This window comes from Orcinus orca, chromosome 12 (genome assembly GCF_937001465.1).
Source record: "Orcinus orca chromosome 12, mOrcOrc1.1, whole genome shotgun sequence".
Taxonomy (NCBI): Eukaryota; Metazoa; Chordata; class Mammalia; order Artiodactyla; family Delphinidae; genus Orcinus; species Orcinus orca.
The window spans coordinates 60,342,688-60,414,776 of record NC_064570.1 but is presented as its reverse complement, the minus strand read 5'-3'; positions in this window follow the sequence as shown (position 1 = coordinate 60,414,776).

The window sequence follows — 72,089 nt, the reverse complement described above, 5'->3', positions numbered from 1 at the left end:
TCAAAAAGGAGGGGAAAGAAACGGAAGAGATTCACGCTCAAGTTTGAGTTTATAAAAGAAATAACAGAGTTTATGTGTATTTGGAATGCCTGGATTGTATATCTCTGTGGTTGAGAAAGGAAACAGCTCACTGTGATAGAATTAGGATCCATGTCACAGAGAAGCAAAGAGTATTTGGATCAAATATTTTCCCACAAATGGTAATAAACTTATGGAGTGGATGTCCATAAAGGGTTCTCTGAATGGGGAACATTAATGAGCTCAACAGACACCCATTCAGTGACTCAGACAGTGACGTTAAATTCTATTCCCACCACATACAAAAGCAAAAGTTAGGTTTGACATTTATGGAAGTCCACACACTGAATCCCAAAGGCTTATTCTTTCTTTATACAAAGGACAGCCTATCCTTGATTTGTTTCTGTAGCATCACTTATGAAGCTGTTTATCTGAAAACTCTAACCCAAGGAAATAAATGAGGGAGTATGGATAAAGAAGAAATGAAGAAAAAAAGAGTGGTGATAAAAAATTAACATTCCTGAAAAAAACAGAAAATTAAATTGATTTTTAAAAACATTTTTTCCTATGGTATAATAAAACATTTTCAAAACCACAAGGCATTTGAAGAAAGCAAAATAAATGGACAAAGAAAAAAGAACATTTTTAATAAAATTTTTGAGAATTATAATTTGGTATCTGTCTCCCCCTCTCAAGGGAAAATTACTCTAAGATGCCACCAACAGATACACAGTTGCCAAAGTCAATAATATTCACCTTCCAATGCTGCTGTGAGGTATTTGCTATTGTTGGCGTTCCCTTGTTCCTTCAAAATCTGACCACAGTAATCATTTCATTATGTATACACATATCACATTACCATGCTGTACACCTTAAATAATTTTAAAAATTAAAAAATTACAAAATTCTCCAGGCGGTTCCCGTCAATAGGTGCTCACAGCAATCTTGGAAACAGATCTTCTAAAATAGTAATGATGTTAAATATTGTCCTTACGTTTATGAGATATTCTTTTCGTGTTCAATACATCGGGCTCATTATTTTTATACACAGCTGGGGAGAGAAAGGTACTACTGGAAGGCAATTTGTCAACGTATATAAAAAGAACCTTAAATTTTTTTCCATAAGCTTTGAATAAGAAATTCTGATTTCTAAGAACTTATACTGGAGGATCATTGGAGAGCCAAATATTTTTGTACTGGAAGGTTTACTGCTGTGTTCTTTAAAAAGCCCCAAACGAGAAACCAACGTAAAGGTCCAAAATAAGAGAATAAATCATGATACCTACTTATAATGAAATAACTTTAAAAACAGCCATGAAAAAAATAACTTTTTAAGACTACTTAGTGACATGAAAAAATGTTCATGACTTGAGGTTGAGTGGAAATAAAGTGTTATAAAACACATGATATATTCCAATGTTAATTTATTAATTTAAGTGTGAAGAAAAACACTGAAAAGAAGTACAATAAAATATCAACATCAGCAAAATTTTAAGATTGTCTTCCAATGGCATCCATGACACCTGTCTCTCTTAATGTCACCTAAAGTTGTGCCTCCCTTGCCTATACACTATCCTTTATCCACTTCTTTAAAACAGATATTCCTAAACATTCTCTCCTCAAGCTTCTTGCTCCACATTTTCCCGGTCAATGAACGCATCTAGTTTCTTGATTTCAATTGCCTTTTCTGTGTAACTGAGCCCAAATCTACGTGTCCTGCCTTCAATTCTCTTCTGAGTTCCAGACCCAAGTTTTCTCTGCCTTCTGAACACCTGCAAATCAGTATTATGCAGGCAGCTCACAACTTTATTATCCTTCCTACAAATTCCACTTATTTTCTTATGTTCCGCATCTTAAATGCATCATCCAACAGAGCCTTTAGATTTTGTCTTGGGCACATGAAAAGATGCTCAACGCCATTCGTCATGAAGAAAATGCAAGTTAAAACCACAAGATACCATTTCACACAGACTAGCATGACTGTGATTTATAAGTCAGACAATAACAAGTGCTATTAAGATGCAGAGAAACAGGAGCCCTCACACACTGCTGGCAGGAATGTAAAGTGATGCAGCCGCTTTGGAAAACAGTTTGGCCGGTTCTCAAACAGTTCAATATAAAACTACCGAACGGCCCAGCAATTCTACTTCTAGCTATCTACCCGAGAGCTATGAAAACGTATGTCCACATAAATGTTCGTAACAGCACTATTCCTAAGAGCCAAAAGGTGGAACCACCCAAGTATTCAATTGATGAATGGATAAACAAGCATCGTATAGCCATACAACGGAATATTAGTCAACCATAAAAAGGAATGATGTACTGAAACATGCCACAATATGAACTTTGACAACATTATCCTAAATGGAAGAAGCCAGACAAAAATGGCCACATATGCATGATTCCATTTATATGAAATGTCAAAAATGCAAAGTTATAGAGACAGAAAGTAGATCTGTGGTTTCCTACGGCTAGGAGTGGGCATGGGGATATGATGTAAATGGGCATGAGGGATCTTTAATAGGGGAATGAAAATGTTCCCAAACTGATTTATGGCAAAGTTACTAAAACTCATTCAATTGTATACTTGAAGTGAGTGAATTGTATGATATGTAAAGTACATCTCATAAAGTTGTTGTGTTTTTTTTTTAAATCTGTCTTGGTTCCCTGCTCTCCCCAGTCCCTTTACACCTAATTCCTATAAGAAAAGCCACACTTTTAAAATTTTCCCTTGCAAACTTTTTATTTCTTTCAAATTTCATTCCTTTACACTTTCTCTGCCTAGAAGTCTCCTGCCTGTCAAAATGTTAATCAACCTCTAAAGCCCAGATCAAAGTTACCTCCTATGTCAAATCTTTACTGATATCCCTTAGAAAAAAATTAATCATTTTCCTCAACTTCTTTTACAATTCTGTGAGCAGTTTAAATAACTCAATTTATATTACAGTTAGAATGGGAGAAAATCTAATTAAAAGATGATGGTCTTTGGAGCCAGATAAACCGGGTTCAGATCCCAGCCTAGCCACTTCCCTTGGCGCGTGGCATTTGGTAGTTACTAAACTCTCTGAGCCTCGGTTTTTCAATCTTTAATTGGGGATCTGTAATATAAACTTCAAAAAGCTGCTCTGACTATTAGACGAAATAGATGCAAACTGCTTCCCATCTACATAAAACATATTTAACTTATTAAAAAGTTATTAAATGTTAATTATCTTCACCTTCTTTTCCACCCTGACTCCACCCCTAGATTATGCTTTCACTGATCTTTATAAACCCAGAGCTTGGCAAAATGTCTGCCACTTGGTAGATGACCAATAAATACTTACTGAATTAAATTTTAGTTGTGAAAGTGTTATCATTGTTATAATAACACTCTTCCTATGTTGATTGTCAGTAACCATGATAAATATGTAAATCTTTTTTGCTACTCATCCTGATTGTGTTGTATGAAGTTGCCCATGTGAGAAGCAGCTAGATTGCAAATCAACACCTGCATCTTCAAGCATCTGCTTTGAATTTTTAAATTTGATGTCGCTGTTTCCTCTGCCCAGTGACTACTGATCTGTAGAGGTGCTTCTTTCAACCAGAATTCACATGGGTTTCTTCAGACACTTAATTTTCAGGTGCCCTGGAGAATAACTGCCTATACTTGAAGTTTCCTCTTGGGCCCTCAAAGTAGATTTTGCATGCAGAGTAGCTTTTATGTTAAGCCATACCATCCCAAATACGCCTGCCAAATTTGGAGTCGATCTAACCAAACAAGTTTTGTTTCATGTACTTACAGCTAGAAATATAACTGTACTGACTTTGCTTAAACTGCAAAGTGCATTCTCTGTGTCTCTCAAAAGTGCAAGACAGGGCTTCCCTGGTGGCACGGTGGTTGAGAGTCCGCCTGCCGATGCAGGGGACGTGGGTTTGTGCCCCGGTCCGGGAAGATCCCACATGCCGCGGAGCAGCTGGGCCCGTGAGCCATGGCCGCTGGGCCTGCGCGTCCGGAGCCTGGCTCCGCAACGGGAGAGGCCACAACGGTGAGAGGCCCGCATACCGCAAAAAAAAAAAAAAAAAAAAGTGCAAGACAATTTTACTCTAACCTGTTGTTGAGTATGTGTAGCTCTGGGCATCCTAAATTTTCTTATCGTACCAGAGCAGCATTCATGAGCTGCCTCATTCCTCCCCAGGTACTGTGTTTCTCTTGTTTCTCCTTATTAAGCTTCCCCTTTGACCATTTCAGTGCTCTCTTTGTGTTAAGGTGCATTAATTCCCTCTGGACACAGATTCAGACTATTCACCTAATTATTTTGGAAGGAATTCCAGAAAACAGACATCTAGGCACACTTCTTTTTTTTTTTTTTTTGCGGTACGCGGGCCTCTCACTGTTGTGGCCTCTCTCGTTGCGGAGCACAGGCCGCGCAGGCCCAGCGGCCATGGCTCACGGGCCCAGCCGCTCCGCGGCATGTGGGATCTTCCCGGACCGGGGCACGAACCCGTGTCCCCTGCATCGGCAGGCGGACTCTCAACCACTGCGCCACCAGGGAAGCCCTAGGCACACTTCTTGATCCATAGTGCCTGGTCCTTAACCAGCACCCACAGTTCTGCTTCCTGATATTATGCTCTATATGTAGCTTCTAACGATGGGATAATAAAAGTCTTGAGCTGGTAAATGTTCAGAGACAGGTCCTGAGATTGGGGGAAATAAAACACTCTGGCCATTGAAACTTTAGTCCAATTCTCATTCTTAGGTTTTTCACGAAATCTCTGTCCCTCATAAGAGGTATGTTTCTAGCTGCTGAAATAAGGACTATGCCAGTTTATGAGGAGAATACTACCAAAATTCACAACTGCTTGGATTCCCAAATGCAACATAAATTGCTTTAAATCTAAAAAGAAAAAAAAAAGGTACAAATGAACTTATTTACAAAACAGAAATAGAGTCACAGATATAGAAAACAAACTTATAGTTACCAGGGGGTAAGGGGGCGGGGATAGACTGGGAGATTGAGATTGACATACACACACGGCTATATATAAAGTAGATAACTAATAAAGACCTACTGAATAGCACAGGGAACTCTACTCAATACTCTGTAATGGCCTATATGGGAAAAGAATCTAAAAATGAGTGGATATATGTATATGGATAACTGATTCACTTTGCTGTGCACCTGAAACTAACACAACATTGTAAATCAACTATACTCCAACAAAATTTTTTTAAAAATTAGGTCCTTTAATCTGTGATTCATTTTTTACTGTGGAATAATTGTCGAAAACGTCTTGGCTAATTATCTTCTTTGTGAACAACTGTCAGCTGTAAGGTGAGAGCAACACCCCCCCCCTTACAAATACATCTGATGCTAAATACAAGCAGGTGTAAGTGACTCTGCTTAGCCTTCTTTACTTCCTCCAAGAACAGCCTCCAGGGCCGAGCGCCCACCATGTCTGCAGTAATGTGGGAAGGACTTGTCTTTATTTTCTACAACAATCTAATAAAGTGGTGCTTTTATTTATTCCCATTGTGCTGATGAGGGAACTGTGGTTTAAAGAGACACTATAGTTGGCTTGAGTCATGATACAGATAGGTCTGACTCCAGCGTCTGTGGTGCCAGTAATGCTGACGACGCACTACGTAACTATGCCTCCCCTCTCCTCAGCAAGCTTAGTGCCATCATCTCGCATCACTTTTTTTTTTAACATCTTTATTGGAGTATAATTGCTTTACAATGGTGTGTTAGTTTCTGCTTTATAACAAAGTAAATCAGCTATATGTATACATATATCCCCATATCTCCTCCCTCCTGCATCTCCCTCCCACCCTCCCTATCCCACCCCTCTGGGTGGTCACAAAGCACCGAGCTGATCTCCCTGTGCTATGCGGCTGCTTCCCACTAGCTATCTCTTTTACGTTTGGTAGTGTATATATGTCCATGCCACTCTCGTCCTGCTGGCCCAAGTCCTGCTCCCCCTGTTGGATGTCTTCTAAGTCAGTTTCCTCCTTTTCGCTTCCATGGTTCAAGGCGTCATTATCTCTCACCTGGACTTCCATCACCGCCTACTGAAGTATGTTTTTGTGCCTCTACAGCATCATCCTTTTATCTGTCACACACACTTCCTCCACCACATAAATATTTCTCAAGTAGCACCTGATCATGGCTCCATCTTACTCAGCAGCCTTTGTTGTCTCCTCATTAGGGCTCCTCCAAAATCTAGTCCCACCCTCTCTTCCCAGACTTCCTCTCCCAGTATTCCTTCCTCATTGGAATATGCATCCTTAAGGATGGAGTCTTTGTCTACTCTATCATATACATACCTCGACAGAGCCTGGCACAGAGTAGATGCTCAAATAAGTGTTGGGTGAAAGAATGAAGAAATCTTATGCTTCAGCCCAATCTTACTGCATCCAGAATAAATAAATCCTAGATTTTTCCCAATTTGATTCCTTTGCTTAAAATATGTACCTGTGGAGTCCTCCCTACCATTTCCACTTAGGCAATTTAATTTCCATTAAAATATATCCATTATTTAAGTTACAGCTCATAAGTCAACTTCTCCAGCTGCAAACACCCTCCTCCACCTCTATACTTTGTTTATAACTCTGGTCTCACGCTCAGTATGCTTCCAGTCTCACACTCAGTGTAATTGCTTTGAATTATAGTTAATTCTCCCCCATTCGTTTATGAGAACACTGACTCAAAACAGGGCAATGTCTGATTGAGTTTTGTATTCCCTGTAATGTTGAGTATAAAATACTCCTAAATAAATGCTTGTTAATTTTTTAAATTGAATTGGGTCTCAGTACAAGCCACTTCTGAACTTCTTCCCCATAATTAGTAAATACTGATATACACGTGAACAACAACAACAGTTAAAAATACTAATGACATTCACACCAAGGACTTTGCATGGATTTCATCCTCTCAGCAGCCCTGTGAGGCAGGTACTATCCTTATCACACGGGGAAACCGAGGCACAAAGAGGTTAAGTTCTCTAAGTTCCCACTGTTAATAGAAAGCCCGAATTTTAAAACAGGAAGTTTGGCTTTCGAGTTCATGCTCTTAAACTTGGACACTACTGCTCCCAATATTGGAAAGGAGAATTTTTTTAAAGTAAAGCAATGTGTTTATTACTCTGAATATTAGTTATCGAACTTTTATTAAGCCTTATTTATATTTTGGCTGGTACATAATTCCCTGAATTGCAGAATAGTTCTTTGTCTGCCAGTAGGTTTTTAGTTGTAATTTTAAGCATACAGATCCTACACAAATTTTGTTAGATTTATACCTAAATACTTCAGTTATTTTGGAGCTTTTATAAATGGGATTTTTTTTAAAACTTTGATTCTCCATTGCACATTACTTGTTTGCAGGAATACAGTTGAGTTTTTTGTGTTGACCTTTTATCTGCAACTTTACTAAACCCCCTTATTAGTCCTAAGAGCGTTTTTGTAGATTCCTTTAGAGTCTCTGTGTAGACAATATTTTAATTTCTTCCAGTAGGAGAAATTTTTAAAAGAGCCAAATATAAACATATATATCTATACCACAGGCTGATAAGTATATAAACTTTTAGGAATTTAGCATATTTGGATTTATATTTTGTGTATCTACTATTTTTTTTAGCAATATTAAGAGAAGTGATGGGAAAATGAATTTTTTTCCATTGAAAAAATAAGTCAGTAAATGAATAAAAATGGAAGACTACATTTCAGACACAGCGTGTGGAAAACTATTTGTTTCACTAACCCCAAAACGTTTCCTTCTGGTAGCAGGACACTTAGAAGTCATTGCTTTGTGATAATGTTGATTTTTTTAAAAAATAAAAATATGGCTTATTCTTTGAAGTATCCACTAGGTGGCAGAAAATTGTTACTGTCTCAAGTGACATTACTGGGCTAGTCCTAAAGCTTCAGATTCAGGCAAATTGCCTTCACCTCTACCCTTAGCAATGCTGGCCTTGTCACACGTGGCGTTTTTTTTTTTTTTTAACATCTTTATTGGGGTATAATTGCTTTACAATGGTGTGTTGGTTTCTGCTGTAAAATAAAGTGAATCAGCTATACATATATCCCCATATCCCCTCCCTCTTGCGTCTCCCTCCCTCCCTCCCTATCCCACCCCTCTAGGTGGTCACAAAGCACTGAGCTGATCTCCCTGTGCTATGCAGCTAATTCCCACTAGCTATTTTACATTTGGTAGCATATATATGTCCATGCCACCCTCTCACTTCATCCCAGCTTCCCCTTCCCCCTCCCCGTGTCCTCAGGTCCATTCTCTACGCCTGCGTCTTTATTCCTGTCCCGCCCCTAGGTTCTTCAGAACCATTTTTTTTAACATCTTTATTGGAGTATAATTGCTTTACAATGGTGTGTTAGTTTCTGCTGCATAACAAAGTGAATCAGCTATACATATACATATATCCCCATATCCCCTCCCTCTTGTCACGCTTGGCATTTTAAAGCAAATGACTATTTTTAAGTTGGGAAAGAAAAATCAGAGGTTTTCACAGTAATAAATATTAGGTATGAGCACACTAATTATATGTTTCTGTTGTTTGCTTTAACATAGTGGGAACGGATGCACAGACGTTGGGTGAAAGGCTGAGAGCCCTTATAGAATGTTCCATCCAGATGTCAGATAGTAAGATTAAGCAGAAAAACCTCCAGTAGAACAGTTTTCTGTAACTTTCAAGTCACCGTTCTCACCCCTGGTTGCACATTAGACTCACCCGAGGGCCCAACCCAGATGCCAGCTCTCTGATGGTGGAACCTGGACACTGATATTCGTTCACGCCTCCTAAACTATAAAATAAGAGGATTAGACTAGGCTTCCTAGTCTTTTTTCAAGCTCCAACATTCTAGGATTGATGTCTTAACAGCCTATCTTACTATAAGCTCCGTGACTGCAAAAGCTAACTCTGTTCTAGAGCCTCTATGAATATTAACTTAGTTAAACCACTACACTGTGAAAGAGTTGGGGAAAAATGAGACACAAAAAGGCGTCATAACTTGCCCAAGGCCACACAGTAAGAGGAAATGTTGAGATTCTTGCTGGCAGTCTGGCTCCAGAGCCCACGCATATACCATTATGCCATAATTCCCTCCTAAATGATTAATGAATGAACAACATCCATCTCTCTATTTTTCTGTCTATATCTAAAAATGCATCTGCACTAACAGTAGGTTCCAACATTGTTATCTAAGCTGTAGCTGCCGACCTTGTTGGAAAATTGACATAACCTATCTGGCAACTGTGCTTTAGCAATGACTAACTCTAAAAAAAAAATATATCAGTGCATTGGGAGTGCTCTTGCTTTTCTGCAGAAAGCTGTAATTGAACTTATTACTCCATGGCATTTTGCAAAAGAAGAGAATTTGACATGCACTTATTAGAATTTTTCAGGAGAATTCTAACTGAATAAATTTTAGAAACATCCACTGACATGGATTTGACGCCAAGGCTCATAGGGACTAATAAAAACTGAATTCTAGTGAGGAACCAAGATGGCGGAGTAGAAGGACGTGCTGTCACTCCCTCTTGCGAGAACACCAGGATCACAACTAGCTGCTGGACAATCATCGACAGGAAGACACTGGAACTCAACAAAAAAGATACCCCACATCCAAAGACAAAAGAGAAGCCACAATGAGACGGTAGGAGGGGTGCAATCTCAGTAAAATCAAAACCCATAACTGCTGGGTGGGTGACTCTCAAACTGGAGAACACTCATACCACAGAAGTCCACCCACTGGAGGGAAGGTTCTGAGCCCCACGTCAGGCTTCCCCACCTGGGGGTCCGGCAACAGTAGGAGGAATTCCTAGAGAATCAGACTTTGAAGCCTAGTGGAAATAGATTGCAAGACTTCGACAGCAGTGGGGGAAACAGCAACTCCACTCTTGGAGGGCACATACAAAGTAGTGTGCACAGCGGGACCCAGTGGAAGGAGCAGTGACCCCTGGGGAAACTGAACCAGACCTACCTGCTAGTATGGAGGGTCTCCTGCAGAGGCGGGGGGAGGGTGGGGGTGGCTGTGGCTCACCATGGGGACAAGGACACTGACAGCACAAGTTCTGGGAAGTACTCCTTGGCGTGACCCCTCCCAGAGTCTGTCATTAGCACCACCAAAGAGCCTAGGCAGGCTCCAGTGTTGGGTCGCCTCAGGCAAACAACCAACAGGGAGGGAACCCAGCCCCACCCAACAGCAGTCAAGCAGATTAAAGTTTTACTGAACTCTGCCCAAGAGAGCAACAGTCAGCTCTACCCACCACCAGTCCCTCTCATCAAGCCTCTTAGATAGGCTCATCCACCAGAGGGCAGAGAGCGGAAGCAAGAAGAACTACAATCCTGCAGCCTGTGGAACAAAAACCATATTCACAGAAAGATAGACAAGATGAAAAGGCAGAGGGCTATGTACCAGATGAAGGAACAAGAGAAAACCCCAGAAAAACAACTAAATGAAGTGGAGATAGGCAAACTTCCAGAGAAAGAATTCAGAATAATGATAGTGAAGATGATCCGGGACCACAGAAAAAGAATGGAGGCAAAGATCAAAAAGATGCAAGAAATGTTTAACAAAGACCTAGAAGAATTAAAGAACAAACAAACAGAGATGAACAATACAATAACTGAAATGAAAACTACACTAGAAGGAACCAATAGCAGAATAACTGAGGCAGAAGACCAGATAAGTGACCTGGAAGACAGAATGGTGGAATTCACTGCTGTGGAACAGAATAAAGAAAAAAGAATGAAAAGAAATGAAGACAGCCTAAGAGACCTCTGGGACAACACTAAATACAACAACATTCACATTACAGGGGTACCAAAAGGAGAAGAGAGAAAGGACCCAAGAAAATATTTGAAGGGGTTACGGTCAAAAACTTCCCTAATATGGGAAAGGAAATAGCCACCTAAGTCCAGGAAGTGCAGAGAGTCCCATACAGGATAAACCCAAGGAGAAACATGCCGAGACACATAATAATCAAATTGGCAAAAGTTAAAGACAAAGAAAAATTATTGAAAGCAGCAAGGGAAAAATGACAAATAACATACAAGGGAACTCACATAAGGTTAACAGCTGATTTCTCATCAGAAACTCTACAAGCCAGAAAGCAGTGGCATGATATACTAAAAGTGATGAAAGGGAAGAACCTACACAAAGATTACTCTACTCACCAAGGATCTCATTCAGGTTCGACAGAGAAATCAAAAGCTTTACAGACAAGCAAAAGCTAACAATTCAGCACCACCAAACCAGCTCTACAACAAATGTTAAAGGAACTTCTCTAAGTGGGAAACACAAGAGAGGAAAAGAATCTACAAAAACAAACCCAAAACAATTAAGAAAATGGTCATAGGAACATACATATCGATAAATGCCTTAAATGTGAATGGACTGAATGCTCCAACAAAAAGACACAGGCTTGCTGAATGGATACAAAAACAAGACCCATATGTATGCTGCCTACAAGAGACCCACTTCAGACCTAGGGACACATACAGACTGAAAGTGAGGGGATGGAAAAAGATATTCCATGCAAATGGAAATCAAAAGAAAGCTGGAGTAGCAATACTCGTATCAGATAAAATAGACTTTAAAATAAAAAATGTTACAAGAGACAAGGAAGGACACTACATAATGATCAAGGGATCAATCCAAGAAGAAGATATAACAATTATAAATATATATGCACCCAACATAGGAGCACCTCAATACATAAGGCAACTGCTAACAGCTATAAAAGAGGAAATCAACAGTAACACAATAATAGTGGGGGACTTTAACACCTCTCTTACGTCAATGGACAGATCATCCAAAATGAAAATAAATAAGGAAACAGAAGCTTTAAATGACACAATAGACCAGATAGATTTAACAGATATTTATAGGACATTCCATCCAAAACCAGCAGATTACACTTTCTTCTCAAGTGTGCATGGAACATTCTCCAGGATAGATCACATCTTGGGTCACAAATCAAGCCTCAGTAAATTAAAAAAAAATTGAAATCATATCAAGCATCTTTTCTGACCACAACACTATGAGGTTAGAAATCAATTACAGGGGAAAAACCGTAAGAGACACAAACACCTGGAGGCTAAACAATATATTACTAAATAACCAAGAGATCACTGAAGAAATCAAAGAGGAAATAAAAGAATCCCTAGAGACAAATGACAAAGAAAACACAACGATCCAAAACCTATGAGATGCACCAAAAGCAGTTCTAAGAGGGAAGTTTATAGCTATACAAACCTACCTCAAGAAACAAGAAAAATCTCAACAATCTAACCTTACGCCTAAAGGAACTAGACAAAGAAGAACAAACAAAACCCAAAGTTAGCAGAAGGAAAGAAATCATAAAGATTAGAGCAGAAATAAATGAAATAGAAACAAAGAAAATAGCAAAGATCAATAAAACTAAAAGCTGGTTCTTTGAGAAGATAAACAAAATTGATAAACCATTAGCCAGACTCATCAAGAAAAAGAGGGAGAGGACTCAAATCAATAAAACTACATATGAAAAAGGAGAAGTTACAACAGACACTGCAGAAATACAAAGCATCCTAAGGGACTACTACAAACAACTCTATGCCAATAAAATGGACAAGTTGGAAGAAATGGACAAATTCTTAGAAAGGTATAAACTCCCAAGACTGAACCAGGAAAAAACAGAAAATATGAACAGACCAATCACAAGTAATGAAATTGAAACTGTGATTAAAAATCTTCCAACAAACAAAAGTCCAGGACCAGATGGCTTCACAGGTGAATTCTATCAAACATTTAGAGAAGAGCTAACATCCATCCATCTCAAACTCTTCCAAAAAACTGCAGAGGAAGGAACACTCCGAAACTCATTCTAGGAGGCCACCATCACCCTGATACTAAAACAAGACAAAGATACTGCAAAAAAAGAAAATTACAGACCAATATCACTGATGAATATAGATGCAAAAATTCTCAACAAAATACTAGCAAACAGAATCCAACAACACATTAAAAGGATCATACACCATGATCAAGTGGGATTTATCCCAGGGATGCAAGGTTTCTTCAGTATACGCAAATCAATCAATGTGATACACCATATTAACTGAAGAATAAAAACCATATGATCATCTCCATAGATGCAGAAAAAGCTTTTGACAAAATTCAACACCCATTTATGATAAAAACTCTCCAGAAAGTGGGCATAGAGGGAACCTACCTCAACATAATAAAGGCCACATACAACAAACCCACAGCAAACATCATTCTCAACAGTGAAAAACTGAAAGGATTTCCTCTAAGATCAGGAATGAGACAAGGATGTCCACTCTTGCCACTACTATTCAACATAGTTTTGGAAGTCCTAGCCATGGCAAGCAGAGAAGAAAAAGAAATAAAAGGAATACAAATTGGAAAAGAAGAAGTAAAACTGTCACTGTTTGCAGATGACATGATACTATACATAGAGAATCCTAAAAATGCCACCAGAAAACTACTAGAGCTAATCAATGAATTTGGTAAAATTGCAGAATACAAAATTATTGCACAGAAATCTCTTGCATTCCTACACACTAATATGAAAAATCTGAAAGAGAAATTATGGAAACACTCCCACTTACTATTGCAACAAAAAGAATAAAATACCTAGGAATAAACCTACCTAGGGAAACAAAAGATCTGTATGCAGAAAACTATAAGACACTGATGAAAGAAATTAAAGATGATACCCACAGACGGAGAGATATACCATGTTCTTGGATTGGAAGAATCAATATTGTGAAAATGACTATACTACCCAAAGCAATCTACAGATTCAATGCAATCCCTATCAAATTACTAATGGCATTTTTCACAGAACTAGAACAAATCATCTTAAAATCTGTATGTAGACACAAAAGACACCGAATAGCCAAAGCAGTCTTGAAGGATAAAAATGGAGCTGGAGGAATCAGACTCCCTGACTTCAGACTATACTACAAAGCTGCAGTAATCAAGACAGTATGATACTGGCACAAAAACAGAAACCTAGATCAATGGAACAAGATAGAAAGCCCAGAGATAAACCCACACAGCTATGGTCAACTAATCTATGACAAAAGGAGGCAAAGATATTCAATGGAGTAAAGACAGTCTTTTCAATAAGTGGTGCTGGGAAAACTGGACAGCTACACATAAAAGAATGAAATTAGAACACTCCCTAACACCATACACAAAAACAAACTCAAAATGGATTAAAGACCTAAATGTAAGACCGGACACTATAAAACTCTTAGAGGAAAACACAGGAAGAACACTCTTTTACATAAATCACAGCAAGATCTTTTTTGATCCACCTCCTAGAGTAATGGAAATAAAAACAAAAATAAACAAATGGGACCTAATGAAACTTAAAAGCTTTTGCACAGCAAGGAAACCACAAACAAGACGAAAAGACAACCCTCAGAATGGGAGAAAGTATTCACAAACGAATCAACAGACAAAGGATTAATCTCCAAAATATATAAACAGCTCATGCAGCTCAATATTAAAAATACAAACAACCCAATCCAAAAATGGGCAGAATACCTAAATAGACATTGTTCCAAAGAAGACATACAGATGGCCAAGAAGCATATGAAAAGCTGGTCAACATCACTAATTATTAGAGCAATGCAAATCAAAACTACAGTGAGGTTATCACCTCACACCAGTTAGAATGGGCATCATCAGAAAATCTACAAACAACAAATGCTGGAGAGGGTGTGGAGAAAAGGAAACCCTCTTGCACTGTTGGTGGGAATGTAAATTGATACAGCCACTATGGAGAACAGTATGCAGGTTCCTTAAAAAACTAAAAATAGAATTACCATATAATCCAGCAATCCCACTACTGGGCATATACCCAGAGAAAACCATCATTCAAAAAGACACATGCACCCCAATGTTCATTGCACACTATTTACAATATCCAGGTCATGGAAGCAACCTAAATGCCCGTCGACAGATGAATGGATAAAGAAGTTGTGGTACATATATATACAATGGAATATTACTCAGCCACAAAAAGGAACGAAATTGAGTTGTTTGTTGAGACATGGATGGATCTAGAGACTGTCATACAGAGTGAAGTAAGTCAGAAAGAGAAAAACAAATATCGTATATTAATGCATGTATGTGGAACCTAGAAAAATGGTACAGATGAACCAGTTTGCAGGGCAGAAGCTGAGACACAGATGTAGAGAACAAACGTATGGACACCAAGGGGGGAAAACCACGGTGGGGTGTGGATGGTGGTGTGCTGAATTGGGCGATTGGGATTGACATGTATACACTGATGTGCATAAAATTGATGACTAATAAGAACCTGCAGTATAAAAAAACAAACAAAAAACAACTAATACTAAACTTTTTTGGGTTATTTGTATGGAAATATGTGAATATAAATGTTTCAGACATTACATGAATTTCTAAAAATCTTATATGTTCTGGTATAATGTTATAAGTCATAATTCTAGTTATTACTTTAAAATGTATATCTCAGAAATAACTAAATTTCCTTGTCAATTGCATTATTATGAACTTTCATCAACTCTTTAACCGTGGTCATTTTTAAGTCTTTTGTCATTTACAGACAGTTCTGGGTGTACTCTGATGCTTTCGCAAAAATGTTCCTATAAAAGGGTTTCATCGTCTAGGAATTCATGGAAAAGACCCTGACAAGTACAGGTTTCTGGTAACTGACTATACTGCTGAACTGAATGAATAAGCATTTTCCGAACTCTAATGGAAAACTGATGAATTCATAAAAGCGCTAACAAAAGATCAAGATGAAAAAAAATTAATTACATGGGACTGAGCGAACCGATGAGGATGATTATAATTTTTGTGACTTTGTTTGAATAAAAAAAAAATCCCACAAGGACTCAGAGGCAAAAAATATACAAATCAATTTTCACTGCACAGTCAAGGAGCTGTTACAGTGGAGGATTACTGGACTGAATGTCAATATTATGACAGTATTAGCGTGTTTCGTGTTTGGTAATTGCAAACATTGTTGCTTTTGTTGTGGTCATCCATTTACAATGCCTGGTGTCAGTTTATTTATCTCTTGTAAAAATAAAATACAGTGTGTGTGAAAAAAAAAACAACAACTGAATTCTATCCACACTCTGTCCTCTCTTTTTAGAACCTCACTTTTTTCTGGCACCTGAGCATGTAGGTCTCTTGACCCAGCAGAGAGCTCTTCCTTAGAAACGCAGGTGGATATGATATAGATTCCTCCACACTTGGCTTAATCAAGCTGAATTCCTTGGAGCTTCCTCCTTGAAAATATATCCATACTTTGTGCCAACATTTCGTGCTAAATAAAGACCTGGGGGCAGAGCTAAGTCGTACGCGTGATGTACAGTTGCTATGAAAGTTTGGATGATCTGTCTGAGGAAAGTAGTCAAATTCACAAGAATTAAATGCCTCTAAGATTGACCATTATGTGCTATCATCTTCCAGCTTTTCATGATGGAAAACATATGCAAAAGTACAGTGGGTAGCACAATAAACACTCATGGACCCATCACCTAAATTCGATTAATTAACTCTTGGCCAGTCTTCTTTTTTCTATACTTCTACCTATTCCTTTCCCCTCACACGTGGATTATTTTGAAGCAAATCCCAGACATCATACTACCTCATCTGTAAATATTTTAGTATGAATCTCTAAAGAGGCTCTTTTTAAGAAAATATAATTTATCAGATAAAGTAAAAGTCACATTTTTAGAACTCATTTTATCTAGTCCCATTATTTATTACCTAGGTTCTTAAGAATTAAGGTTAGCATTGAGGAATTACATTTTGTTTCCAGAAAGTAATTTATCAGGCGAATTTTAATCAGGAGGAATATAAAGGGCCTCAGCACTGCACCTCAATTTACCTTTTCTTCCCTTAGCACTTTGTCCAAACTTTAGACTATGTTTGGTTCCTGCCAAATAGTTGTAATCTCCTTAGTAACCATTTACTTTTAGAAAAAAAAATTGTTTCTTCTGGGTTAAATGCCAGTAGCACATGTTGTGTGAGATACTAGGCTATGGCGATTTAACGGACCCTGGAAGTCTACTGCACATCCCCCAAACTGTGGGTCGGGTGATACTTTTTAAGCTGTGGAGAAACTCCCATTGCAGCTGGACAGTGCGATGGAAGGAGGCTGACTTTTAAAAGGAAGGACTCTCCACAAGGACATAACCTTGAGAGCAGCTCCTTGGGCTCAGACTTTCTCTCTTGAAGATCACTAGATTATCACGGAGGCTCTCTCCCCAGGTAGAGCTTCATTATGTGCAGTCACTGGTCCATGAATTCCCAGAGGGGTGGGCTACAGCAAGGCATATTTCCCCCATGGTATGTGCAAACTCCCTGAAATCAGGGAGAGAGGATTTTTCTAAACCATTGTCCCTACTAGGATTGGCAGCCACCCAACAATTATCTGAGAGAGTCAGGCGTAAATTCTGGCCTAACCAAGTGAAAAGGTGCAGGAAGGAAAGGAGACAATTTAAACTTGTAGTCTCTCTATCCTTGCGGTTCCCAAAGGGCCACCGTGGTTAATTTTAGAGTTGGAATGGGACTTGGCACTTGGTTATGGCGCTGGTGCCTGGAGTGCACTTCCATCAGCAGAAATCCAGACGTGAGGAGAAGGGGACTACAGCAGGCTCCACGAAAGTATTTCTACCAGCCTAAAATTACCTGAAAATTATACCCTGATATTGTTCAGCACAGTGAAACGTTCTACCTTAAACAGTTATACAAACGCATCTGATTCTTGCAAAGATCTATTTCAAATCTATCAATCTATCATTGAACCGATTCATGGTCTCTCTCTTTCCTCCTCGTTTTCTCTAATTTAGGAGTCTGGTTTTCTTCATCTTTGTACTGGCCCTGTCCTTTTCCTTCCAAGTATGCCATCAAAACAAGCTTAGCCATCCTAATTGTCTTGAGTCACGACCTCCTCATACACTTCACATCACTCTGCCCTCCTGTCGGATAGCCAGTCCTCATCCCCTGTCTGAATAACATCCTAACACATACAGCAGAACCGGGCAACAGAAGTATTTCCCTCTCTTTTTTAATTAACCAAGATAACTCTACTACCAATTTTCACTAGTAAAAGGCACCACCATGTCCTTTTCCCCAGGACAGGACATCAAATGTTTTGCTCTTTTCTCCCACGTTCCATTTTTTGACAAAATGTTTTTCATACTTTCTATAAAGTATACATTTCCTTCATGATGACCCAAGCATCTATGATATCGCAGGCATTTCATTATACAGACTACTATAATCTGGTCAAGGAGTTACCCAATTCTGGCCTCTCTCCCCATGAACTCTTCTGGAGATAGATGTGCTGCATGTCGTTCATCACAGCACCACCTCTGCTCTGCTCACCTGATTACTCCTCATTCAGATATAAGCAGGGCAGCAAAGAGCGTACACTTTGGTATCAGACAGACCTGTATTGAATCTTGGTTCCATTACTTACTAGCTATATGATGTTGGAAAGTTGTTCACTTCACCTATTTTATAGATGAGAAAAATAAAGTATGATAATACCGAGTATGATAATAATACAACTTGCGTCATAGCGTTGTTACAAGTACTACATTAGTAAGTGCAGAAAGTGCTTACATGGTGCCTGGCATCTAACTGTTTTATACGTGTGGGCTCTTTGGGATAGAAAGTGAATTGAGAAATGACTAGAAACCTGAAGACTAAACTGTAGGATGTGCCATTTCTCCTTCTCTCTTACTACCTCTCCACCCCCACACACACATGCACACTCATGCAGTATCAAGATAAGGGTTGAGTCAATGAAGTAAATAGACTAAATGAACACTGACCCAAGAATTAGAAAGTTTAGTTACCCGACAGCCAGAGCTGACAGCTTCATAGTGACGAGTTCATACCAAATAAAGAAAATGAGGATGGAAAAAAGTTAATTACATTTGGTAAGTGTGCAAAAGTGTGTCTATTTCTCATATTTCTTACTATCTTCTATTTCACCACTCAGCTTCCAGCTTTATTTAATCCATTCTCCACGTTTTACATTTTTATTCAACTAGATTTGTCCTCTTGGCAAATCTCCTAACTCACGTTTATAAATCAGTTAGCAAGCGTGCAACAAATTATTAAATAACTAATAGCATGGAGAAGTGTACAGGTATGTATCAAGAAAACACATATACTTGACCTATGGGACTTTATAATCTAAAACAGAAGCATATATAAATTGGAAATTTAAAAGAACATACAGTGAAAAGTCTCCTTTCTATTCATGTCTCCCCATTTTCCCTCCATCCCTCCCTCCCACATTTTTTAATTTCTTAAGAATTTTTCTAGCATTCCATTATTTACTTACAATAAAACAATTATAGATTGTTGCTCACAATTTTTATATACAAAGTAGCATATTATCCATGCTAATCTGTACATGGACTCTTTTTAATTCAACTTTTTATTTTGAGGTAATCGCAGAGTCACTTGCAGTTTTAAGAAATAACTTCAGAGAGATCCTGTGTATCCTTTACCCAGTTTCCCCTGATGGTAACATCTTGCAAAACTATAGCACAATATGACAGCCAGATGTTGACACTGATCCAGCCTGGATACAGAACACTTCCATCATCACAAGGATTCTTCATGCTGTCCTTTTGATAGCACCTGTTTTCTCATACAATGTGTTTGTTATCAATAATTTTCCTCAAACTTACATGTAAAAAAAAAACTACATTATGTTATTTTAAATTGCCTTTCCTTATTTTGAGAGGAGTCTAGAACCAGTATATTTTCTTCAGAGTCATTTGTATTTCCTTTTCTGTGAATCGATTTTTCATATCCTTTGAAGAATATTCTATCAGTTAGTTGGACTTTACATTAATTTCCAGGATTGCTTTATGAATTAGGAGCCAGGTATGATTTAAATATATTAAAATTCATCCATTTTGAATATATAGTTTGATGTGTTTTGACAAATGTATTCACTCATGTAGCTACCAGCACAATCAACATATAGGACGTTTCCATCACCCAAAAAGTTCCCTTGGGCCCACTTGTAATCAGCCGCCCCTCCCCCCAAAAAATTCTCAGATATCATCTACTCAATAAAAAGCTGACTTAATTAAGAATGACTAGGGAAGACTGTTTCACTCACAGCCTTATTGCCAGTCTCCTTTGGATCCGGTGGGTAAGGAAGGCAGAGGCTGAACATATGACTATCTTTCAGTCTTAGATTATGCAATGTTAGATGACAGGAATTATGGCTTTCCTAGGTTTTATACTGCATTTACCATTTGCATGTGCTTAATAGATATTATCATCAGTCAACATTTGCTTCTAACTTGAAACTAGTCATCAGTTGCTCATAAAAATGAGGAAATAATTGACTCACAGTCTATAATAATAAATAGTCCCCTGCTTACCTGATGCTTTGTTTCTGACTAAAAATTTGTAAGTAAATACTTATATTCTTGTGAAGAGAAAAAGGATGGCAGCAATAGTATACAGGCAACGATTCAAATGAGTGTGTGCAATGCACCGTTGAACTTGGGTGATGCATCATCTCCACACGGAAGCTCTCCGCCTCAGAGTTGATGTGTAATCACTGAGCTGCAGCCAGCTTTGCAGGGTTGAGCGGGAAAGCCATTATGTACCCACAGACCAGAGTGGCAGCTTTCAATGGCTACCGTTTGACTTACCTTTTAGATTGTCTGTATCAATGTGGGACCAATGGAAGGAAGCACAGCATCTGAAGACAGATGAAAGCCATCTGAACTCATTTTCTATATACTGCTGTAGGAAGCACAAAGGTATTTAACCTTCTGGATCAGCCATTCCGTCAAATAAACGTGAACCTGCTACAGACTGCTGTGTTTCCAACACCAATACCATTTCAGATAGGCCACGGGGGAAAAAATACCATTCCTCTAAAATTAAAAGAAAACAAAAACTGTTTTTCCATTAGACGTAGCTAAGTATGATTAAGATTAAGTGCTACTTAAGACCTTATTTACAGTGATGTTGTACATCTGTGTGGCTTTCACCATCTAAAATAACAACTTGCAAACTCAAGTAAACCTCCCTCTAATGGAGAGTCAAGGCTATTTTCTAAAATTATCACAGAAAAAAATAAAGACTTCTTAGAATATCTACAGAAGAGAAAATAATTCCCCAAGAAATAGAATGCCTTATTTGGGCTAGGCACAAAACGAATACAAACCCTAAATAACATGCAAAATGGAAAATTTAGTCCTAGTTCAATGCCACTCAACCAGCAGACTCCTTTCTTCACTCCTAACTACCCTACTACCCTACTTGTTTTCCTAAGTCCAAGAAGAGGCCTAGTCAAAAACGCACTACATATGTCTTCCAAACTTATGATCTAAACTTGAAATCCTTCCAAACTCCAATTTTCTGCCAGGTAATTTTTCTCCATGAAGTTTCACAATTATTAGATTCCTTGTTCTTTAGCCTCTGAACATGGTACACAGAGTTTCCCTGGTATAATTTCAGTTAAACCATTCCGTGCCTCTCCTGTTCAATGACAATATTAGAAGCAATGGTAATCAACAGATTCACATGTAAGTTTATGCCATTTCACTTTTGGTCATTAGTTTGTAGATTTCTACACATGCAAATAAGATCTAATTTTGAGAATTCTACAATATAGGATTTGTAAAGAGAGACTGACCAGAAGACATCCCAAACAAAACAGGCTGTTAAGAGACCAAATGGCCGGATAATAATAGCTTATTGGACTAAAGTACACAGAGAAATGAATCAATAATTATTAGAAGCAACTACGTATTATCAACATACATTTTAATCCATTCCTGACCTCTCAAGTTGTTCTTTGAGGTTAAGAGGGTACCTGAGCAAAGAAAATAGAAAAATCTTACAGAAGGTGTGACTAATGTGAATCTAGCAGAACCTAAAATCTAAAAGGGAGAATCACCCTACTGATAGCGGTGAACTTTATACTAACTTTAAAAAGAGAAATATGAGTAGATTGTTTGAGAAGTGGTACACTGATTACAACAAAGATACCACTCTTCAAGATCACTGACTATTCATAATTGATTTTGTATATATTAGAATCAAATTCCATGCTATGAGAATGTATTGTTTTCACCTTTATTGAAGCATCATTGATCAGAAAAACCGTAAGATTTTAAAGTGTATAATGTGATGATTTGATATACTTTGTGAAGGGGTTCCCCCATCAAGTTAATTAACACACCCATCACCTCATATAATGATAATGAAATATTGCATCCTACTGAACAAAATAAAATCCATGAGTCCAAACTCATGTAAACTGATATAAATAAGTGAATAAATACATAACAGGGGATAAAATTCTTTGCTTGCAAGAAAATTTAGAAAGTCACCACTTTGGAATACCACAGTCATAATTCCTTCAGCCAAGAATCGTCAATGGATGATCCCACAAATTATTTATTAATGACAAAGAGAGAAAAAATAACTTTACAGAGGAGAGACCTGGTAGATACCATGTTACTAAGTGGTGAAAATCAAGATCATCAGTAATGGGACTAAATGAATCTTGTGCTACCTGCTGTGAAACACCAAGAAAGATACGTCACTTCTTTGGAATTCTTGCTAACAACACATGGTCTAATGTCTAATTATGAGTTAATATCAAACACGCCCAAACTGAGGGACATTCCATCAAGGAGCTTGCCTGTACTTTGTTAAATTGTCAAAATCATGAATGACACAGAAAGATTGAGCAACAGTTCCAGATGAAAGAGACATAATACAATGCATGGTCCTGGATTGGACCCTAGACTGGGAAAAAATAACTATAAAGAACATAATTGGGACAACTGATAAAATTTGAATATACACCATTAGATAATAGGAATGTATCAGTGTTACGTGTCCTGATTTTTTTTTTTTTTTTTTGCGGTACGTGGGCCTCTCACTGCTGTGGCCTCTCCCGTTGCGGAGCACAGGCTCCGGACGCACAGGCTCAGTGGCCATGGCTCATGGGCCCAGCCGCTCCGCGGCATGCGGGATCTTCCCGGACCCGGGCATGAACCCACGTCCCCTGCATCGGCAGGCGGACTCTCAACCACTGAGCCACCAGGGAAGCCTAAGTGTCCTGATTTTATAATCGCAGTTATGTGGGTTAGGTAGAAGAATATCTTTGTTCCTAGGATATACACATTAAAATCTTTAGGACAAAGGGGCATGATGTCTGAGATTTATTCTTAAGTGTTTCAGAATAAAAAATAAGCATTTAGAGAGAGAGAAAATGATAGAGAAAATGGGAGAAATGTAAGCAACTGGTGTATCTGGTTAAAGGTATGGACATAGTTCTTCAAACTATTCTCATGTTTCTATAAATTTGAAATAATATAAAAATAACAAGAAATAAAGGAGCACATAATAACATTTTCTTAGGAAACCATGGGATATTTACAAAAATATTTCACAAAAGATTTGGAATCATGGAAACATAGCAGGAATTGTAAGAGTCCTCGCTAGACACCCTTACCAAGGAGGGCACAGGAGATGGCGTGCTGCTCGCAGGCCCAGGCCAGCTCCATGCCCTTGGTGGAGCATGGCCCCATCTCTAGTGGCCACCAGGTGCCGTGACACTCAACTGACAGGAGTCCACATCTTAGCTACACGGTTTGAAGCAATGAGGTCCCCATTTGTGCAGTTAGTTCCATACGAGTGTGTTTATTTGGGAAATAATCATTTATACTCTTTGCTTATAGAACACTACTCAGTGTTCACAGCAGGGCCCCTTTCAAATAGAGCTGTAGACATTTATAAAATTTATATATACATCCAGGCCCACAACTTTTAAGCAATATACCAATTTCATAAAATGAGGATATTTTCTTTAATCTTGGTTGTTTTGTCCCAAAATATCACTCAATTTTCAAACTGCTAGGAAGACTGGTCTCCCCACTAGTAGCTCTAAATCCCACATACCAATCTCAAAAAGTGGGAAAGTCATTTAACTGAGATTCGAATTCCTCCTCTGCTAATTGGGGTGATACTGGTATCTATGGCATAGGACTGTAATGTTAACAATTGTAAACGCTTTTAAAGTACATAGCACAGTGTCTGGCAAATAATCAGAACTCCCATGAGGAACACACATGGCAGTATTCTGGCCCAGAAGGACATGGGCTTGGTAATCATGAAGGCTATCTCTCATTGAGCTTTTCCTCAGTTCTCTCAAAGTTATATATATGTAAATAACATTTTCCTCACATGTCAAGCAGCATATGCATTGAAAACCTATTTAAAATAATCTGAAAATAATCATCCAGTTCTTGTCATCAGCTTTAATAGCAGTTCATTTCCTGGGATCAATCAGATGCTGATACAGAAAAGCATATTGGTTCTCCTATGTGCACTGTCTCTATTTATAGTGGCTCTGAAGCAGGGTTGCAGGGGCAGAGCTCAGCATAGGAGCCCCTCCCAGGGGCTGCATGCACGCACCCTTTGTTACTAGAAATGCCTCTGTCACGTCCTGAGATCAAATATATTTATGATTGTTTTCACTGGCAGTTTAAAAATATCTTTAATTACAGAAAGACTTTTAAGTTCAACTCCCAAGTCTCTTAAACACACACACACACCTGCTGCTTTTATAAACAGATGAACTCAATTACCTTTTTGGAGAAGTTAAAATAGAAAACAGTTTTCCAACTGTGAGGCACAGCACTTTCTTTTTCTTCCAAGAGGTGGCATGTTAATAGGAAAAGCTATTAAAAAGCTATTATTCTCTGTACACAGAGAATAATCCCTGGACATGTGATGTCACTGCAGATCGATTTCTCTCTCACTGTTCCTTTGAATATATTATTTAAGAAACGATACAGAAAAAGGATATATACCAGGACGAAACACGAGCTCCCATGAGGGCTTTAAGAGAGATCTTATGTAAGTAAGTGCCAAAAATAATGATTCATCTTTCTGAAATTATAAATCCTACTTATCCGAGAAAGCAAAACAGAAGAATCAGAGAACAGATCCTCAGGGACCCTGCCCTCTCATGTGTACTCTTTCCCATATTTTTTTCCTCTTTTCTGACAACTTATTTATTTGCATGTGTACACATTCTCAAATCTCTCCCAGTTATTTCATTCCCAGACAAGCTTCTAGAAAGAGTAGTCAAAGCCCAGGGGCTCGGTTTGCCTCCTTCATGCTACAGTGCCTCTGCTTTCTGCCCTCTGGCTTTGTGCTCCTTGGAACACAAGGTTTGCATCAACCCCCTTGGTACTAAAGCCAATGGACATGCCCAAAGTCTTGTGTTTGAGCATGCTCAAAGACTATTTGAAAGTGTTTCTTCCCCTGTGTTCCCCTCCCAAATTGCTGATGTCTCTTTCTTAATTTCTTTTAAGTCTCCCTTCCCTGTAAATATTGGTTTTCCTTCTTTCTTTCCTTTCTTTCCTTCCTTCCTTTCTTTATGTTCTACTCACTCTGCACACGGCTCTCAGATGTAGAATTAATTAGTTCCCATAGTTTCAAACTCTACCTGGATACCCATGACTCCTGTGTGTAGCCCAACTTTTCTCCTGTAAATCCTCTTTAGTGCACAGACCGCTTGGATAGTCAGGACCTCAAACGCCACATTCCAGAATAGAGTTCAAGATCTTCCCACTCCCCAGCCTGAGCCTGCTCTGTGCTTCCTCGCTGTAAATAGATCAACCTGCAGTAACAATAGCAGCTGACATTTATTCAACACTCAGTCTGCACCAGGCAGTGTGCTAAGTGCTCCACATGTGCTCTTGCATGTAATCTTCCCCACAACTCCAAGAAAAGGTACTCCTATTATATCCATCTTACAGAGGGGGAATGGGAAGCATAGAATCCTTGCAGAACCTTGTCAAGGTCAAACATGGAGAGTGATGGGGATGAACCTAGAGTCTCTCACACAGAGTGAAGTGAGTCAGAAAGAGAAAAAGAAATATCGTATATCAAAGCATGTATATGGAATCTAGAAAAATGGTACTGATGAATCTATTTGCAGGGCAGGAAAAGAGACACAGACATAAAGAACAGACTTGTGGACACAAGGGGGGAAGGGGAGGGTGGGACGAATTGAGAGAGTAGCATTGACACATATACCCTACCACGTGTAAAACAGTTAGTGGGAAGCTGCTGTGTAGCACAGGGAGCTCAGCTTGGTGTTCTGTGGTGACCTAGATGGGTGGGATGGCGGGGTGTGGCAGGGAGGCTCAAGAGGGAGGGGATATATATATACATGTAGCTGATTCACTTTGTTCTACAGCAGAAACTAACACAACATGATACTCCAATAAAAAAATAATAAAAATATTCTCAAAGGAAAAAAAAAGTGAAACATGGAGCGACAGCCGCGGATGGAAGGACTCCAGGTACAGGGTCTGAACCACTTAGTGGTACTACCTCTCCTCCATCGCCCACCCTCTCTTGTGGTTGGTAGTGCAGCTCTGTTGGGCCTAACTCTAACATTTCTTGAGCTGATGCTCTCTTCTTTAGCCTTGGTTTAGTCTTCATTATCTGTCACGTGATTACCATAAAAGCCTCTTTCATTTTTGTTTATTACAGCTGCTGATTCTTGCCCTTTCAGCTCTCCTCTCCATGTGGGAGTCATCTCCACACTACCAATCTGATCACATTCAACTACAAACTCCTTGCCACGATATACAAGGCCCTTCAAGAGGACTCCTGCCTACTTTCCCAGTCTCATCTTTCTTTTTTGTCATTTCAAATGTTTTAATCATACCAATACATGCATCTAGCTTGACAAAAATCTATTCGATTGAACTATATGAAGTTGCTGATGTTCAACCAATTTTAGTATACAAAAGTGGCAATTTCATTTTCAACCTATTATTACTGAAACCTGTAATGGAAAACTGTAGTTCCTTGCTTTGTCCCTCCCTAGCTCCAGGCCTCCTCCCCAAAGACAACCACTCTTCATCCTTTCAGTTGATTCTTCTGGATGTTAACTCCATATTTCTAAAATAGTGTTAGGTTTGGCTCTTCAAAGCTCAAAGCAGCCCCTCAAATAAGTGCAAAGGGAGTTTTGTTTGCTTGCTTTTCTCTCACTTAAAAGATTTGCAGTATAGGGACCCAGAATTTTCCCAGTTCACATTCCACCACCACTAGAATATGGCCTTTGTTCTCCTGGTCTGAGGTAGAGTCCACGTTTCAGGAAGCAGGAGGGAGAAAGAAGCAAAGAGGGAGTAAAGGGCACATGAGGGCACGTGAGCATATTCTCCCTTATGAGACATTCCAGGTGGCTGTCGCTTAAAATGTGTCTATACATCACCTTAAACAAAACGTCATCCAAGCCACAGTGAGGATGGAGACGCAGGGCTTGCACTGGCCAGCCGTGTGTCAACTCTTCCTATTGAAGAAGGGCAGACAGGCTACTGGGTGACAACTAGAAGTCTCTGCTACATATGCTCATACTTCTATATCTAGATTTATGGCAGTTTACACATTATGTCAACAGTTTACATATTACTGATTTCCATATATGATATATGTGCATTTTCTTATACCTCCACTTCCCCTCTCCTATTATTTGAATATAGTTAAAAGCTACTAGTTGAATCAATTCATTAATATGATTTAGGACATATAATTTTCTATACAGAAAAGGATTATCAAGACTTTATTTCCTATCTTATGGAGTTTGTTATTGTGACAATTTTTTCTTACATAATTTCCATGTAAATATCTTTAATATTTTATCTCTAATTTGCTATCTACAATTTCATGCAATCTACTGGGTCTACTTTTTTTTTTCTGGATTGCTCCATCATTAAGGCCTCCATTTCTCCTACTCCAAACAAGACTGGTTGTTCTTTCAGCTTGCTGAACAGCTTTTATCCTGGCACATCTCCTTGCTACTCTCCTTTGTTAGAGACATGGTTTCCTAGGTTCTATATTTTCCTTTCTTGATGTATTCCCTCATTTTGCTGGAACACATCCTCCACTAATAGCTTAAGAAAGTTTGCACAGAAGGCAAACCTTCTGAATAGGTCTTCATCTTCCCTACTTTTCGTTGGCAGTACGCGTATAAAGTTCTCAGAAAGACAGATGGAGACAGATGATAGCTAGCTAACAAGTAGGTAGATGGACTTCCCTTCAGAATTTTGAAAGCCATCTTGTATTGTCTTCTTGTTTCCAGACTTGAGATATCTGATTCTATGCTGATACCCAGTCCTTTACATGTGGTCTTTTCTAATACTTAGGAGATATTTATATCAGTGTTCTGAAATTTTCTTTATCTGTGCTCTGAAATGTCATTACGAGGTGTCCTAGCGTGGGTCATTTTCATTCTTGGTAGTGGCAAATTGGTAAATGCTTTAAATCTGGATATTCATATTTCTCAATTATAAAATACTTTCTTGTATTTCATGTGTTATCATTTCCTTCCTGCCATTTTCACTCTATTTTTTAAATTTAATTTTTATTGTTTATTGGAGTATAGTTGATTTACAATGCTGTGTTAGTTTCAGGCGTACAGCCAATTACGCACCTATATAAACACACACTTAAAATATCAATAGGCCCATGGCCTTTGCAACAGCCTGAGGTGCTGCCTGCTGCACAGGAGGTGAGCACAGGCTCCTGGTACCTGCCCACTGGCTCAGCCAGAGCCAGAGCAGGAACCACACCCCCACAGCCAGCTTTAGTACCTTGGGAAGATGGAGCACATTCTCACATTCAGGAAGGAGGACAAACCAGTTCTGAGAAGATTTACCATGGTTATCAAGACAGCCACACATGCTGAAGAACTGTCTTCCAAGAGAGTAAATCCGACTATGCCAATGAATCCCAACACCTTTTTGGACAGTCTTGGATTCCCCACCAGAAGGAGGTCGGGAACAAGCTTTTCAGTAGAAACACTGGGACAAAATGCAAAGAGATGAACCAGATTATTCAGGTCAAGAAGTAGACCAACTGCCAAAGGTTACTGTGGTAATCAAAACCAACCCCAATGAGAAAAGAATCATTAGGTGGGTTTAGAATTCCCCCCCAAAAAAACACTCCCTTTGTTGGCACTGGCGGCATGCCAGTAGCCGGTTCTTTGGTGAACAGTGAACTTCAGCGGGTGACAGGAGACATGCATCCCAAGGGACCTTTCAGCATCACTTACATGATCCCACGCATCACAGACCTGAAGACAAGAGACTTTGAACAAAGTTTGGAGAGGCTCGTGGCTACTTAAATCACGTTGAACCATTGAAAGATAATCAGACCTTTCCTTAACTTCACAGTCTTCAAAAAAATTGAGATAATTGGGTTTCCCTGGTGGCGCAGTGGTTGAGACTCTGCCTGCTAATGCAGGCGACGCGGGTTCGAGCCCTGGTCTGGGAAGATCCCACATGCCGCGGAGCAACCAAGCCCGTGAGCCACAACTACTGAGCCTGCGTGTCTGGAGCTTGTGCTCCACAACAAGAGAGGCTGCGACAGTGAGAGGCTTGTGCACTGCGATGAAGAGTGGCCCACACTCGCCGCAACTAGAGAAAGCCCTCGCGCAGAAACGAAGACCCAACACAGCCAAACATAAGTTAATTAATTAATTAATTTTTAAAAAATGAGCTAAAACTCAAGCCCTCTTAAAAAAAATTGAGGTAATTAATGACTTGGAAGCTAAAGATTTTCAGATTGAAGACTACAATCCTCATTTGACTATTAAAATGGAAACGGCTATCTGAAATACCTTCAAATGAGTTCTATTTCAAGGATATGGTCAGTCTTTAGAAGGTGGTCTGGATGCCCAGGTGAAAGTTTTTGCTTTTGCTCTAAATAAAAAGGAAATTTTGATACATCAAAAGCCATCCATATCCTATCAATTACTATGTATCATTAAGCACAGCTGCTTTTGGGGGTAATTGCTTTTGTAAAAAAGCCCAGTTCTTTCAGAAAAAAAGTTCCTGAGCTTAGTTAACACTTTAAGGATGTGTGAAAATTCTAAGAATAAGATCAGATTAAAAGTTTATAGACCTTATATGTGGATGCATCTGTATAAAGAAATGTCAGTGAATTTCAAGTATTATTTAAACTATCACTATTTCAGTATGTAAAAACTATCAATCATAATATATAATGTGGTTATGGTCATTTGAAATTATATTTTTATACCACTATAAATATAATAAAGCAGTAAACTGTGTTCAAAAGAAATCAACAAAATTCCTTTACTTTAGTATACGGAATAATAAAGGGAAATTACTTACAATTAAGGAGGCTATATGTCAATATATAAATCCTTGAACAGGACAAAATTTGAATTACTCAGATATTTGCAATGAAGAATTACATTGAATGTATTGGCTCCTAATGCTGACACTTATAGGTGTGTGATGTAAGAGCCTCTAATACCACAAATATGTTTTCCATCAGTGACTTGACCTTCCAAAATGATGAACCACTGAACAAAATGGATTTAGGTTCTGGACCCATAACTACAAAAACAAATCTTTCGCCTATCGTCTCTGGGTAACTTTTTTCCTCACATTTTAAGTTCTTTGAAATTAGGAAACTTATTTTATAGTCAAGGGCTTCTTACAGTCTCTCTCAACCAGGTGGCAGTCAAGATCAGAAACTTGGTCAGCTGCTCATCGTGTCATCAGTTCAACTGCATTATCTGCTTTGTAGGTATTACCTGTGTTGAGTTTAATTACTATATAAAATGTCCTTTTAAAAGATCATGTATGATTCAACATTGAAATAAATAGCTATTCAAAGGCATGGAAAGCTGTGTAGCTGGGCATAATTTTGAAATTTTAGAATATTAATAATTGGAAGAATGATCATATTCGATTTTTTTCCCAAAGGAACATCTAAATTGCTTCCTCCTTTAAGAAAGAAGTACACATTCCTTATTTAAGGAAGGTAGACACCATCAGAAGATGTTGGCTTATGTTTTCTTAATGAATCATGTGCGACATTTCCTACCACGTGTCACCCAATGCAACAGATCTCAGGAGAATTTGTAGATCCCTCAGAGTTGGTAAAAGAAATGTCAAAGCTACAAGAGCTATGGAGACTGATCTATGTTTCAAACAGAACTAGAGTAAAGGCATGTGTCACATCTTATAGCATTTCTCCCTTCTCAGTTATAATCATTTATCTTAAAAATCAGTGGTATCTTACATCGAATGAAATATGGTATGTGAAAGTATGGCAAAATATTTCAAAATCCTATGGAACCTTGGACAATTCTTCACTGTGAAGGACTACAGATTGAAAGATGTCTAGAATTGTTGGCTCCTGACCACTAAATATGCTGTGACCAAAAAAAAAAAAAAGTCTCATAAATTGCAAAACACCACTGGGAAGGGAGGTGGGAGGTAGGTACTACTGTTGGGAATTGTGGCCTTAGAGCTTATTCCAGGAACTAGTACATAATAGGTGTTCGATAGTTGCTTTTCAAAAGATGATTGATGAGTGACTAAACTTTAGAATTTCCCAGTAGGTTGACTATTACCAGCTCAGCCATTGATCCTTGGTCAAGAATTGATCATTTGATTATTCTTACTGTAGACTGTAGTTCTCTTATGTAAAATTTTTACCCTTCATTCAGTAGAGCATTGCTTAAGCAACTGCGGTCATAGCATTATTTATTTATTCCTCAGACATACATTTGACAAATACTTATTAACAATCTACCAAGAGTCAGACCTTGTACTAAGCACTGTGAAAACAGTGTAAAATAAAGTGTATATAGATCCTGCCCTTACTTAACTTACACTGTCATAGGCAGAAAATTAAATAAGCAATAACAATAAAATGAAATAAGTACTCTGAAGGTGGTCAGGGGGTAAAATAACATTCATTTGGGTTTTGGTCACACTAATTCATTTTGCCAGTGATAGGTACATTCTCATCTAGGATACAAATATCATTGTCACTTCAGTATCTCTGGAGGCTACCATAAAAACTCCATTTCTGTGCAATTCTTTTGGCTCGTGGAGAAAAGGATCAGCAGAATAAATGTGGGAATGGTATTTTTTTCACTCCGATAAGAACACGGTATGAATTACAAATATTAAAATGAAAATTCTCTGTACTTCTTTTTCACTCCTCATTTATTTTCTCAAGAGCTCTACAATTTAAGTCTCAAAATTCGGTCTCGGGGGCTTTCCTGGTGGCGCAGTGGTTGGGAATCAGCCTCCCAATACAGGGGATTCAGGTTCGAACCCTGGTCCAGGAAAATCCCACATGCTGCCGAGCAACTAAGCCCGTGCGCCACAACTACTGAGTCTGCGCTCTAGAGCCTCTGAGCCACATCTACTGAGCCCACGTGCCACAACTCCTGAAGCCCGCGCACCTAGATCCCATGCTCCGCAACAAGAGAAGCCACCGCAATGAGAAGACCATACACCGCAACAAAGAGTAGCCCCCGTTCAGCACAGCTAGAGAAAGCCCACGCACAGCAACAAAGATGCAACGCAGCCAAAAATAATAATAATAATTCGGTCTCAAAATGGAACCAGTAGTGCTCAGAAAGATGGCTCTATGGGCTGTCCAGCAAAACAGGTCCTGAACATGCTTCACATTGAACATGGACAAGTTACACATGTCATCCATTGTGTCAAACATAATTTAAAGTGGAACAATGGTCCAAACTCATTTCCACAGTTTAATGAGCAATTTGACAATATAATCCCTAGTCAATATTTTTATTAGATATATTTGAATGTATTTTTAAAAGTATGTTACTAAAGTTACTGAATTGCAAAAAAGAAACTATTTTACAGATTATAATCAATTTTTAAAAGTAGATTTTCTCTTTCTTATACCAACACACACATCTACCCCAGACTCCAGCATTTTTGAAAGAAAAAATAGAAGATGACTAAGCATCAGAAATAGAAATTAAATAAATAAGTGAAGTAGGTTTGCCTTAAGGTTGAATTATTATTGTGGCTGAAGAGATTATACTAAAAAACCAGCAAGATCTACTTTTAATGTTATTATATTTTCCTCACTATATGAAAATGTTTTTCTTCTGACAAAATGGTAGAAAATATACTAATCAAAAGTAAAGCCCTGGGTCAAAAGGCATAATTACCAATACTTCAATGATCTCAGGTGTATTTCTTTTTAAATAGTCAAATGCACCCCTTTAAGATACTTAGAAGATCCCTGAGAAATACATCTCTAATATAGTTGAAAATATTCTTCTATTCTGAAATATAGTGAATTAAATATTCTGCATCTTAATCACTAGATTTTATACATTTTAATTTTATCTATTTTATACATTTTTATTACATTTCAGAATAATTCTGACCACTGAAATATTTTCATGTTGATATTTGAGCATTAATAGAAGGGATTCTTCCCCCTGTATCCACTTTCTTTTTATCACCCTCCTGCACCACCCCAAATCTTTCACATTTCTGAGTCCTAAAGATGAGAGGTTCACTGCTTGTCAGGGTATTAACAAGATCATCTAAAATAAACCTAGTTGGTAGCACTTACAGATAAAAACAGCATCATGAATATGGATATGGAAATAGTCAAGTTTGAAACCTTAGAAATTCATGACTGCTACAGTTAAATCTGAAACCTAAAAAAAGAAGTTTAGTATTTCACTGCTTCTGTCTTTTAAGGAGCTAAATTCTCTCCACTTCTGCTACAGTAACATTTCTCATACATTTTAAAATGACAGTTGAAAAATCCCAACAGATGAAAACCTGACCTATTGCCATAAAATGCACAAACACTGGCGCATCTGTATATTCTCAGTATTAAAAGCTTGTGACGGGGTCATTTAAAAGTTTTTTTTTCTCCTCCTCTTTACTATTTGACTGGCAAAACAGGTAACTGGAAATGTGGTTCTGACCATTATTCTTATAGATGCCTCTTCTAATCCCAGTGGAAAGTGAGGATATCCTACGAGGTACTTTCACAGGTATGGAGTCATAATAAACTTCCAAACTTTCATTTCACAGATAAAGAAACAGAGAGCCAAAGGAATCAAAATAACTGCCCAACTAAGAAAAAACACAACAAACTGCTGGCTAACTATTAATAAAACCTGACTTGACTTAACCTCTCATTAGGTTACGAATTTTGGCTTGATTACAGCAGGCTAGTATCAATACTGTGTAATCCAGACATGCCACAGACAAGACGATTCACTAGAAAACTAAAAAATATCTCCATCTCTGAAATTCCATAAAGTGGTGCTCTACGTGATCACTATTTTAAGGGTACAATTTTTATACATAAGAAAGATGACTAGAAAATTGAGTGGTTGAATCATGAATTTTTTTTCCCTTTCTACATAAAAGTTAAAGCTCTTCTTATGAATCACAGAGCAATCTATGCTCTTTTTCAGCAAGAATTGGATTTAGTTATTTCAATTTCAAGCTGCTTATCTATGCCAGTTGAGCTCTGCCTTAAGCCCTTATCTTCTTGCCTCTCAGAACCATACCCACCTGTCTTTTCCCTGCTTTATGACGCTGGATCTGAACTCCAAACTTTTGTTCTTTGCCAACTGCCTTGATGTTAGGCACTACCAAAAGTGGGTGTTAGAGGGAGAAGACAAGACTAAAGGACAGGACTTCCCTGGTGGTGTGGTGGTTAAGAATCCACCTGCCGATGCAAGGGACACGGGTTCAAGCCCTGGCCCCATATCCCTGGTCACATGCCGCGGAGCAACTAAGCCCGTGCACCACAACTACTGAGCCTGTGCTCTAGAGCTCACGAACCACAACTACTGAAGCCTGCACACCTAGAGCCCGTGCTCTGCAAAAAGAGAAGCCACTACAGTGAGAAGCCCATGCACTGCAACAAAGAGTAGCCCCTGCTCGCTGCAACTAGAGAAATCCCACACACAGCAACGAAGACCCAACACAGCCAAAATTAAATGAATGAATTACAAAAAAAAAAAAAGACTATAGGAGAAAGACTTTTTTCCAGCAATATAACCCAGGATTTCCAGAAATTAACTCTTTGGTCCTCAGACTGTGACTTGAGTTGAGTTTGTCACTTACTTTATGTAAGAACTCAAGTGGACTCAAAATCTACTGTCTTATCAGTCAGTGTTGTTTGTCATCACTGCTACTATAGTGTCACTCTTCTAACTGGACGATGACATTATCTTTAAGTCAATGTTTTAGCAAACATTTCTGCAATTCATGTTTGGTACCTGTCAGAATCTGGTCAGGAGACAGTAATTTGAACTGGAAAAATTCAATTGTTAACTAAAACTGAATGCGAAATTTAATAGGTGGGTTGCAAAATTACAAAGTTTATTTGAAGCCTTGCCAAGTTTCTCAGATAAAATTTAGGGCACTGTTTGGCAAGGAATAGGGCCTTGAAACTGAGAATAAGAATATCTGACTTTACTCAGACAAAACTGAGAATCTTCAAACCCTGAGTCAATCTTAGCCTTCATCAAGAAAATGTGCTTGTTCTCCCTTGTAAGAAGAATATCCTTCATCTGCTTGTAAATCCTATAATAACCTCACCTTAGACAGATGCTTTACTAGAGGATGCCCGTTCTGCTCAAGATGCACTCCAACCATTCCTTTGCCACTAGAGCCATAACTAAGGTCAAATCTGAACTTACTTCAGGGGGTCAAAAAGAAGCATTAAAGAGGAAGTAGTTTAAACACCAAAAGAATTGTAATATTTTGCTAAGGTATATTGGAGACTCCTGGGGAATATGTTTATGAACAGATTTTAAAGTTGTTGTATTAAGGAGGACAGATTATATTATACTATTTATACTATACTATACCAGGCTGAATTCTTTTTACATGGGTGCACTTACTAGAGATAATTGAAATTAATGTTAGTCTGTACAGCTAGGATGTGTTCTAACAGTGCAATTGGTTGGCTGAAACTTGGACTTCATGGTGGCATATGCTTAATGAAGTTGAAATGCCAGTGTTTCCCTGGCACTAATGTAGAAAAAGGAATACAAAGATTTAGGAAGACTTTAAATGGATTTATCCTGTATAATCTACACACAGACACATACCAACTATATCTGTTAGAAGACCCAGAAGACACTCCCTTCACTAGGGCGTTGAGAAATATATTAATGAGGATAACCTTAAAAATACCTGTTTGTTCTCATCTTCTAGACAGTAATGACCTTTGGGATACTGCCATTGAGATGGGTTCCCCCATTACACTGGAGACTTCAAAACAGCAGAAACGAAATTTTAGCACTTTGGTGCCAAGGACAAGGTGGATATTTTAAATAAAAAGGACTCAGGAACCTAGTGATGATGGTCAGAACATTTTGACTTATAGGGATGTCTGGTGAGCTAATAGATCAGAGTGTCTCTGAGAATGAAATACATTGACAGCCTGCTAGAGTATTACTTGATTTATAAACAGATCCTGATTTTCATAGCCAAAAGCCTGCCACAGTGGCCACTGCCTCTCGCTCAGTTTCAACATGGGAAAGGGTATGGATATAGGAAGGGGTGAAAAACTGGGAACAATAATGCCAGATACCATAAGATTCTTAGCTGTATGAGGAGAGAGGGATAACATTCCCAACTCACTCCTATGCCTTAGTGTCTAATTCCAATAATCCATTAAACCCAAATTCATTAATAAACACTCTCAGGGCAGTCTAAGTATCTGTGATCACTTACAACCATGATCTCAGCTTCTAAATTTTTGACGTTTTGAACTATGCATTTAAGTGAATATATACTAATTATCATGTATGTTTAGAATATATGCGTTCTACTGAGGGAGATTCTTCAGGATATGTAGTCCACCATATTAACAAACATAAATTAGTCAATTTTCTTCTGGCAGAATCCAGAATTCCTTCTGGATTCTTTTTTTTCTTACTAAACTATATCCTTTAGTAGCTCTTTTAAAAGACTTAGAAAGGACTGGTAGCCTCTCTTAGTCTTTCTCTGAGTATATTATTATCGTGACCTCACTCTTAAATTGTAGTTTACCTGGGTATAGAATTTCTTATTAAAAGTGTTTTTTTCTATCAGTAATTCAAAGATATATTATTGTATTCAAGTAACTATTTCTGAATAAGAAATTTCCTGTCTATCTAATTGTTGTTCTTTGTACATAGAGTATCTTTCCTGGCTGGTAAGTTTTAAGATATTTTCCCTCTGATATGCTCTATTTTATTCTCAGCCATTTTAATAATGGCTGAGAATTTTCTAAAATTAATGACAGACACAAAATTACAGATTCAGAAATCTCAGAGAACACCAAGTAGGATAAACAAAAAAAATCTACACCTATGCATATCATATTCCAGCTTCAGAAAACCAAAGGCAAAGAGAAAATTTTGAAAATCTCAGAGGAAACAAAACTACCTAACATACAGAGAAGCAAGGATAAGAATGTCCTCATACTTCTCTTCAGAAACCATGTATTCAAGAAAAGAGCAAAGTGAAATATTTAGTGTTGAGGGAAAAAAAAAAACCACTAACCTAGAAAATTGTATCCAGAAAAATTATACTTCAAAAAGAAGGAGAAATAAAGACTTCTCAGACAAGCAAATTTATTCTTGTTGTGTTGCTGTTGTTGACAGTAGACCTGCCTTGCACGAATGTTGAAAGTTCTTCAGAGGAAAAGGAAATGACATAGGTCAGAAACTCATACCTGCATAAAGAATCAGATAAGGAATAAGTAAAGGTGAAATAAGACTTTTTATTTTTAATTGACCTAATAAATAAGTTTGTTCAAAATAATGATAGCAATGATGTATGCAGTGATTATAGCTTATGGCTAAGTGAAATGAATGACAGCTGTTGTAAGGAATGGGAGGGAGTCATTGGGAATACTCTGCTGTAAGGTACACACACTACCCATAAAGCATAATACAGTGTTATTTGAAAGCAGATTTATCTTAGTTTTAAATGTATATTGCAAATTCTAAGCCAACACCTAAAAAAAAAATTTAAACAAGTATAATTTATATGCTAAGAAGAAAGAAAAAAGAATCATATGAAACATTCAATTAAAACTGGAGAAGGAGCAAGGGCAACGGCTGGACTGCACCCCACAGACCTGCAAGCCTTGTACTTGCCCAGTTTCAAGGCCAAAGAAAGAGTCCAGAGTCAGCAACAGAGACATCAGTGGTTTAATGGAAGAGGGGAGCTTACAGGTCTGAAGCAAGGTCCTACAGCCAACACTGCACTGTGTGCAGCAGACGGTAGACATGACGTGGGGGGCAGTCTTTGCTTCCAGAGGGGAGGGGAAGGTTACCAGTTTATAGAGGGAATTGACATCAGGTTGGCTCATCGGTTACCAGGGAAATTAGCAGGCCCCTCATTGCCCCTTTGATAAATTATCCTGGGGGAGATGTTCTGATCTAAAGATGAGAACAATCATAAGCTGAGGCAGGGGTGGGAGGAGTATTTAGGAAGGTCAGTCAAGTGAGTAGGGTGTAGGTGAAGCAGGCGCTGGTCAAGCAGGGGACGTACAGAGAGCAAGAGAACAGCCATCTTGGGTGGCCTGATCATATACTCCACCCCTACACACCCTGCAGGACCCTTATAATCTTGGTTCATTCCTCTTCCACGAGATCCCTATGGTCATGTATGTAGGGGGGCACTATAACCACATGTCACAAATACAATAAAAGACAGCAGCAGTCAAAGAGTATCAAGAATGAGATACTAGTATGCTCAGAACAGTCATCTGTGGGCAAATTTTAGAGCCAAGCACTTACCAGGTCAATGGAGAAGGAGTCAATGATAGCAGCACCCTGTCCAGTTATAAGGAAGGTAAGGCCACACCGGGTTTCACAAACCCAGAGCCACCCCCATGGGGAGGGGAAGGCCCTGGCTCTAAGAGAAATATTTTGGTGGCCTAGCCAGGAGTCAGCAGTCACAGTACAGGTCTGCCACCCCATGTTATGTTGGGTGCCATTAGGGGTGGACGCATGAGGTCTTTCCAACCAAAAAAATGTTAATCCCACTAGCTGGACTTGTGTGTCCAGAAGCCAGCTGATTCCCTCGACACAGCATAGCCCAGGGGGACACATGGGCAGTCTCCCTGGCAAAGAGTAGGATGTGCTGTATGGTAACATTTACCGACAGGCATCCTTCTGAGGTACTGGCATGTGTGACAGGAAGATGTAAGCGTCTTTCTCCCCATTGTCAGTCGTCCCCACATGGTTGCATTAGCCTGGTCAATTTTTCATGAAAGTCAAGAGAAAGATGACAATAGCAACTCACTGTAGACCCAGCAGTTAGACTCATTTCACAGTGAGCCCATTGTTGCTGCTCAGGCTAGGGACGAAATGTAAGACATCTAACAGGCACTACACAGGCGAGATCATGACCGTTAAGCAAAACACAAGCAGTAACAGCATTCTGAGATACCACACCCTGAACAAGCTCAGAGGTATATTGATGGGGAAACGTTTTAGAGGCTATACATTTTATCATTTCTACCAAATTGTTACACGACCGTTGTGTCTGTGCTTTTAGCAGCAGATTTAAAGCAAGCAGTGTTACACACCATGAGTAATTATACTCTGTGACAACTTCACTAGAGAATTCTCTCTCCATCCTGAACATCAGGGCAAAAGTATGGCTAACACAATAACTTTCATAAATACAGACCTCAATTAGCAGAACTAGAATTTAATATCCACTGAGACATAATATTTTTCTCCCTCAAATTACCCTCATCTCCACCAAACACAGCCAAATCATGACTAATTTGTTTGCAAATTAAGTCTGGTCAATAGACCACACAGTTTCTTCCAAACTGGCTGTGGTGGAACAGTCCTCAGAAGGAGTCTCAGACTGAATTCCCAAAAGGCCTCTCAAGGCCAGGAAACCCATGTCAAAGGCTGCCATCAGACTCCGCCTTGGTGGATTTCTCTCTTCTAGAGGTCCCCAAAATACTGAGATTCCTGCACATGCCAGGAGACGGTCTTTCCTGTTCACCTGATACGGCAGCTTGGAACCCAAGAATCTCCAACTTCTGGAGGGACCAGGCAGAGAAAAAAGAAAAATGTTTCAATTCTACCCACAGGTGTAGTTTACCAAATTGCTGTAAGTCATAATTAACTCGAGGGGAAGGGCTTCCCTAGACCTGCAAAGCACAGATCAAAACCAGTAATATTCCAGAGAAAAACCAAAAGAATTATAAACATATTCACCAGTTCAGTCAGTAAGCAATCCTTCTGTGAACTTTTAATGAAGCCATTAGGTTTTTCATTAGGAGTCTTTCATTTCTTTCTCTGTTCAACAGTATAATCTGAAATTTATCAGAGGCCTATACTTGTCAAAGGGTTCTTCCTATGAAGTTTCTTGAAGATGAAGCCCTTTTGCAATGACATCAGAATACAACAACTGTTTATAAATGATAAAAGACTTTAAAAGGTATGGTTAAACGTCTGATTACAATATAATAAAGAAACTTGGTTACAACAACTACAATTATGACTGATTATAATCTTAATTAGCCCTTAAAAACCTTAATCTCTGGCAAAAACCAAGAACTAATTGTAAACTATTTGTCATACCAGCATTTCCTGATTGGAAAACTTATACTTTAGTCTTCCTTTCCTAAGAAAGCAAAGGTAGATAAACTTAGACCTGACCAGCAATTAATACTCCAATATTTTATCCTATGTGAAATGACACAGATAGTCAATGAATTCTCTTCATATATCTATATAGACACAGAGATGTCACAGTGTTCCTGCTAGAGTTTAAAAGGCCTCTTTTTTCTTCGCTCTCAGGGATCTCAGGTGATTATAATTCCTGGGAGCCCAGGTAGATCATTTATATCTCAAAGGCGCAGGAAGAGAAATACCAATTCTTTCTAGAAAACTAACTTCCTCTAAGGGAATATGCAACAACCAGCTTTAGAGTGTCAAAAGATTCCCATCTTGGCCATTTTCAAGGATTTTTTTCAGTTTCTAAACAGCCAAGTCAGTTTAAACAAATAACAGTAACAGACAATAATACGTATCATTCACTCACATTCACGTGCCTCACTTTCAGAGGAACAGGAATCAGCATTCAAGTTAACTTTCACTTCAGCTGTTCGCTCAGCTTCTGTGGCCTTTCTTAACAGAAAAGGCAATGGCCTGCCCACAGCTGTGGCCACTGCCTCATCGTCTAACTTCTCTTTTCCCCCCACCATAATGGCAGCCAATATCTCAGCAATGGCCTTGGGAGGGGTCGGGTAGCGTGGTAAGTTCTCTGTACTCTCTTAGCAGCCCCGATTCGTCAAGGACAGCCACCACAGGGCCCCATATACCCGTGGACGGCCACTCCAGGATTAGCCCTGGAACTTTCGGGCCCCGCATTAGTGGATGGCCACCTCAGGATTACACTCGTAACTTCCGGGCTTCCATACTTGAGCGGAGGGCCCCGCAATCTTCCATTCCCTGTCCTTACTTCCCAACATCTCAGCGCTCACGGGAGTTTCCTCGGTCTCCTGGCTGGCTAGGCCAATTGTTGGGCTGCAGCCCGCAGGCCTGCAAGCCCTATGCTTGCCCAGCTTCAAGACTGAAGAGCGAACCCGGAGTCAGCGAGAGAAACATTAATGGTTTAATGCACGGGGGAGCTTACCTGTCTGGAGCGAGGTCCTGGAGCAACGCCCTCCCTCCTGTGCGGCAGACCGCGGGCAGGCCGAACATGGCGGCAGTCTTTGCTCCCAGGGCAGGTGGGAAGGTTACTTATCAGTTACAGGGGAATTGACGTCAGGTGGGCTCATCAGTTACCAGGGAAACTAATAGAGGGGCACGCCCCTCACCACTCCTTTGATAAGCTATTCTGGTGGAGATGTTCTGCTCCAAAGATTAGACAATCACCAGCTGAGGCGGGGGGCGGGGTGGGAGGGCATGTACAAGGGAAGGTCAGTCATGTGACTGGTGTAGGTGAAGCAGGCGCTGGTTGAGCAAGGGACGTACAGACAGCAAGAGATGTACAGACAGCAAGAGAACAGCCGTCTTGGGCGGCCTGATCATACAGCAACTGATAGAAAAGTTACAAACATGCTAGATACTAAAAGAACTGTATCAATAATCACTTTAAATGTGAATGATCTAAATGCCAATTAAAGACAGAGACTATAAGAGGGTAAAAAAATAAAATTCAAGATTTAATATATGTTGTCTTCAAGAAATTCAATTTACGTATAAAGACACAGACTAAAAGTAAAGGATGAAAAACATAATGAAGAAAGATAATTTAATAATTGGTTGCACTGAATTTAAAGAGAAAAAGTGAACGAATTATATATTTACCCTTAGAGTACACAGCTGTAACCTTTCAGAATAAAAGTTGCTTACAAATGGAACTGGTAATTTAATTTGATAAGAAACACTATACTCTAAATTGGGGAAAATCTCTTATTTTTATGTTATAATAAATGAAAATGGGTAAGGGGCACACAAACCCATATTTATTTGGGAAAAAAGACTAGTACACATTACAGTTTTTTTGGGTTTTTTTTTTTTTTTTTTTTTTTTTTTGCGGTACACGGGCCTCTCACTGTTGTGGCCTCTCTCGTTGCGGAGCACAGGCTCCGGACGCGCAGGCTCAGCGGCCATGGCTCACGGGCCTAGCCGCTCCACGGCATGTGGAATCTTCGCGGACCGGGGCACGAACCCGTGTCCCCTGCATCGGCAGGCAGACTCTCAACCACTGCGCCACCAGGGAAGTCCAACACATTACAGTTTTAAAAATGAAAGTAAGCTATTTTGTATTAAAAATCCCAACTAAGCAGTACTAAATTGATCTTTTTGCTTCTTTTTTTGCTCTTTGACCATACTCTGGTAGTATTATGAATCTACTGAAATTTGGCTTTATTTTCCCTGAAATTTTAAGAATTCAGAAAGAATACATGTAAGCATTTTTTTCCATATTCCTCATGGCAAATGTGTTATCAAATTCCCATACAATAACTTGGTGTCCTTGCAGAAATTCATATCTGTCTTTAATGAAAGACTTTCTGTGTAAGTTCCCAATCTTACTTATGGAAATGTTTTACAACTACTTCTGGTCTGAATGTGAAGGACTTTCTTCATCATTTTCATCCCAAACCCAGACATATTTTCAGGAACCATCACCAAAAATCACCAAAAATCACAAAAAAGAATTTGATCTGGTACGTAAGTTTGTCAAACAATTCATTAAATCTACTCCATAGATTTTTAAAGATTTGGTGATTAAAAACTTCATGGTAATGAAAAATTTCTAATGCATGATAGCTACATTTGCAAACAGTTACTCTGGGGGTTTTCATGGTTCAATATTTTATCTTCTTTGATATTCATCATAAAATTAATAAATTCCATTAATATTTATAATTTCCTTTGAGAAGAAAAACCTACCTGAATAGTTGATTTTGTAGGCCAACAGTACACTGACAGCCTATAGTGAATAAAATGTGTATTTCCTCATCTTATAGACTCAAGAAACAATAATTGTCTTTGGAGGCAAACTACTATATTAAAAAAAGGCAGAAAATATCACAGATAGACCATGGATATCATCACATGTTCTGAGTGGCAATTTAGTTTTAGTAAGACAGTCGGAGAGACTTCCCAGGACTGTAAGGATAGGCCTCTGATTTCTTTCCACTATAGTTGGATATTCCCACCAGGCTCTGGGCCCTTGACTTCCAGCAGCCAATTGATGCTGCTTGCCAGCACTGTTGAGTATCCTGATCTGCCTTTACTTACCTACTACAACCCCCATCACCCAGGTGCTCCCACTGACCTCCAAGACTCACACCTCCATCTCCCCCTTCTCCAGCTCAGAGAACCAATGAGGCAGCAGTGGCACAGCACGGTGGGGACCCCACTTTCTGCTCGTTCTCTCCCCTCTTCCCTGCTGGAGTCACAGGAAGCCTTTTATTCCTGTGATCCGCTTATTTTATAGTTTCATTCAGATTATTGGATAACTTCAAGTCTCTCTGTGTGGTTCATTTCCTCATCTTATTTGCTGTTGAATACTGAGAGCTCATCTTCCATAGAGCTAAAACATTTCTGGGTCTCTTTCACACATGTAAGGCAAATGGGATATGCAATATAAACATGACTCTGAAGACCTGAGAGAAAGACAAGAAGCTGGGCGTGACCAGAGAGAAGTATGCATACATTTAAAGACAAAGCAAAAAAAAAAATGGCTTGAGTAGTACAAACAACTTCTGTGGCCAAATGAGATTTCAAAAGATAATGGAGAGGGACTTCCCTGGTGGTCCAGTGGCTAAGCCTCTGTGCTCACAATGCAGGGGGCTGGGGTTCGATCCCTGGTCAGGGGACTAGATCCCACATGCTGCAACTAACAGTTTGCATGCCACAACTAAAAATCCCACGTGCCGCAACAAAGATCTTACACACAGCAACAAAGATTCCGAGGGCTGCAACTAAGACCCAGCACAGCCAGATAAATAAATAAATATTTTTTAAAAATAAAGATAATGGAGAGCATCTGGTGTAAAACTTAAAAGTCCCTGTTTACAAGTGAATAAATAGGAGTAATTTGAAAGCAATTTGAGGAAGTTTATGGCCTGAACACAGCTTGGTGAAAATTATTTTGGCAGCTGTGTCCGGACCAATTCTAGTGTGGAGTAGCTGGATGAATAAAGTCCAGCAAGAAGATCGCTGAAGTGTTCTAAATGAAATGTGGTGAGTGCCTAGACAATTTGATAGTAGGTAGAGGTGCAGTCAGAGCACAGAGTAATTTTTCAACAAATACTTGTTGTGTGTCTGTAACATGCCAGGCTCTGTGCTCAGTGCCAGGAATAGAATGTTAGGCGAAAATAACCTTGGTCTCTACACTTACAAAGTTAAGTGAAAAGATAAATCGCATGAAAGAGTTCTTCCTTGAGAAACTTGTTTTATCTGAAGGACAACTTGGAGTTAACTAACAGCAGGTTGGAGGCGGAAAAACCATATGTGAATGATACTACCTGTCATCAGACTAAGTCTGTAAATATTTGGCTACATCACTATCATGTATCCCACTACTTTCATAAGACCTCATCATTCATTTGTTCAGCAAATATTTATTGAACAGTTTACTCTCACCCAGCACAGTTCCAGGTGATTGGGATACAATGAAAAAACATCCTAAAATATGGTGGAGGAGAGAGAAAAGTAAACTGACCATTATAACACGTGGTGACAGTAGTGCTGTGTAGTTCCAGGAAAGAAAAGGCATTAACAGTAGTAACCGCTGTAATTACAGAATAATAGCTATTATTACCAAGTTCTTGAAAATCATCATTTACAGAATTTTTGAAAATCATTTACAGTAGAATTTTAAATTGCATTAAACCTTTTCTACAGGAAAATGCAGTTGTAGGGATGCAAAAGATGATCCAAACATGACATGTTCCTTCCTTGCCATAGTTGGTGCCTGGGCACTGTCATCTCAGGCAGAAAGAGGCCCAGGTAGGGCTAGAAGTGTCAGCTCTTTGTTCCAGTTTTTGTGACTTCTGCCTTCATTTCAAACAGAATAAAATCACATAATAAAACACCTTTTCATAAACAGCAGGAGAAAAAGTGAAGGAGGACTAAAAGCTAATGTAATGCCAACGCTACCCAAGGCACCAAATGTAAGCTGCTTATCCTCTGAGAGAAGCAGTTGTTTTGCCAGCAATATCCCTTGTCGTGGTGAGTGGACGTGCTGCATAACCACAGGACTTGTGAATGGTTGCAGGCAGCAGGCAGGAGACTATTTCCCCAATCCACCCTCTGGAGCCCCACAGAGCTCAGAGCGGGAATTTTTGTATATTGACGACAATTACTTGGGTATCTTCCATCACCAAAATTGGATATGTATTGTCTCATGTTCTACTTATTTAGCAATAACACATTTAAGGTGCCAACTTCAGTCTTCTCAGGAAACTGTAGTGCTCAAGGAATTCTGCCAACAGCCTAAGAAGGTTCTGAAGGGCTTGGCTGAGAAAAGGAAACATCGGAGAGTAATTCGACCCAGCATGAAACGTCACAGGAGTCAAGGTCTGTTGCCAAAATGCTGCTAGTGAGGATTAATTAATATCAATTGAGCAACCACAGAGGTGTGTGGCATTTGACAAAGGCTGCCTTTCTTAGCCCTCCCCGACTAAAAACAAAAATGTGCAGATTCAAGCTAGCAGGGCCAACAGACGTTCACCTCTGCGGCCACAATAAAATCGAAAAGGGCTGATGTGATTACAACGGTAAGCCCCTCTCTATTTTCAGGTAGACAAAGATCAGTTTTGCAGTCATTTATCTAAGACGGTTTTCCCCTCAGAAGAGAAATAAACAAAATAAAATTTACTGAGTTCTAAATATACGCCAGACCCTGAAGTGGTCTTTTTTTTTTTGCGGTACGCGGGCCTCTCACTGTTGTGGCCTCTCCCGCTGCGGAGCACAGGCTCCGGACGCGCAGGCTCAGCGGCCATGGCTCACAGGCGCAGCCGTTCCGTGGCATGTGGGATCGTCCCAGACCGGGGCACGAACCCGTCTCCCCTGCATCGGCAGGTGGACTCCCAACCACTGCGCCACCAGGGAAGCCCCAGTGATATTTTTTTATATTTAATCATTTAGCCTTCAGAAGAACCCTGCAAAGTGTTATTATCCTCATTTTACAGATAAAGGAACTGTGTTAAGCATTGGCCAAAGACGTGTAACACACATGAATTCTCTACCTCCAAAACCAGCTCCCTCCCTACACTGCACGTGTCTTGCTGGATCTAAGCAATTCACTACTTGTGGCAGGAAACTCTGTATAATAATCGAAATATTGTCTATCACTGGAGGCCACTCTGACCCTGTTGACTAGCTTGGTCTGGGCCACATCTCTTCCCCACATAAAACCTTAAGAATCATTAATTAGTGCTGAGTATTTGTTTAACTCTGATTGGCTGCTGAATTCCTGTAGTGTTAAGCCTACAGCATAAAATGGAGCACAAATCCATTGGTATGATGCTATGGTTACTGGAAGCAGACACGTACAGAACTCAGTTTTTGATGGGCAATGAAACAACTTTGAGTGCTTCTGTTTCCTGCATCTCTCTTACTCTAAGTTTGGCCCATCTAATGTGACACATCTTGTAGGACATGAAGGATTTTCCATTTTTTTCTTTGACTTCTGCAAAGACACAATTTCAAAACCCAGGGTTATGATTACACAGACACTTTGGAGGGTGTAATAGATATTCTGTGAGTTGTGTTCGATTTCTTGCACATATGTGTCTTTGAATGATGAAATATCCCAAGAACTCTGTTCTATTTGTTTTCATTTTGTTGTTATTTTAAATTTTTTTCTGTTTTCCTCCAAGGAGATCAATGCTTTGGATTGTAGAGAGATTGGGCACTCAATAAAAAAGCATGTATTGAACTCCTACATTTACTCTTTCATTTTTGCAACCTAGTGATGTCATATCCTACCTCTCACACCTGATTGTTTTCTGCACTCTTAGTTACTGGATATTACAGTCAGGTCAGCCTATCATTTTCCAGGATTTGAATTTCCTTCATTAGTCTATAAACCAGAGGACTCTCAAATCTAACCATGCTCCTGAGATTGCAGTGACATCAGGCATTAATTCAGTGTGCAGATGCAGACTACTGTGCCTGCTTTGTAGATGTTACATTGCACCTGGTCATGGGCTCTGTGAACTGGGTCATTTGTTCACTTTATTTACAGAGCAGCCAACAGAATAACGACACTAATTAGAAAGTTATGGCTGCACAGGGACTCCAAGAGCGATGAGGACCTGAATGATGGGAGAAGAAACCTAGGAAAGAGATTGACAAAGGAGAGGAAACAGCTTGACTTCCAGATGGCATGGACATTGATACCCTAGGTACATGTAAGCTAGTGGTCATATATAACTCCCGCTCTGTGTGCAACATTGCATGTGTACAACATTCCAATGTACATTCTGGGATATGCACCGTATTGGGCACATTCCTCATAATGTGTGATTTATTTCATACAAAAGTTTAAGGCATTTCCCAGCTGAGGTAGAGTGTGTTTAGATGAGGTACATAACTTTCCCCAACTTACATGGCTTGAGAATCAAGACTTAAACCCTGGTCTGTTCAGGTCCAAGGCTCAAGCTCTTGCCATGATCTGTTTGTGCTACCTGGTGTTTACTGGGAGAAAATCTACTGATGCTTCTGTACAGCCTCTTTCCTGCTTTTCAAATTTACTTCATTTATATTTATATTCAATCAGGGATTTATTTTATATTTTCAGGGTTTATTTCTCTCTTATCCTTAAACAATCTAATTCACTCTCCCGGCATCAACAATCACCTGTACAATCAAATAACTTGCAAATTTCTGTCATCCTGATTCCCCTCACAAGTTCCAGAAGTATATTTGTAACTGCTTGTCCTAATCCTTCCCCTAAATATTAAACTGGAATCTCAAATACAACACACCCTAATATATATTCATAAAAACTTAGATGTGGAATGGACATTAGAGTTTACTTATAATAAAAATAGTAAATTCATATATAGGACTTTTCGTTCTAAGTGCTTCATGCATTAACCCATTTAATTCTGCAAACAAATACATAATGCAGATACTATTATTTCCATTTTACAGATGAGGAAACTGAGGCATACAGCAGTTAAGTAAATGGGATAAAAGAATGGGGTTTGCTGGCATTCAGACTTGGGCAATCCAGTTCCAGAGTCTGGGTTCTTCACCACTCTGTTCCTCTGCCTCTGCTGCTTTGTAGGTAAGGACACCGCAACCTGTGGAGGTTAGGTGTTCTGCCCATGGTCATATAGACGAAGTGGCAGAATCAGGATGCTCACATTTCTGAGCCATTACACTTCGATCATATTCCATGGTCTCCCCCTATCTGTCCCCACTCTAATCCATGTCTTTGGATTTCCTAATTTTGTTAGTGATGTCACTGTCCTCTCAGTTACCCTGCCTGAAACACCTGTCATCTTTGTCCTACTCTTTTTTAAAATCCAACCAATTGCCCAGTCCTACAGCTTTAATTTTACACATCTCCCTCATCTAGTCCTAAATCTCCTTTCTTTACTTCTCCTTCCTCACCTCACCCTCTCGTCTAATTTTAGACCCTCCCGCTTCCTTTTCTTCATCCCCAGAGCCAACTCTCTTCTGCTCTTTTAAGTGAGTCTTTTGGCATATGTGCATCCTTACTTCCAAATAACGTGTCTGCTGCTACTGTTTTTAATGTCAGGCATTGACTATTGATTTCTCACAGCAGAAGAGGAAGATCCAGCTCTCCTTCTCCTCAGCTACCACCACACACTTTGCGATCTTCATTCTTCAAATATAAATATACTGTAATTTTGATTGGATCCATGTTTACATTCTTATGACTAAGTAAATGCTTTTATTGATCCATGTAGCATAACATGATGTCTTTCTCTACTGAACAGTTTGTTTTTGCCAGAGTTTCATTGGCCTGATTTTCTATCATGAATTCAATCACAAATCCTCCCCTATTGTGTCACTATCTTCTCACTACATTCAAACAGCTCAGGTGTCCTTTCGATTTCATCTTTGTGACATCTCTCACTGGAATTTCAGATTCAGTGCTCCATGAAGACTGTCCCCCATACCTCACCCCAACCCAGGCCAATTGCACTACTGCCATATTAAGATCTTCCTTCTCCAGCATCATGATGACTCCCTTCTCCTGACTCTTGAGTTGAATCTCTGTTTTCTGGACCCCATGTCTTCATTCTAGCTATAACTTCTCATTTTGCTAGTGTCCTGAGAAAAGGTAAATTCTTGAAACTTTTAAAATTCTACCCTCACATTTGATTGAAAGTATGTGTAGATGTTGTTTTCGAGGTTAGAAAACAATATCTTCTAGTCTCCAGTGTTGCTTTTGTCTGTGACATTTTTATTCTTGATCCTCTTTGTATGAACCTCCCTCTCCTACTACTACTATCTATTTTTGTATCTCTCAGGAAGCTTGTAGGATCTTTCTTTAATCTCCAGTGTTCTGAAATTTCACAAATATGTGCTTTAGTATGCATCTATTTTTATCCATTTTGCTGAGCATTCAATTCAGAGAGCCCTTTCCATTGGAAAATTGTGTCCTTTACTAGTGAGATACACACACATATATATAACTTATATAAATAATTGAAATATTACATATGATTGAAATATAAGTAATTGAAAATTATTCCCCTTTACTTTGTTTTCTCTGTCTGAATTTCCTAATATTTTGATGTTAAACTGCCTTGAACTATTTCTCTTTCCATCTGTATTCTGGGAGATTTTCTTAATATTTACTTCCAACTCTTCTTAGTGGGTTTTTTCATTGTTGTTATCATATTTTTGATTTTCAGTAATTCTTTTTGTTTTCTGTTTCATTTCATGATCCTATTTCATGGATACAAATCTGTTTTTTGTCTCTCAGAGAATATTAATGATTAATTTCTTTGAGGTTTTCCTCTCCCTGCATAGTATGTTTCTCTAAGTTTTTTTTTTTTTTTTTTTGGTCTCTATCTTCCATAACAGCTTTTATTCAAATTTGAGATGATCCTGAAGTGTCAGCTTATAGTTCAGGATGGCTCACTGAGGCTATTTGAAAGCCTTGACTGAACAGGTGGGGTTTTCAATGAAGAGCTTGACTAAAAGGTAATCTCAAAGGGCCAGATTAGATGTTGGGAGAAACATCTGATACCCATTTCGATAAAACTTTTCTTCTTGGCTGATCAGATTCCCCAGGGAAAAGCCTGCACTGTCTGCTTCGATGGTATAAACCTAGCTACCAGCCATTACGGTAAATGAGAGGAAAGAGAAGGCAGAGTGGCTCAGATTCAGAGTAAATTTTTCACTTAATGCCCTTGTTTTCATACAGCAATCCTGCCTTCAATTCTTCTTGGTATTCCTGAGTCCAAAGACCCTATATTTCACAGTCCTTAGAGAATAAATCTCTGATCTTCTGCCTGGCTAAAAGAGGGAACTGTCTTGGCTTTATGCAATAGAAAATTGAATAGAGGGGAATCAGGAAGATGGCAGAAGAGTAAGACGCGGAGATCACCTTCCTCCCCACAGATACACAAGAAATACATCTACACGTGGAACAACTCCTACAGAACACCTACTGAACGCTGGGAGAAGACCTCAGACCTCCCAAAAGGCAAGAAACTCCCCACGTACCTGCGTAGGGCAAAAGAATAAACAGAGACAAAAGAATAGGGACGGGACCTGCACCAGTGGGAGGGAGCTGTGAAGAAGGAAAAGTTTCCACACACTAGAAGCCCCTTCGCGGGCGGAGACTGCGGGTGGCGGAGGGGGAATGCTTCGGAGCCGCGGAAGAGAGCACAGCAACAGGGGTGCGGAGGGCAAAGCGGAGAGATATCCGCACAGAGGATCGGTTCCGACCTGCACTCACCAGTCCAACAGGCTTGTCTGCTCACCCGCCGGGGCGGGCGGGGCTGGGAGCTGAGGCTCGGGCTTCGGTCGGAGCGCAGGGAGAGGACTAGGGCTGGCGGCGTGAACACAGCCTGTACGGGTTAGTGCACCACGGCTAGCCGGGAGGGAGTCCAGGGAAAAGTCTGGACCTGCCGAAGAGGCAAGAGACTTTTTCTTACCTCTTTGTTTCCTGGTGCGCGAGGAGAGGGTATTAAGAGCGCTGCTTAAAGGAGCTCCAGAGACGGGCGCGAGCCGCGGCTAACAGCGCGGACCCCAGAGACAGGCATGACACTAAGGCTGCTGCTGCCGCCACCAAGAAGCCTGTGTGTGAGCACAGGTCACTATCCACACCCCCTTCCCAGGAGCCTGTGCAGCCCGCCACTGCCAGGGTCCCGGGATCCAGGGAAAATTTCCCCGGAAGAATGCACGGCGCGCCTCTGGCTGGTGCAACGTCCTGCCGGCCTCTGCTGCCGCAGGCTCTCCCCGCACTCCGTGCCCCTCCCTCCCCCCTGGCCTGAGTGAGCCAGAGCCGCCGAATCAGCGGCTCCTTTAACCCCGTCCTGTCTGAGCGAAGAACAGACGCCCTCCGGCGACCTACACGCAGAGGCGGAGCCAAATCCAAAGCTGAGCCCCTGGGAGCTGTGAGAACAAAGAAGAGAAAGGGAAATCTCTCCCAGCAGCCTCAGAAGCAGCGGATTAAAGCTCCACAATCAACTTGATGTGCCCTGCATCTGTGGAATACATGAATACACAACGAATCATCCCAAACTCAGGAGGTGGACTTTGAGAGCAAGATTTATGATTTTTTCCCCTTTTCCTCTTTTTGTGAGTGTGTATGAGTATGCTTCTGTGTGAGATTTTGTCTGTATAGCTTTGCTGTCACCATTTGTCCTAGGGTTCTATTCGTCCGTTTTTTTTTTTGGTTTTTTTCCTTTAAAAATTTTTTTTCTTAATAATTATTTATTTTAATAACTTTATTTTATCTTACTTTATTGTATTTTACCCACTTTCCTTTCTTTCTTTCTTTTCTTCCTTCCTTCCTTCCCTCCTTCCTCCCTCCCTCCCTCCTTCCTCCCTCCCTCCCTCCTTCCTTCCCTCCCTCCCTCCTTCCTTTCTTTCTCTTTCTTCCTTCCTTCCTTCTTTCCTTCCTTTCTTTTTCTTTCTTTCTTTCTTTCTATCTTTCTTTTTTTCTATCTTTCTTTCTCTCTTGATTTCTTTCTTTCTTTCTTCTTTTTCTCCCTTTTATTCAGAGCCGTGTGGATGAAAGGCTCCTGGTGTTGCAGCCAGGAGTCACTGCTGTGCCCCTGAGGTGGGAGAGCCAACTTCAGGACACTGGTCCACAAGAGACCTCCCAGCTCCACATAATATCAAACAGCGAAAATCTCCCAGAGATCTCCATCTCAACACCAGCACCCAGCTTCACTCAACGACCAGCAAGCTACAGTACTGGACACCCTATGCCAAAAAACTAGCAAGACAGGAACACAACCCCACCCATTAGCAGAGAGGCTACCGAAAATCATAATAAATCCATAGACACCCCAAAACACAACACCAGACGTGGACCTGCCCACCAGAAAGACAAGATCCAGCTTCATCCACCAGAACACAGGCACTAGTCCCCTCCACCAGAAGCCTACACAACCCACTGAAACAACTTTAGCCACTGGGGACAGACACCAAAAACAACGGGAACTACAAACCTGCAGCCTGCAAAAAGGAGACCCCAAACATAGTAAGATAAGCAATATGAGAAGACAGAAAAACACACAGCAGATGAAGGAGCAAGATAAAAATGCACCAGACCTAACAAATGAAGAGGAAATAGGCAGTCTACCTGAAAAAAAATTCAGAATAATGATAGTAAAGATGATCCAAAATCTTGGAAATAGAATAGAGAAAATGCAAGAAACATTTAACAAAGACCTAGAAGAACTAAAGACGAAACAAGCAATGATGAACAACACAATAAATGAAATTAAAAATAGTCTAGATGGGATCAATAGCAGAATAACTGAGGCAGAAGAACGGATAACCAACCTGGAAGATAAAATGGTGGAAATAACTACTGCAGAGCAGAATAAAGAAAAAAGAATGAAAAGAACTTAGGACAGTCTCAGAGAGTTCTGGGACAACATTAAACACACTAACATTCGAATTATAGGGGTTCCAGAAGAAGAAGAGAAAAAGAAAGGGACTGAGAAAATATTTGAAGAGATTATAGTTGAAAACTTCCCTAATATGGGAAAGGAAATAGTTAATCAAGTCCTGGAAGCACAGAGAGTCCCATACAGGATAAATCCAAGGAGAAATATGCCAAGACATATTAATCAAACTATCAAAAATTAAATACAAAGAAAGCATATTAAAAGCAGCAAGGGAAAAACAACAAGTAACACACAAGGGAATCCCCATAAGGTTAACAGCTGATCGTTCAGCAGAAACTCTGCAAGCCAGAAGGGACTGGCAGGACATATTTAAAGTGATGAAGGAGAAAAACCTGCAACCAAGGTTACTCTACCCAGCAAGGATCTCATTCAGATTTGATGGAGAAATTAAAACCTTTACAGACAAGCAAAAGCTGAGAGAGTTCAGCACCACCAAACCAGCTTTACAACAAATGCTAAAGGACCTTCTCTAGGCAAGAAACACAAGAGAAGGAAAAGACCTACAATAACAAACCCAAAGCAAATAAGAAAATGGTAATAGGAACATACATATCGATAATTACCTTAAATGTAAATGGATTAAATGCTCCCACCAAAAGACACAGACTGCCTGAATGGATACCAAAACAAGACCCATATATATGCTGTCTACAAGAGACCCACTTCAGACCTAGAGACACATACAGATTGAAAGTGAGGGGATGGAAAAAGATATTCCATGCAAATGGAAATCAAAAGAAAGCTGGAGTAGCAATTCTCATATCAGACAAAATAGACTTTAAAATAAAGACTATTACAAGAGATAAAGAAGGACACTACATAATGATCAAGGGATCAATCCAAGAAGAAGATATAACAATTATAAATATTTATGCACCCAATATAGGAGCACCTCAATACATAAGGCAAATGCTAACAGCCATAAAAGGGGAAATCGACAGTAACACATTCATAGTAGGCGACTTTAACACCTCACTTTCACCAATGGACAGATCATCCAAAATGAAAATAAATAAGGAAACACAAGCTTTAAATGATACATTAAGCAAGATGGACTTAATTGATATTTATAGGACATTCCATCCAAAAACAACAGAATACACATTTTTCTCAAGTGTTCATGGAACATTCTCCAGGATAGATCATATCTTGGGTCACAAATCAAGCCTTGGTAAATTTAAGAATCTTTTCCGACCACAATGCTATGAGACTAGTTATCAATTACAGGAAAAGATCTGTAAAAAATACAAACACATGGAGGCTTAACAATACGCTACTTAATAACGAAGTGATCACTGAAGAAATCAAAGAGGAAATCAAAAAATACCTAGAAACAAATGACAATGGAGACACGACGACCCAAAACCTATGGAATGCAGCAAAAGCAGTTCTAAGAGGGAAGTTTCTAGCAATACAATCCTACCTTAAGAAACAGGAAACATCTCGAATAAACAACCTAACCTTGCACCTAATGCAGTTAGAGAAAGAAGAACGAAAAAACCCCAAAGTTAGCAGAAGGAAAGAAATCGTAAAGATCAGATCAGAAATAAATGAAAAAGAAATGAAGGAAACAATAGCAAAGATCAATAAAACTAAAAGCTGGTTCTTTGAGAAGATAAACAAAATTGATAAACCATTAGCCAGACTCATCAAGAAAAAAAGGGAGAAGAATCAAATCAATAGAATTAGAAATGAAAAAGGAGAAGTAACAACTGACACTGCAGAAATACAAAAGATCATGAGAGATTACTACAAGCAACTCTATGCCAATAAAATGGACAACCTGGAAGAAATGGACAAATTCTTAGAATTGCACAACCTGCCAAGACTGAATCAGGAAGAAATAGAAAATATGAACAGACCAATCACAAGCACAGAAATTGAAACTGGGATTAAAAATCTTCCAACAAACAAAAGCCCAGGACCAGATGGCTTCACAGGCAAATTCTATCAAACATTTAGAGAAGAGCTAACACCTATCCTTCTCAAACTCTTCCAAAATATAGCAGAGGGAGGAACACTCCCAAACTCATTCTACGAGGACCATCACCCTGATACCAAAACCAGACAAAGATGTCACAAAGAAAGAAAACTACAGGCCAATATCACTGATGAACATAGATGCAAAAATCCTCAACAAAATACTAGCAAACAGAATCCAACAGCACATTAAAAGGATCATACACCATGATCAAGTGGGGTTTATTCCAGGAATGCAAGGATTCTTCAATATACACAAATCAATCAACGTGATACACCATATTAACAAATTGAAGGAGAAAAACCATATAATCATCTCAATAGATGCAGAGAAAGCTTTTGACAAAATTCAACACCTATTTATGATAAAAACCCTGCAGAAAGTAGGCATAGAAGGAACTTTCCTCAACATAATAAAGGCCATATATGACAAACCCACAGCCAACATCGTCCTCAATGGTGAAAAAATGAAAACATTTCCACTAAGATCAGGAAGAAGACAAGGTTGCCCACTCTCACCACTCTTATTCAACATAGTTTTGGAAGTTGTAGCCACAGCAATCAGAGAAGAAAAGGAAATAAAAGGAATCCAAATCAGAAAAGAAGAAGTAAAGCTGTCACTGTTTGCAGATGACATGATACTATAGAGAGAGAATCCTAAAGATGCTACCAGAAAACTACTAGAGCTAATCAATGAATTTGGTAAAGTAGCAGGATACAAAATTAATGCACAGTAATCTCTGGCATTCCTATATGCTAATGATGAAAAATCTGAAAGTGAAATCAAGAAAACACTCCCATTTACCATTGCCACAAAAAGAATAAAATATCTAGGAATAAACCTACCTAAGGAGACAAAAGACCTATATGCAGAAAATTATAAGACACTGATGAAAGAAATTAAAGATGATACAAATAGGTGGAGAGATATACCATATTCTTGGGTTGGAAGAGTCAACATTGTGAAAATGACTCTACTACCCAAAGCAACCTACCGATTTAGTGCAATCCCTATCAAACTACCAATGGCATTTTTCACAGAACTGGAACAAAAAAATTCACAATTTGTATGCAAACACAAAAGACCCCGAATAGCCAAAGCAATTTTGAGAACGAGAAACGGAGCTGGAGGAATCAGGCTCCCTGACTTCAGACTATAATACAAAGCTACAGTAATCAAGACAGTATGGTACTGGCACAAAAACAGAAAGATAGATCAATGGAACAGGATAGAAAGCCGAGAGATAAACCCACACACATATGGTCACCTTATCTTTGATAAAGGAGGCAGGAAAGCACAGTGGAGAAAGGACAGCCTCTTCAATAAGTGGTGCTGGGAAAACTGGACAGGTACATGTAAAAGTATGAGATTAGATCACTCCCTAACACCATACACAAAAATAAGCTCAAAATGGATTAAAGACCTAAATGTAAGGCCAGAAACTATCAAACTCTTAGAGGAAAACATAGGCAGAACATTCCATGACATAAATCACAGCAAGATCCTTTTTGACCCACCTCCCACAGAAATGGAAATAAAAATAAACAAATGGGACCTAATGAAACTTCAAAGCTTTTGCACAGCAAAGGAAACCATAAACAAGACCAAAAGACAACCCTCAGAATGGGAGAAAATATTTGCAAATGAAGCAACTGACAAAGGATTAATCTCCAAAATTTATAAGCAGCTCATGCAGCTCAATAACAAAAAACAAACAACCCAATCCAAAAATGGGCAGAAGACCTAAATAGACATTTCTCCAAAGAAGATATACAGACTTCCAACAAACACATGGAAGAATGCTCAATGTCATTAATCATTAGAGAAATGCAAATCAAAACTACAATGAGATATCATCTCACACCAGTCAGAATGGCCATCATCAAAAAATCTAGAAACAATAAATGCTGGAGAGGGTGTGGAGAAAAGGGAACACTCTTGCACTGCTGGTGGGAATGTGAATTGGCACACCCACTATGGAGAACAGTATGGAGGTTCCTTAAAAAACTACAAATAGAACTACCATATGACCCAGCAATCCCACTACTGGGCATATACCCTGAGAAAACCATAATTCAAAAAGAGTCATGTACCAAAATGTTCATTACAGCTCTATTTACAATAGCCTGGAGATGGAAACAACCTAAGTGTCCATCATTGGAAGAATGGATAAAGAAGATGTGGCACATATATACAATGGAATATTACTCAGCTATAAAAAGAAACGAAATTGAGCTATTTGTAATGAGGTGGATGGACCTAGAGTCTGTCATACAGAGTGAAGTAAGTCAGACAGAGAAATACAAATACCGTATGCTAACACATATATATGGGATTTAAGAAAAAAAAATGTCATGAAGAACCTAGGGGTAAGACAGGAATAAAAACCCAGACCTACTAGAGAATGAACTTGAGGATACGGGGAGGAGGAAGTGTAAGCTGTGACAAAGCGAGAGAGTGGCATGGACATATACACACTACCAAACGTAAAATAGATAGCTAGTGGGAAGCAGCCACATAGCACAGGGAGATCAGCTCAGTGCTTTGTGACCACCTAGAGGGGTGGGATAGGGAGGGTGGGAGGGAGGGAGACGCAAGAGGGAAGAGATATGGGAACATATATATATGTATAACTGATTCACTTTGATATAAAGCAGAAACTAGCACACCATTGTAAAGCAATTATACTCCAATGAAAATGTAAAAAAAAAGAAAAAGGAAAAAAATGAATAAAGGGGATGAAGGAAACTGGAATATTTCACTCCAAAATATGTCTCTTTGACATAAAAATTATTTTGAGCTGAAGGCAATCAGGAAGCAGAAAACCCAGGAAATACTCCCTATTTTCTGCCTAAAGGCAGCATATAAATTCTCCTTTTACTAAAGAGAGATTCTTATCAGTCCAGAGATGGCACCAGAGGAATCTGCAAACAAACTTTACTCCACTAGTTTCCTCCCAGATACTTACCTTTGCACAGTTTGCTGCCCTTGGAAACCTAAAACTGCCTTCCTTTGTTACGTCATTTCTCTACAAAGGTCCTGTCCTTTGTTGAAGAGGCTGAATTCTAAGCCACCATTGTGAACTACTTTGAGTTTAGGTTTCTCTTGCTGACGTGTACAGACCACATTGCTAGAGAGTTCCAGCTGATAGCCTAACATCGTAGAGGTAAAATTTTGCCTGCCCTACAGGACCATCTTCTACCTCCACAAACTTTCAAATAATTCTTCTGTTTATAGCCCCAAATTCACCTATGATCCTAGAGGCACACAGTGCCAACAATTCCTCACCCAATGAGAATTCTGCAGTGTAGCTCGGGTTACTTTTCAGCTCTTCATATTTCTCAGGTCTGCTAATTAAATATTGGTCAGCCATCTGCTTTGCCAGCTTCCAAATGTTTGCTATTGGCTCCTCTCCATTTCCTTTGTCCTTTTAGGTTGAAAAGCTAAAATCTCTTCACTGTCATTTTAGCATGGGTTGGGACAGGAGGCCGAAGTTCAATTCGACTTGCATGCTTAGCTAGATATTGGCCTTTATTTCCTCTTGTTAGTAAATTACTAGAGTCTCCTAATTCCTTGATCATGTCAGTCTTCTGTTTAGAAAAAGTTGGCTTTTCTGTTGACTAAAGTAACTATTTTCCATTGACTGGAGTAGTTGTTCTCAACCTGTTTACCGTCCTCACCACTATTCACATGAACAATTTTCCATCAGAATTATCTCTCAGTGCAACAATTAATTTGCTTACAACTTCTGAGGATATGATGCTTCATATGGTATTAGCCTACCATTATGACTTGTTACATATGATTCCCAGTGACCCTTGTACCAGCCAAAATTGGCTATTTTTTTGTTCCCTTAGTCTGACATGTATTTTCTTCTCTCTGTAACTTTGCTTATGCTTTTCTGACAAGTGGAATGCCTATTTCTAGAATACAAATCCTTTCAAGCTTCTAAAGCCCGGGTCAAATGAAGCATTCCCTCCCCCCTCAGCACCTTAGAGCTGGGTACTTCACACATAGCATTTTGTATATCTCATTTGGTTTTTTACTAAACTAAACAGATTACTTATATCATTGTTTTCCTTCCATTAGATAAGGAATTGTGGGAATTGTGTCTTAGTCTTATATCTTTCCCAAGGCAGTAAACACGTGGTTTCATTTAATTGAATTAAAACTATCCAAACCACAATACATAAGGATATATAATAGCTTCTAAAGACGTAAAATATTTTTCTTAACTCTTTTATTTATTTGAAAAAGCAACAAGATTTAAAACAAATAAAAAAATAAACTCCACTCACTTCTGCATCTCTATTGGTTTAATTGATTCATAGCCATTGTATAATTCTAAGTATAGTCTGAAATTTAGTTTCAAATTGCATCTCTATGAGGGTAAACAATTCATTTCAAAAAGTATTATTTTTCCCATAAAATATATTGAACAAAATTTCTGTGCAGCTTACTGTTGAGAAATCACACATGACTCACTAAATCAATTTACCCAGGTAAGAGCACACTGCTGGCTTGAGGGTTTATGGGGATTATTATAGTAACTTCAGAAAGATAGCCAAGTACCTTCTCTGAACCATTTTTAAAATCTACCTCAGCACTGAAAATCTCATGTGTCAGCAGGAAGAGAAGACGATTGACAGTCACACACGCTGCAGTGGAAATAGCTACAGTGCTGTCAAAATAAATCCAGTTTTAAACACAACAGCCCCCATTCTTATTTTCAGAGCCATATTTCAATAACTTATTTCTGATTACTATTAGCCATTCTGTATTATTCCATTTAATATAAATAGTTCCCATTCACTGAGCATTTTGTCCTAAACACTTTATATACATTTTTGTTTCATAATTACAAAATCTCTTTAGATGTTATTATTCCCACTTTTACAAATATGTAAAATAAGTCTTAAAAGGAAGCTAAGTAAATTGTCTAAGGTCAAAAAGCAGATAAATTGTCCTTTTTCTCTTACTTAATGGTTTTACTTTGGGGTTATTTTCACATGCTAGTTATTAGTTTGCCTATATAGCTTTGCTACAAGTTTTTATACTTGAGGTTTTATCCAAGAGTCAGTAGAAAAGGAATGATGGGTTAAGGCTTGTTTGTTATCTGGAGTGAACAGTTTAAAGGAAAACTGCCTACGCAGGCAGTCTCTAAAGTGCATATCCTTTGCACAATATTTTTGTGCTCAGCTCTGTTTGTCGTCTGTGTACACCCAAGAGAGATGGTGACTGCGTTCTTTAGAGCTGTCTGTCCTCCTTTCTTGCACTTGCTAAAAAAGGCCATTGTGCTTCGTGCTGCCTCTGCATCCAGCAGTACAGCCCTAGTAGCCACAGAAGTTTTCATCAACTCATCACAGTCTGCCTAAACCCTCTGCTTTCTATCAGATGCTTTTTACGAACATATGGTATAATGGGGATCATATTTTCCCTTAAGACAAAGCTAAAGGACCCAAACTTTTGTAATTGGTTAAGTACTCAGCACTGGGCTACATAGGCTTAAAAGCTCTCTGGTTTCATATTAACCACAATCCTCATCTACAAAGTTTGAAGCCCTTCCATTACACCATACCACCTTTTCAGCAACAGAATTGAGATTATATTCATGATCAACCACTCAGCATCAAATAAACGGCAAACATAATGAAGAACATACATTCACTAAATTATTTCTTGAACTCCTATCGTTCACAATGGGATAAGTACTGAACTGATACATAAATGAATAAAATCAGTATTAATATACTGTAAATATGCAGAGAGTCCTGATACACAGCACCTGCAATCAATCATCTAAACCCTAAATATGGCCTGAAACAAATATAATACTTTTTGGTTGGCTATAGCCTTCTTTCTGTTCTCTTCAGCCTTCAGTAAATTTCTCTCCAGGAATCAGAGACATCAAAATTGTGATAACTGTAATTCTGCATTAAAGCTAAGAGCATGCATTTTAAAAACGCCTATGGCAGAATCTACGTGTTTGAAGTCCTAGGGGAAGATCTCAGATGTCAAGATATGATGAGGGAGGGATCTTTAATTCTGTTTTGTTTTGTTTTGTTTTTTTTGAGGTACGCGGGCCTCTCAGTGCTGTGGCCTCTCCCGCTGCGGAGCACAGGCTCCGGACGCACAGGCTCAGCGGCCATGGCTCACGGGCCCAGCCGCTCCATGGCATGTGGGATCTTCCCGGACTGGGGCACGAACCCGTGTCCCCTGCATCGACGGGCGGACTCTCATCCACTGCGCCACCAGGGAAGCCCAATTCTGTCATTTTTTATCAAACGTTTTTGCTTCTTCCCTGCTACCCACCCCTTCACCTCCTCCACCCTCACACACACATTGCTGTGAAAGTGTGTGTCCCCCCAAAATTTGTCTTTTAAAACCTATTCCCCAGAGTGATGACATTTGAAGGTGGGGCCTTTGGGGAGATGATTATGCCATGAGGGTGGAGGTCTCATAAATGAGATTCATGCCCTTACAAGAGCTCCCAGAGAGTTCCCATGTCCCTCCTTTCCCCCACTTGAGGGCACAGTGAGAAGACAGCTCTCTATGAGCCAGGAAGCACGTACTCACTACGTACTGAACTTGCCTGTGCCTTAATCTTGGACTTTCCAGCCTCCAGAACTGTGAGAAATGCATTTCTGTAGCTTATAAAGCACCCGGTCTATGATATTCTGTTATAGCAGCCCCAAAGGACTACGGCACACCTTCAAAGGCAACTTTGATGGAAAAAATATTCACTGTAAGGCAATCTGAGAGAGAGAAGAGGGTAGTTTTATTTTTTTTGCCTTAGCAATAGTTCTCAAACACTGGTGCCCAACAAAATTGCCTCAGGTGCTTTCTAAAGATGTAGTTCCAGATCTCCATCCCCTGGAAATAGTGTGTCTGGTAAGAACAGGAATCTGTATTTAATAATCATTCCCTAGGAGATTCTAATGCAGTGCTGGGAAAGACCACGTTTTTAGAAACTCTGCTTTAGAAAAGGGAAGAGGGTTTTTAAATTAATTTATTAATAAATTCCCAGGAATTGTAGCCAACTATGTCCCACCTTGTCCCCCTAGTTGCATCTACCTCCTACAGGGTCTACTGCATCAGTGGGCAGATTCATCAGAGAGTAATATGCAGACATCAGGCTGTCTCCAGGAAGAGATGTTGGTTATGATGAGGACGTGAGATCCAGGGAAAAACTAGAAGAGGAATTTCACAGGCTCGGTTGGAGTATGGTTGTCTGGGGATGCTGGGATGCTGCAAGCTCTGCAAATTTGCATCCAAAGTGAAAGTCATCACTTCAATTATTCAAACAACCAAACTCCTTTCCAACTCTTTCCAGTGACTGGAATCTACATTTACAGCTTTTTATCACTGGGCCAGAGGAAAATAAGCATCTCGCTCTATAAAACAGCTTAGGATATCTCATATACAAAGCCCTTCATAGATGTTTCAACCCAAGTCTAAATTTCAGCTTTTTTCCTTCAATCTGTAGGCTCATTGACGGGATCTGTACCCTTAGTTTGCATGGATGGCTTGGCTTTGCAAGTTTCACTAGGGAATGGCACAAGAATAAAAAGAGAAATGTCTGAGCTGCCTAAATGGGAGCCTGGATCTCACAGGACATTGTATTAGGTGCCAAACGTCTCCTCTGGGGATCAGTTTGCCACGCTCCACGTCTTCTCACTATGCTGGGCTTACAAACTATCCACCCAGCCCTAGTTGGCGGCACTGCACTGAGTCAGGTAAGCGCAGCTGACTCATATGAGGAAAATGTGTGTCAGGCAAGGGGTAAAGAAAAGAGGTCTCTCATTTTGATTGGTGTTTCAAATGTATCCTTAGAAGTACAAAGCTTGGAGGTTTTAGGTAGGGAATAACAGAAAGAAGAATGGGTGAAGGCTTACATGCAAGCCTGTTTTAGAGAAATAATCAAGTCAGTGTTTTGCTCTTCTGTTTTCTCAAAGTGCCCATATGCAGTGAGTCATTTAAAGGAGCACTTAGAATGAATCCTCTGAGGCCATTAGTGCCAGAATGTGCCTCTGTAAGTGCCCCACTCAGATTGCAGAGGTGCACTGGGGTGGAACAGAGCCGCAGCTGCTTCCCCTGGTTATCTTTTGAGAGCTCAACCCCAAGACTTCAACCATGGTCTCTTTGCCCCCAGTGCTGTGCACCTTCTTGTGGGCAACGCTGCCTCTCCACCCAGGCTTCACAGATGCATCACTGTCTACTCTTTTCTCCTCCCACTTCAAGTGCTCTTCTCCAGTCCCTTGGGATGGGCACTCTAGCTGGTGAACATGCAGTACCCTTTCAAGCTTCCACTGTGCTACTCCTCAGATTAATTTTCATCTCACTTCTACTTCTGTTGAAATATGTCAAGTCCTGTGTCATTTACCTCTTCCAAAACCCTTCCATAAATCCCCAGCTGTTTCCCCTTCTTCTCTGCTCCCGTGGCACTTGACTTGAATAATGGCACTTGGCCTGTGTATAAATGTCCATGTTTCTCCCAGCAGGGTGTAAATATAGATTGTTTTTGTTCTTGTTCTTTCCCAGGTAGGTAAGAAGTCCAACAAGGGCCTCACTGGGCTAAAGAAGTGTCAGTAGGACCAAGATCTTTCTTGGAGGATCTAAGGGAGCATATGGCTCCTTGCTTTTTTCAGCACCTGGAGCACACCCACATTCCTTGGCTTGTGGCCATCTTCCTCCTCCTTCAAAAGCCAGCAATGTCAAATCTCTTTCTCACCCTTCTTCCATAGTCATGTCTCTCTCTGACCCACCCCCCAGCTAACCGGGGCCACTTTCCCTAGCTCAAGGTGTTTACTCTTAATTACATCTGCAAAGTCTCTTTTGCCATGTAAAGTAACATACTCATACGTTCTGGGGATTCAGACGTGGACTTCCTGAGTGGGGATAAGCATTATTTTGTCAACCACACCAGTTCTTCAGGCCAATAAATATTCCCAGGGGGACCCTCTTCTAAATAATGAAATCAGTAAATATTTGCTTGAGTTCTATGTGCCTAGTGCTGGGCAAAATGTCCTACCCATTTCATCTAATTCAACCTTCAAGCATGAAGTAGATAATATTACGGCATTGAAAAGAAGCTGGTAGGTTAAGTAATTGCCCCAAGTCCTCTGGGCAGAACAAAGTGTCACACATTGGTCTGGCTGTTGCCATCTGTTCTGACTCTTCAATGGCACTAAAATTCGCTATAACATATCCTCGATTTGAGTACAGAGAGAAGGAAAACTTGCATTTCCATTCATGCAATAGCCATCATTTGCTCTGCTTTTCTCCCCACCCAACGCCCATACTCAGATTTGATCATCAATTTTTTGTAGCTTCCCCTTTCTGATATTCTCCAATATACATTCACCCTCCTGCTGCAGGGGAAACAATAAAGCCCCATAATTATTGTAGTTACATCAGAAATACAATGAATGATATGAAGGAGGGTCAAAGATGAAAAGTGAATCTGGAGGGTCCTGAGGTTAAGACCTACCAATGCCATCCTCTTTAAAATTATCTTAGCTCCCATTACTTTCCCAAGCTGGCCTGAGTGGCACAGTGTGGCTCATTGTTGCGATCAACACCTGAGGGGACAGTTTCTTCCATCACGTTACTTCCATCCTTCACAGACACCCAACCCACCTCCCTGTAGGGCTCACTTTAATAAAAGAGAAATAGATTTTAGCCCTTGCATTGAGGATGCAACACTATTTGTCATTCTTTCCATTTTGCATATAGAGATACATCCCAAAGCATGTCTTTCCATACCCCCCCCCCACCCCCCACGCCTTCTTTAAATCTACCCTTGCTGGGATATAAGGCTTACCACCAGGCACTCTTGTGAGATCAGGATGTGTTTAGGTCAGTCTGGGCTGCTAGAACAGAAAACCATAGATTAGGTGGCTAATAAACAACACGAATTTATTTCTCACAGTTCTGGATGCTGAAACTCTGAGATCAGGATGCCAGTGTGGTCAGGTTCTATGAGGGTCCTCTTCCAGGCTGCACACTGCTATCTCCTCCTTGTATCCTCCTCACGTGGTGAGGATAGAGCTAGAGAGCTCTCTGGGATCTGTTTTGAAAAGGCACTAATCCCATTCATGAAGGCTCCAACCTTATGACATAATGACCTCCCAAAGGCCCCATCTCCTAATATCACCACATTGGGGGGTTAGGATTTCAACATATGAATTTGGTGGCACACAAACATTCAGACCGTAACAGGATCATTCGCCTTTGCTCTCCCCATCATCAGTCTTCTTTGTTCAGCAGCCCATCCATCTCTCTAGTTAGTTCCTCTTTCTTGGGTCCATATGTTGTCTCTACTTTAGGATCTAACAGAAGACTTTTAACAATGGTTTCATACCAAGGCCATAGAGTCTTAACTGTGACTACTTTCAAATCCCAAAGGATTATTTAATAATCATTATTAGAAAGATTTTAGGTTTCACTGAGGGGAATTTTTGTTGGAGGGAGTAGGCACTTTTGCCTGTTCCCCATGGTATACCACACAAGCAATCACTCATTTGAAAGATGTTCATATTTCTTTCTCTTTGTCGTATTCTGTAGTGCCCTACAATATAATATCCTTATCCAAGGTAACTACTTAAAACCAGCCCTCTGTTGAGTTTGGTGTGTGGGTAAAAATTGGTGAGTGGCGATGGGGAAAGGACTAGGCTGTGTAATCAGCTGGAAGGCCGAAATTTAGCCCAATGCACTGGCTATCTTTCTATGGAAAATATAAAGTGGTTAGAACATTGTATGTGCTTATTGAATGGTAAATAATTTGTGCTAATTTTTTTTTACTTTACTGTAACAGATAGTAATTTAATCTGAAAAAGCCTGGAGAAAGATAATGAGGATAGTTAATGTTTGGAAAGGTATATGCTTTGTAACTAGACTACCAAAGTGAGATTAATTAGCCATTGCAGAAGAGTCACATGAATAAATTTATTGGAGCCATAAAATATATCCATTTTTTCCATTTAACCATTCCATAAACTTCCAAAGACCTCATTAAGTTTCCATGATTAAAAGTGAAAGAAATATAAATAATTTTTAAAAATACCAGAGACTTTCCAGATGCATGAAAGCAGTAAGGTGTGTTGAAAGTAAATAGAGCTGAAGAATGAAATAAATGAATTTTTGACCCAAAACATTAGATCACTTAGATACTGATGACAGTGAGTCTTAATAGCTCGTAAACTGCAGTGGTTAATATCATTAAGTTACTAACTGTCCTCATATTCATATTCCAGTTCTAATACTCATGGTTCCTTGATTAACCAATATATCCAAAAAGAGATTTTACTATGTCAAAATTATTCCGTCTTATGAGTCTCATAAGTAACAAAAATAATCACCTTTCGTTAGTTAATCTCTTAGAAAATTTTAGAAAAGTACGTTATACTACAAAAAATTTTGAAAGTAAAGAAACAAAAGCTCTGAGAGTGCCTACTGCTCCAATAAAACTACTATCAGTATTTCGATGTATTTCTTTTTAGGCTTTTATTTTCTATGCAGTTGTTCACAGATGCCATTCTAATGTAGAAGTATAAATAACCAGCATTTCTATTTCTGCCAAAAGTAGTTTCCCATATTTCTTACCTTTATAATCAGCCTTTTTAAGTTCCATCATATTCCAACAAAAGATTATACACTCTATTTGTTCATTTTCTGATTTTTGCTATTAAAAGACATTAGAGTAGTTAAGAGCACATCCTTTGACATTAAACTGTGTTTCTACCAGTAATCAGCGGCCTGATGGTAAATGTGCTACTTAATCTTTCTCCAGAATCTCACACAAAGAGACACTTAGTAAGCTCTCAATCAGTATTTGTTGAACAAATGAAGAAACCTCTGCTATGGACTGAATAGTGTCCTCTCAAATGTGTATTTTGAAATCCTAACCCCCAGTATTTCAGAATGTGACTGTACTTGCTGATAGGCTCTTTAAAAGGTAATTAAGATTAAATGAGGCTACTGGGGTGGGTCCTAATATAATATGACTGATGTACTTATAAGAAGAAATTAGGACACAAACACAGAGGAAACTCTGCCAGCAGGCGAGTTCAGACTTGAATGGCAACTCTTCCCTGGATCTCCAGCCTCCTGGCCCATCCTGCAGATTTTGGACTTGCCAAGCTTCCACAGACACATGAGCCAATTTCTTAAAATAGTTCTAGATTGATAGATAGATAGATAGATAGATAGGGACATATATATACACATTGTATTGGTTCTAGAAAACCGTAACTAATAACCTCTCTAATCCTCAGTTTCCTTACCTACAAAAGGAGAATAATATAGTGCCTACCTCGTCATAGCACACAGTAGCTATAACACTTGCAAGGTTCTTACCACAGTGCCCGAATCTCAGTAGATATTGGTCATAATTATAAATACTACTGCAATGGATAAGTTCATCTATCTAAATTTTTCCAAAATTTACACTAATTTTCTTTGATAGATTCCTGGTCATTATTGTATTTTTACTGATACAGAGAAAATTTTTTTGCCAAAAAATGGTAATGTGTACAATATTACTGCATGTTTGCCAAAAGCAGGTCACTAATTCCTGCTTTTTGAAAAATATTCAAGGCAGACATTTCAAAAATTCAAGTACTTTTTTAAAAAGTCAAAGGGTTATTTCTTTATTCACTATACAAAACAATATTACAGCATGTAAATGTTACCACATTGATTTAATCTGTCTGATTGAAACATTTCTTTCTTTTTCATATGTGCAAACATAACTGGACCTTCAAAATTGGGATTCTTAAAACCTGGAGAAATTTTTCTCATTCCTTAAAAATTCTCCAAGCACAGGATAGAAAGCCCAGAGATAAACCCACGCACATATGGTCACCTTATCTTTGATAAAGGAGGCAGGAATGTACAGTGGAGAAAGGACAGCCTCTTCAATAACTGGTGCTGGGAAAACTGGACAGCTACATGTAAAAGTATGAGATTAGATCACTCCCTAACACCATACACAAAAATAAGCTCAAAATGGATTAAAGACCTAAATGTAAGACCAGACACTATAAAACTCTTAGAGGAAAACATAGGCAGGACACTCTATGACATAAATCACAGCAAGGTCCTTTTTGACCCACCTCCTAGAGAAATGGAAATAAAAACAAAAGTAAACAAATGGGACCTAATGAAACTTAAAAAAGCTTTTGCGCAGCAAAGGAAACCATAAAGAAGACCAAAAGACAACCCTCAGAATGGGAGAAAATATTTGCAAATGAAGCAACTGACAAAGGATTAATCTCCAAAATTTATAAGCAGCTCATGCAGCTTAATAACAAAGAAACAAACAACCCAATCCAAAAATGGGCAGAAGACCTAAATAGACATTTCTCCAAAGAAGATATACAGATTGCCAACAAACACATGAAAGAATGCTCAACATCACTAATCATTAGAGAAATGCAAATCAAAACTACAATGAGATATCATCTCACACCAGTCAGAATGGCCATCATCAAAAAATCTAGAAACAATAAATGCTGGAGAGGGTGTGGAGAAAAGGGAACCCTCTTACACTGTTGGTGGGAATGTAAATTGATACAGCCACCGTGGAGAACAGTATGGAGGTTCCTTAAAAAACTACAAATAGAACTACCATATGACCCAGCAATCCCACTACTGGGCATATACCCTGAGAAAACCATAATTCAAAAAGAGTCATGTACCAAAATGTTCATTGCAGCTCTATTTACAATAGCCCGGAGATGGAAACAACCTACATGTCCATCATCGGATGAATGGATAAAGAAGATGTGGCACATATATACAATGGAATATTACTCAGCTATAAAAAGAAACGAAATTGAGCTCTTTGTAATGAGGTGGATAGACCTAGAGTCTGTCATACAGAGTGAAGTAAGTCAGAAAGAGAGAGACAAATACCATATGCTAACACATATATATGGAATTTAAGAAAAAAAAATGTCATGAAAAACCTAGGGGTGAAACAGGAATAAAGACACAGACTTACTAGAGAATGGACTTAAGGCTATGGGGACGGGGAAGGGTAAACGGTGACAAAGCGAGAGAGAGGCATGGACATATATACACTACCAAACGTAAGGTAGATAGCTAGTGGGAAGCAGCCGCATAGCACAGGGAGATCAGCTCGGTGCTTTGTGACCGCCTGGAGGGGTGGGATAGGGAGGGTGGGAGGGAGGGAGATGCAAGCGGGAAGAGATATGGGAACATATGTATATATATAACTGATTCATTTTGTTGTGAAGCTGAAACTAACATACCATTGTAAAGCAATTATACTCCAATAAAGATGTTAAAATAAATAAATAAATAAAAATAAAAAAATAAAGATGAAGAAAGTTCTGGGAAAAAAAAAAAAAAAAAGAATCTGCCTGCCAATGCAGGGGACACGGGTTTGAGCACTGGTCCAGTAAGATACCACATGCCACAGAGCAACTAAGCCCGTGTGCCACACCTACTGAAGCCTGCGTGCCTAGAGCCCGTGCTCTGCAACAAGAGAGGCCACCACAGCGAGAAGCCCGCGCACTGCAACGAAGAGTAGACCCTGCTTGCCACAACTGGAGAAAGCCTGCATGCAGCAATGAAGATCCAACGCAGCCAAAAATAAATAAATTAATTAATTAATTAAAAAAAAAATTCTCCAAGCGAATTCGATTGTCAGCAAAGACATCATATCACCTGAGACATCTTTAAACCACAAACTGGCAAATGTTTTGAGCAATGCGTTCTCAATAGGACTTTGCAAGCATTACAAAGTTTAAGTGCTTATTGTTGCAATGATGAAAAATTTATTTTTCTGAGAAAGATGCTTTGAAATCTATGTAGAAATTCCTTGAGAATAAAAACAAAAGTCTTTAAGCTTTCTTTCCCAAGAGAGAATATAATTAAATATATTGGTGTTTTTAAAATTTTATTTATTTTTTATACAGCAGGCTCTTATTAGTTATCTATTTTATACATATTAGTGTACATATGTCAAACCCAATCTCCCAATTCATCCCACCACCACCACCCCTGCTTTCCCCCCTTGGTGTCCATACGTTTGTTCTCTACGTCTGTGTCAATATTTCTGCATTGCAAACCGGTTCATCTGTAACATTTTTCTAGGTTCCACATATATGTGTTAATATACGATATTTATTTTTCTCTTTCTGACTTACTTCACTCTGTATGACAGTCTCTAAGCCCATCCACATCTCTACAAATGACCCAATTTCGTTCCTTTTATGGCTGAGTAATATTCCATTGTATATATGTACCACAACTTCTTTATCCATTTCTCTGTTGATGGGCATTTAGGTTGCTTCCATGACCTGGATATTGTAAATAGTGCTGCAGTGAACATTGGGGTGCATGTGGCTTTTTCAATTATGGTTTTCTCTGGGTATATGCCCAGTAGTGGGATTGCTGGGTCATATGGTGGTTCAATTTTTAGTTTTCTAAGGAACCTCCATACTGTTCTCCATAGTGGCTGCATCAATTTACATTCCCACCAACAGTGCAAGAGGGCTCCCTTTTCTCCACACCCTCTCCAGCATTTGTTGTTTGTAGATTTTCAGATGATGCCCATTCTAACTGGTGTGAGGTGATACCTCATTGTAGTTTTGATTTGCATTTCTCTAATAATTAGTGATGTTGAGCAGCTTTTCATATGCTTCTTGGCCATCTGTATGTCTTCTTTGGAGAAATGTCTATTTAGGTCTTCTGCCCATTTTTGGATTGGGTTGTTTGTTTTTTTAATATTGAGCTGCATGAGCCGTTTATATATTTTGGAGATTAAACCTTTGTCCATTGATTCGTTTGCAAATATTTCCTCCCATTCTGAGGATTGTCTTTGCGTCTTATTTATGGTTTCCTCGCTGTGCAAAAGCTTTTAAGTTTCATTAGGTCCCATTTGTTTATTTTTGTTTTTATTTCCATTATTCTAGGAGGTGGGTCAAAAAAGATCTTGCTGTGATTTATATCAGAGAGTGTTCTGCCTATGTTTTTCTCTAAGAGTTTTATAGTGTCTGGCCTTACATTTAGGTCTTTAATCCATTTTGAGTTTATTTTTGTGTATAGTGTTAGGGAGCATTCTAATTTCATGCTTTTACATGTAGCTGTCCAGTTTTCCCAACTCCACTTGTTGAAGAGGCTGCCTTTTCTCAATTGTATATCTTTCCCTCCTTTGTCATAGATTAGTTGACCATAGGTGTGTGGGTTTATCTTTGGGCTTTCTATCCTGTTCCATAGATCTATATTTCTGTTTTTGTGCCAGTACCATATTGTCTTGATTACTGTAGCTTTGTAGTTTAGTCTGAAGTCAGGGAGTCTGATTCCTCCTGCTCCATTTTTTCCCTCAAGATTGCTTTGGCTATTCGGGGTCTTTTGTGTCTCCATACAAATTTTAAGATTGTTTGTTCTAGTTCTGTAAAAGATGCCATTGGTAATTTTATAGGGATTGCATTGATTCTGTAAATTGTTTTGGGAAGTTCATCATTTTCACATTGTTGATTCTTCCAATCCAGGAACATGGTATATCTCTCTGTCTGCACCATCCTTGATTTCTCTCATCAGTGTTTT